Raw genomic sequence first — 72,089 nt, 5'->3', positions numbered from 1 at the left:
TCTGGCGGTCGTCACTCTGCCTGTTAACTCAGAATGTTAACTTCCCTGGGGGACAGACAATAGAATAGTTTAAGATTGTAAAGGAATTCGATGTGGGAGAATTATTTTGGAAGAAAGACCAAAAACAACTTGGGATCTGGTGGTCGTCACTCCACCCATTAAGTCAGAATGTTAATGTCCCAGGGGGATATATAACTCTGCCCGGGTCCCATGGATCTGATATTAACTTTTCTTGTACACTGGAGGACCAGTACTTCTCTTTAAACTTCTTTTGAAAGTCTCTCAACTGCAAATCAGTCCCCACTTCACTAGTTAACACAACATTAAGTGAAGATACTCTTTTTTCTACTTTGTCTTGAATAAGCTCGAATTCTTTCCACAAGTTATCTATATCCTTATCCTTTTTAGTATCACTAAGGTCTGAAGATAGAATAGGAGATACATTCCTGGATGTTACTCTTGCGGCAACTTTTCGATCTATCAGTTCTTCCACCTGCTCCTCCAAACCACTTACATTTATGATGTCTGAGTTCGCTAATTTCTCTTTGAATTTCCTTTCCACTTTGTCTACTCGTGTATTAACACCTGTAATTTGCAACTGGATTATTGGAATTAACTTATCTTGCTTATCAACACTCTCTTTCAAAGTACTTAATCCTTGCTTTAGAGCATTAAATTTAACATTAATTTTCATTAACTTTTCATTGATCTCTGATTCTACACTATTACTATTATCCTCAATATGCAATTCCAATCTTTTTGTCGAATCCTGAAAATTATCATGCTGTTTCTGATTGAAGTCAGTAAACATTTGCTTTACATGAATGGTCAGGGAATTAGTCAATTCATTCTTTACATCTAATTTCAAATTCTCTACTTTATTATTTAAGGTGTCAAATTCAGTCTTTAAAGCATCCATGCCTTCGCATAGATTACTAAATTCTCTGCTCTGTGAGTCTACTTTAGCATTTAACAACCCTATATTTGTTGTTTGGACATTTAATTGAGAATGTACTGAGTCTAGTTTTTCACTTAAAGTTGTTTTTGAAGCTGCACTCTGGGCACTTAATTGAGCACTTAATTCTTTCCTTAGAAACTCATTCTGTGCATTTGACTGCAGTCTTTGAGCTTTGATTAGATTTACTAACTCAGACCAGTTAGACACTTCTTCGGTAACTTTCATAGCCATGGCTGGTTCTGAAGTTTCCCCAACTCGCTGTATGTTATCCATACATGTACAAAGTTTAGATCTCGTGAGCATTTAAAAATTAACTTCAAGTATAATAACTACACTATTAAAGTTCATTCAACGGTTTGTACCACTTCGTACTAAAACAACAAAGTACTGTTTTACGATCACCCATCGTAGAATTTGCGACACGTCAGTGAGTGGATGTGGAGGCAGGTCAGCACCGGTGATCAGCAGCTGGTGCCGGTATCGTCGGATGTTGATTTCCGTGTCTGCATCCCCACGATGTGAGCAAGAGCTATCTACTCCCTGCACCGGATCTTCTTAGTCGAAAAGATCAAGGTGTAATCTTCTTAGAGAAACACACTGGAATCTTCTTCTCTATTTCTCAATTCAGATTTTTGCGTTTTTGAATACTCTAGCATGTTCCGATGTCTCGAAGCAAATTCTTTGGCGTGTTTGGTTTAGTTACTATGGCAACTCATTACTTCCTTTTTTCACTTCTTTGCTCTTAAAATTCCTCTTTTCCAGCACTTTTTCACAGGTCGCTACGTTCTAACGGTTTGGACGACTTAAAGTGTTGAAGTAGGTATGGAAACTTCCATTTCTTTAACGAGATGACTTACTTGGGATGTTTATCTGATCTTCCTTGTTGGTTAGCCTGCCACTTCAAACTCTCATTCTCTACATCTCCGAAGTATATTGCTAGTTACAGGAATTTCTTAAGACTCTTTCTACTTATTAAAATAAGTAGACATACCAAGTTTCATTTGCTTCAATTAGCGACGTATATTTTAACTTCTGACATTTTACAAATTCCACACTTCACATAAATAAGTACTGTTTCGTAAGCCTATCGTGTCTCCAAGCATGTTGTTGTTGTGGTCTTCAGTCCTGAGACTGGTTTGATGCAGCTCTCCATGCCAATCTATCCTGTGCAAGCTTCTTCATGCCCCAGTATCCTTCTGAATCTGCTTAGTGTATACATCTCTTGGTCTCCCTCTACGATTTTTACCCTCCATGCTGTCCTCCAGTACTAAACTGGTGATCCCTTGATGCCTCAGAACATGTCCTACCAACCGATCCCTTCTTCTAGTCAAGTTGTGCCACAAACTTCTCTTCTCCCCAATTCTATTCAATACCTCGTCATTAGTGATGTGATCTACCCATCTAATCTACAGCATTCTTCCATACAAATACTTTCAGAAACGACTTCCTGACACTTAAACCTATACTCGATGTAAACAAATTTCTCTTCTTCAGAAACGCTTTCCTTGTCATTGTCAGTCTACATTTTATATCATCTCTACTTCGACCATCATCAGTTATTTTGCTCCCCAAATAGCAAAACTCCTTTACTACTTTAAGTGTCTCATTTCCTAATCTAATTCCCTCAGCATCACCCGACTTAATTCGACTACATTCCATTATCCTTGTTTTGCTTTTGTTGATGTTCATCTTATACCCTCCTTTCAAGACACTGTCCATTCCGTTCAACTGCTCTTCCAAGTCCTTTGCTGTCTCTGACAGAATTACAATGTCATCGGCGAACCTTAAAGTTGTTATTTCTTCTGCATGGATTTTAATACCTACTCCGAACTTTTCTTTTGTATTCTTTACTGCTTGCTCAATATACAGATTGAATAACATCGGGGAGAGGCTACAACCCTGTCTCACTCCCTTTCCAACCACTGCTTCCCTTTCATGTCCCTCGACTCTTATAACTGCCATCTGCTTACAAATTGTAAGTAGCCTTTCGCTCCCTGCATTTTACCCCTGCCACCTTCAGAATTTGAAAAAGAATGTTCCAGTCAACATTGTCAAAAGCTTTCTCTAAGTCTACAAATGCTAGATACGTAGGTTTGCCTTTCCTTAATCTTCCTTCTAAGATAAGTCATAGGGTCAGTATTGCCTCATGTGTTCCAACATTTCTACGGAATCCAAACTGATTTTTCCCGAGGTCTGCTTCTACCAGTTTTTCCATTCGTCTGTAAAGAATTCGCGGTAGTATTTTGCAGCTGTGACTTATTTAACTGATAGTTCGGTAATTTTCACATCTGTCAACAACTGCTTTCTTTGGGATTGGAATTATTATATTCTTCTTGAAGTCTGAGGGAATTTTGCCTGTCTCATATATCTTGCTCACTAGATGGTAGAGTTTTATCAGGACTGGCTCTCCCAAGGCTGTCAGTAGTTCTAATGGAATGTTGTCTACTCCCGGGACCTTGTTTCGACTTAGGTCTTTCAATGCTCTGTCAAACTCTTCACGCAGTATCATATCTCCCATTTCATCTTCACCTACCTCCTCTTCCATTTCCATGATAATGTCCTCAAGAACATCGCCCCTGTATAGACCCTCTATATACTCCTTCCACCTTTCTGCATCTACATCTACATTTCTACTCCGCAAGCTACCCAACGGTGTGTGGCGGAGGGCACTTTACGTGCCACTGTCATTACCTCCCTTTCCTGTTCCAGTCGCGTATGGTTCGCGGGAAGAACGACTGTCTGAACGCTCCGTGCGCGCTCTAATCTCTCTAATTTTACATTCGTGATCTCCTCGGGAGGTATAAGTAGGGGGAAGCAATATATTCGGTACCTCATCCAGAAACGCACCCTCTCGAAACCTGGCGAGCAAGCTACACCGCGATGCAGAGCGCCTCTCTTGCAGAGTCTGCCACTTGAGTTTGTTAAACATCTCCGTAACGCTATCACGGTTACCAAAGAACCCTGTGACGAAACGCGCCGCTCTTCTTTGGATCTTCTCTATCTCCTCTGTCAATCCAATCTGATACGGATCCCACACTGACAAGCAATACTCAAGTATAAGTCGAACGAGTGTTTTGTAAGCCACCTCCTTTGTTGATAGACTACACTTTCTAAGGACTCTCCCAATGAATCTCAACCTGGTACCCGCCTTACCAACAATTAATTTTATATGATCATTCCACTTCAAATCGTTGCGCACGCATACTCCCAGATATTTTACAGAAGTAACTGCTACCAGTGTTTGTTCTGCTATCATATAATCATACAATAAAGGATCCTTCTTTCTATGTATTCGCAATACATTACATTTGTCTATGTTAAGGGTCAGTTGCCACTCCCTGCACCAAGTGTGAAAAGCAATGGTCCCATAACACTCCCCTGTGGCACGCCAGAGGTTACTTTAACGTCTGTAGACGTCTCTCCACTGATAACAACATGCTGTGTTCTGTTTGCTAAAAACTCTTCAATCCAGCCACACTCCCTTCTTTACATAGAACTGGGTTTCCATCTGAGCTCTTGATATTCATGCAAGTGGTTCTCTTTTCTCCAAAGGTCTCTTTAATTTTCCCGTAGGCAGTATCCATCTTACCCATACTGATATGCGCCTCTACATCCTTAGATTAGTCCTCTAGCCATGCACTTCCTGCCGATCTCATTTTTGAGACGTTTGTGTTCCTTTTTGCCTGCTTCACTTACTACATTTTTGTATTTTCCTCTTTCATCTATTAAATTCATTATCTCTTCTGTTACCCAAGGATTTCTACTAGCCCTCGTCTTTTTACCTACTTGATCCTCTGCTGCCTTCACTACTTCATCCCTCAAAGCTACCCATTCTTCTTCTACTGTATTTCTTTCCCCCATTCCTGTCAATTGTTCCCTTATGCTCTCCCTGAAACTCTGTACAACTTCTGGTTCTTTCAGCTTATCCAGGTCCCATCTCCTTAAATTCCCACCTTTTTGCTGTTTCTTCAGTTTTAATCTACAGTTCATAACCAATAGATTGTGGTCAGAGTCCGCATCTGCTCCTGGAAATGTCTTACAATTTAAAACCTGGTTCCTAAATCTCTGTCTTACCATTATATAATCTATCTGAAACCTTCTAGTATCTCCAGGGTTCTTCCATGTATACAACCTTGTTTTATGATTCTTGAACCAAGTGTTAGCTATGATTAAGTTATGCTCTGTGCAGAATTCTACCAGGCAGCTTCCTATTGCATTTCGTAGCCCCAATCCATATTCACCTACTACGTTCCCTTCTCTTCCTTTTCCTACTGTCGAATTCCAGTCACCCATGACTATTAGATTTTCGTCTCCCTTCACTACCTGAATAATTTCGTTTATCTCATCATACATTTCATCAGTTTCTTCATCATCTGCAGAGCTAGTTGGTATATAAACTTGTACTACTGTAGTAGACGTGGGCATCGTGTCTATCTTGGCCACAATAAGGCGTTCACTATGCTGTTTGTAGTAGTTTACCCCCACTTCTATTTTTTTATTCATTATTAAACCTACTCCTGCATTACCCCTATTTGATTTTGTATTTATAACCCTGTATTTACCTGACCAAAAGTCTTGTTCCTCTTGCCACCGAACTTCACTAATTCTCACTATATCTAACTTCAACCTATCCATTTCCCTTTTTAAATTTTCTAACCTACCTGCCCGATTAAGGGATCTGACATTCCACGCTCCGATCTGTAGAACGCCAGTTTTCTTTCTCCTGATAACGACGTCCTCTTGAGTAGTCCCCGCCCTGAGATCCGAATGGGGGACTATTTTACCTCCAGAATATTTTACCCAAGAGGACGCCATCTTCATTTAATCATACAGTAAAGCTGCATGCCCTCGGGAAAAATTATGGCTGTAGTTTCCCCTTGCTTTCAATCATTCGCAGTACCAGCACAGAATGGCCTTTTTGGTTAGTATTACAAGACCAGGTCAGTCAATCATCCAGACTGTTGCCCCTGCAACTACTGAAAAGGCTGCTGCCCCTCTTCAATAACCGCACGTTTCTCTGGCCTCTCAACAGATACCCTTCCGTTGTGGTTGCACCTACGGTACGGCTATCTGTATCGTTACAAAATAAGTTACATATGAGAGAAAGTTGGCTTAAAACCGATGTCCATTCACAAAATTAAACGGAATACACGTCTTCCTTCACCGAGGCTAAGACAAAATCTTCTTTTTTTGTTTTTTTTTTCAACTATTCACGTTACTACAACAATGGTCAAAGCATAATTAGAACAGAGTAGAATAAACACTCCATGGTTTTTCTGTCCACTCACTAAACTTCCATGGATCGACCGACAAGTACCTGCCAGTGCAGTTCGACTGCTGCGTCTACATTCTGTTCGCAACTCATTTCCAAACTGCGCACACAAACATGTGATGTGCAGTATGTAGGATTCTACTTTCTCGCACTTATTTCTAAAATATCGTGTGTTTGAGAAGGTAGAAGACCGAGTGGTCCTAGAATTTAAGCATAAATTATCGAATCACTACAACTGAGCCTTCTGACTGTGAGCATTCCTTTTTAAAGGATAGAAACAGATGACACTCTGGTAGCTATGCCATTACGCTATCTGTTGGTGGACAATGTTGAAACCATTATCAGTACATCTGCTTAACCTCAGGTAGCATATGCCATCATTGAATCAAAATCAACATTGTCTTTTCAGGTGTACAAATGTTTTTATTGGCACTGTGTTTTGCTGACCTATGTTAATTCCTTCATTGCTTTGATACACGACCTTTCTTGAACGTGCTTCCTGTGGGATCCTGCCCACTCATCTCTTATAGGTTGCCCAGGAAGCTGTTTTCTCGGATAGCTAGACAACATACAAGCAAATCATATTAATCGAGTTTATTACAGTAAGTGAATTGACGATACTCAAATTGCTTATGTACAAGGTGTTTCGCAAGCAATTGGGACGTGCAAATAATCAGTGTCCTTCGCTACATACAATGTCCATGCCAGTATTTGATATCACAAGTCACGGCTCTTCTAGTACGACTCTTCTAGTCCTCTCTTCTAGTGTGGCTGGAGCTAAGTGGCGCATCACTTTTATTCTCTTCATGTAGAGACCGCTCCGGTCGTGGTGGTGTCCTAGTCAGCATGCTACTGGCTGACGTCGTCTCACAGCCCTCTCTGCTGTATTATTCTTTATCTTCGCGCCGGCACTTGTCATTGCGCCAGAACACTTCCTTTGTTAGAAAGACTTCTTTAAGCAGTGATACATATCAGCTGACTTCAGTCTAAAATAGGTGCAGCTCTGACACCAATTACTACAGGAATTTTCCCATGAGTGATCCTGCCATCCCTCACTACATTGTCTCCTATAAGCTTCGCCACCCTCCCTTCCCATACCTATTGAGGTGCAGGCAATGCCTAGTGAAACCCTATCTGTCGAAAGACTCCCCTAGCACCACTGCAATGTGAGCCATACCCAGTGTAATCAGTGCCCTCTGAAGCCACATGTTAATAAATCTAACAACTCTGTTAAGATGGGGCTATCATAATGCTGAAACCGCTGCTTGAGGTACATGTTTAACAATCAGTTTCATTAGCTGTCTTTTCCAGGTCATCACCTGTGTCATAGTCCCTGTCCCTGTCAAGACTATTCCTATGTAACTCCACAGTCTTATCTGTCACATGAGCCAACACTGCACTGGGCTTCACAATGTTGGTGACCTGGTACTCAGCCCACAACACTTCCTGCAACTGTTGACCTATTAACTCTGCCATGAGAAGTGAGTAAACTTCTTCTTCCTCTTTGAATTTACAACTGTCTTAGAATTCTTAAGTATCGATTTCTGCTACATGTATCCTATACCTACAGCTACAAGAGACCAACCGTCTTTCATAAAGACGAAACTTGTACTCTATATAATTCCATATACTGCTTCTTTTCGTTGTTTTATTGATGTTGTTAACAAAACCTTCAAACAATCCGGCACTTGTACATGTGGGATTCCACAGTCCAGAGATTCCACAGCCACATTATAACAAATAGTTGACTGAATTTTCTCATTTCGAGAACACAGAAAGAACAATCTGTTTTACTTGCTAAAAAATTCTAAAGCCAAGATTGCATAAATTTTTCTTTATTTAAAACAACAGTTTCAACAGACTTTGTAGGTTCATCTTAAAGTGAACAAGACTTTTTAAGACCTGAAGATGACAGCAAAATTTGTTGAAACCGGTTACTTTAAATAAAGACATATTTATGTGATCTGGGCTTCAGGATCTTTTTAGCAAGTAGTTGAATTTTGTCATGCCCTCCTGTGAGATGCAATGTCCATTGAGCTTGGAAGACTGGTGTCATCCTTGGAGATCTTTCGAATATATGTGAAAATAAGAAAATAAATGCTGTTCCTTTAATAATTCTGTGAGGGGTGAATATTGATCATTGGATGGTGGTAAGAGATTTCAAGAGATGTGTGTCAATCATGTTCTTGGTAGATACAGATCACTATATCTTCTTGTCTTAGGTCTTCTCCAGTCATGGCATATGTCTGTTAGAGCTCTGAGTGAGTGCAGTGCTTGCACAATAAAATGTATTTCATTTCTTAAAGTAAAGAAATTCGTTCCAAGTATGAGTTATCTCATTGTATCATATATAATACTTTGAACCAATAAGATATGTAGTGCAGCCAATTCAAGTAATTATTGCACAGTCATAACTACATAAGCTACTGCTCACTATTAATATCTGATATACAGGGTGATCATTATTATTCTGTAGCAGTACAGCCTCTGGTAAGATTTAGCTTCTTCAACTATTATCCTCCATGCTTTCTGGTTATTTGTAGCTTTTTCCTTCCCTGGGCTCCTATACTCATGAGATCATCGATTACATCATCAGTCCACTTTCTTCTAGTTCTCCCTCTTCGCCTAACAGTGTGTATCATATATTTCATCATTTTTTCTGTATCTATCCTTTGCCATTCCCTCCACATGCTCTAGCCATTGTATTTGTTGTGATTTGACAAATTTGAGTAAATCTCTTCATTGTATTAATACTTGTAGCTCGGTATTACAGCATACCAACAAGTCTTCTTCCTTAGTTATTGGGCCTTTAATTTTGCCTAGTAGTTTCTGTTCAAATGCTGTTAAAGCAGTTTTGTCATTTTCTCTCAATGTCCATACCTCTGATTCGTATATGACAACTGGGCAAACTAGGGATTTATATGCTAAGAGTGTCATTCTTCTTGCAACAAGGTCATTTCTGAAGAGTTGTAGATTTTCAAAGTAAGCTTTGTACCTTGTTTGCATTCTTTTCCTTATAACTTTTCCAGTGTTGTTATCATATGTTATTAAGGATCCCAGGTAAAAGAGGACACTGCTTTGAAACTTTTCACATGTATATTTAGGTGTTTAGGGGTTCTTTGGGCCTCAGAATGTGACATCATATATTTTTCCTTTATTTTAATTTACTATGAGGCCAATTCTTAATGCTTCTGTTTCCAGCATCGGGGATATTTCTTCATGTGTACTGGCAGTTCTTCAAACAGTCACCATGTCTTCAACGTATGCACATAGGTAGGTGTCGTAAATATGGTGCCTCTTTCATCGATTTTATTTGCTACACTATGCAGGGCTGTATTGAAAAAGACAATGGAGAGGCTGTCACCTTGCTTCACACCTTTGTTAAAAGTGAAGCTTTCACTTGACCTAATGAATAGCTTTACTTTTCCTATTGTCTCTATAATTGTTATTCTGCGTATATTTATCGTCTCAACGCTCTGTATAATTAATGCTGATTCATACTGTTGAAGGTTTATTTGAAATTGATGAATAGGAAGTGCAGATCAATGTTACATTCATACAAATTATCCATCATTTGTCTGGTACAAATATTTGATTAGTTGTTCCCCTATCTGCTTAAAAACTACACTGGTATTTCCCAATTTGGCTTCTGCACACTTTTGTATCTTTTCATATAGTATTCTTATGAAGACCTTATAAGTCATACCTAGTACAGTTGTACTTACGGCGGGTGTTTGAAAAGTCCATGCAAAAATGAAAACTACTTACACGTTTGGGGTAAACCTTTTTTATTTTTCGACAGTCTCCTTTTAGACTAATACACTTTGTCCAACGCTGTTGTAATTTGTTGATCCCTTCCGAATAATAGGAATTGTACAAGTCTGCAAAATAGCTATTAGTTGCTGCAATCATCTCCTCGTTTGAATAAAATCTTTGTCCCACCAGCCATTTCTTCAAATTGGGGAACAAATAATAGTCCGAGGGAGCCAAGTCTGGAGAATATGGGGATGTGAAACGAGTTGGAATCTTTGTGACCACAACTGCTGAGGTGTGTGCTGGTGCATTGTTGCGATGGAAAAGAACTTTTTTGCAGTGCAATCGCCGGCGTTTTTCTTGCTGTTCGGTTTTCAAACGGTCCTATAACGATGAATAATATGCACCCATTTCCAGATAGTCAACGAGAATTATCCCTTACGAATCCCAAAAGACAGTCGCCATAATCTTTCCAGCCGAAGGAATGGTCTTTGCCTTTTTTGGTGCAGATTCTCCCTTGGTAACCCATTGTTTAGATTGTTGTTTGGTCACAGGAGTCATCCACAGTGACAAAACGATGCTTAAAGTCCTGCAGATTCTTCCTGAATAGCTGCAAACTATCTTTGCAACACTTCACACGATTCCGTTTTCGGTCAAGCGTGAGCAATTGCGGAACCCATCTTACAAATAGCTTTCTCATGTCCAAATGTCTATGTGAAATATTATGTACCCATTCATTTGAGATGCCCACAGCACTAGCAATCTCACAATCCTTAACTCTTTTGTCATCCATCACTATATCATGGGTTTCATCAATGATTTCTGGAGTCGTAACCTCCATAGGGCCTCGAGAACGTTCAGCATCACTTATGCCCATATGGCCACTCCACAAATTTTGAAACCACTTATAAACTGTTCTAATCGAAGGTGCAGAGTCACCGTAATGTTTATCAAGCTTCTCTTTAGTCTCCTGACCTTTACCTTTCATAAAGTAATGTTTAATCCTCACACGAAATTCTTTTTCATCCATTTTGGGACAATCACTCGACTTCCTTGATTTACACGAATGCCAAACAGAAATAAATAGACCAATACAGCTGAAACTTGGTGTGCGTTCTTTCCAAAGATGCTACTAACTAAACATGACCTCAGTATGCGCCAGTGGTACTATCTCTCGGACTTTGCATGGACTTTTCAAACGCCCCTCATATGTAGTTGTCACAAGCTGTTCTGTCTCCATTATTATAAATAGGAATTATTAATCCAGTTTTCCAGTTATCTGGCGTGGTCTCAGTTTCCCGTATGTCTAATATTGGTCTGTTCAGTTGCTCTGTTACAGTATCTCCACCACTTTTTTAAATTCATAGATTACCCAATATTAACTGGAGGCATGATTGTTTTTCTTCTTGGGGGCAGGCAGAGAAACCTCTGGCAGCATCAGCTTTTTTGCATCATTGTCAACTTACAGCTCCCTTCTTTATTTCTGTGAGGCTGTCTGTTCGTCTTCTAGGCTGGTATTTAGTGTCTTTGAGGTATTCTGCCCATCTGTTCACCGTCAGTTCTTCCTCCCTATCATTTTCCCATCTGTACTTGAGCATGCCTTTATTTCTGTCTGAAATTTATTCATTTTGTCTCAAGCATGATAGAGTTTCCTTATTTCACTCTCTTCTTTTAGGTCTTGTAGTTCTTGAAATTTCTTTTTAATGCATTCTCTTATCTTTTATGTGCACAGTATTTTATATCTGCTTCTTAAGTCTCTGTATTCTTTTTTGTTTCCCTTAGATACAATCTTGTTCTTGCCCTTTATTTTCCTCTGCTGCTATCTTGCAATTTTCATCAAACCATTCCTACAATCTTCTGTTTCTTCTCATACCTATTATTTCTTCTGCAGTATCCTCAGTGGCTTTTTCAGTTCTACTTCACCCTTTGCCTATTCCTGCTCGTATCTCTTCATTACTCAATTTCCTACTTTGTGTTAGTTGAGATATTTTTTAATTTCTTCAGAAATTAAATTTGGCTATATTCCATTTCTGGTCTGTTGTTATTTACTAATGATAGTTTTGTAGTGATTTGAGAATTTCTGTGTAAATTATAGAACCACTCAGCCTTTTCCTGTCTCGAACACATGATATTCTAGATACGAGTGTGGGATGGTAAAATCGTACCTACTGCATGTCACATGTTTATGTGTGCAGGTTTAAAATCAGTCGCAGGAAGAAAGGAGATGTGGCGGTCGAACGGCTCTGACAAGTACCTGTCGGGCAATCCATAGATGTGTTAGTGATTGTGTATGGAAGAACCATGGAATCTATATGCAGCTTTGTGCATATTGTATCACTGACTAGTGTCATGTGAAACAAGAACAGTTGAAATAGTACTAATATGGACACAGCCTTACTAGATGCGAGACGTTTTTACAATCTCCTTTTCTGAAAGTGATGGTGTCGAAGGAGACTTTCTTTCGAATGTAAATCAATTTGCTTGTAACATATGATTGTATGAGAAACTTACTGAAGTTACATATTATGTTGAAAGTGAGAATTTTTATTGTGGTTGAAAGTCAAATACATCATTGATTGAGGAAACGTAACGTTTGTATCGATACTTATTTCGCTAGTAGAAAGAGGCTTGAAAGTTCCTGTTCCTAGCGTTATTGGATGGAGAAGAAGTCAAGAGAGTTTCCAGCAGCCGGCTATCTAGTAAAGAAGAGTGGGTGCAAACCCCAAGGAAGTCATCTCGTAAATAAGTGGAATGTGGTTTGGGGAAATAAATCAGTATAACCCAGACCCACATTCATCCTTTAAGTCGTCAAAATGTTATTTCATGGTGACCTTTGTGAATGGACCGAAAAAACAGGAATTTTCAGTCAAATCGAGAAAAGAAGCTTTTGTGTGTTGCCATAGCAACCAAACATAATACGACAAGGGATTTACTCTGAGACATTGAAATATGTCCAAGTATCTAATGAAGAAGAATTTGAATGAAAAATGGTGAAGACATGAAAAATTCACAACAATAAACCAGAAAAGACGATTTCGACGTATTTCTCTAAGAAGAAATACTCATAGAACTCTTCAACCAAGAAGATCCTGTGCAGGGAGTTTACAGCTCTTGCACATGTCACAGGCATGCAGATGCAGAAACCAATGTACAACCGACGCTGTCGGCACCAGCTGCTGTTCGCCGGTGCTGAGCTGCCTGCACATCTGCTGACCTACACAACAAGAATTCTACGTCGGGTGAGTGTGAAACAAAACTTCATTACTTTAGTATGAAGTGGTACAAGATACTGTTGAGTGAACTTTATTTGTGTAGTTATCATATTTAAAGCTAGTTTTAAATGCTTACAAGAGCTAAAGCATACAATGGTATGGAAAATATACAACAGGTTGAAAATTAGTGCCTGACTGGGCGGAGTTGGTAAATTTAGTCAAAGCTCAAAGTGCGACTCTAAGTAAAGAACTAGGCTTAGTAAATTCTCAATTAAATGCCCAGAGTGAAGTTTTCAATGTTCAGAGGGAATCTCTGAATTTTAAAACGACAAATTTAGGTTTGTGCCAAGGTCGAATCTCAGAGTGAAGAATTTAGTAATCTGCACGAAGGCATGGGCGCTTTGAAGACTGAGTTCGACGCTATAAATACTAAAGTAGAGAATTTTAAAGTAGATCTAAAGGATGAGTTGACAAACTCTTTGACTACTCACATAAATCATAGGTTTACTGACCTTAGTCAGAAACAGAATGATACCTTCCAGGATTTGTCAAAAAGGTTAGAACTTAACATTGAGAACAAATGTAATAGTGTAGAATCGGAAGTTATTGAAAAGTTAGGATCGTTTGAAATAGTGTACAGTATTTAGTATAATGATGAAACGTATGTGTTGTATATTTTGCAAGAGAGTGTAGATACGCAGAATGAGTTAATGCCAATCATTCAATCGCACATTACAGGTGTCAATACATGGGTACATAATGTAGAAAGAAATTTCAGAGAGAAAATAGCTAACTCTGAAATTATAAATGTAATTAGCTTGGAGGAACAATTTGGGAAATTATAGATCGAAAAATACCCAGAGAATAACATCTGGGAATGAATTGCTTATTGCTTCTTCTGGACTTAATGATACCAGAAAGGGTATGGACGACCTGTGGAAAGAGATTAAGCTTATCTAAGATAAAGTAGGAAAAAGGGTATCTTCACCTAACGTCGTATTAACTAGTGAAGCGGTTACTGATTTACAATGGGAAGCTAATTCAGGGTTATCTAGACAATTCCCTAAATTTAAGCCAGATGGAGATATACATCCGACCCACTTCTTAAAATGGTTTAACCAAGCATTACCAAGAAACTGGGAAGATTCTAAGAAGATATAATTTTCTGTGGGGTACCTTCTACGGGAAGCCTCAGATGGGATACAGTAAATATCGAGAATTTTTCCTCTTGGGAGGAATTCAAAAGCAATTTAAAGAGAAATACTGGTCTGCCAGTGCTAAAGAAAAGTTGGTATCATGTCTATGGGACCCAAAATATTACAATAATACTTGGGGTAGTATGAGGAAATATTGCGATTGGCATTTAACATGAGCAAAGTATTTACATAAACCAATGGAAGAAGAGGGATTGGTACGTATTGTAATTAGACGATTGCCCATCTACTGGCCGGAGTGGCCGTGCGGTTCTAGGCGCTACAGTCTGGAGCCGAGCGACCGCTACAGTCGCAGGTTCGAATCCTGCCTCGGGCATGGATGTGTGTGATGTCCTTACGTTAAGTAGGTTTAATTAGTTCTAAGTTCTAGGCCACTGATGACCTCAGAAGTTAAGTCGCATAGTGCTCAGAGCCATTTGAACCATTTTTGATTGCCCATCTATGTGGGGGGTATATGTGAACAAACATTTTCCAGCGTGCATAGTGGCGCACAAGATACGATGAGCAGAGTGCATTAGGCCCAATGGAATATACATGTTCCGTGTTTGTTGATGCGGGCAACGTAATATAATTTGGTAGTCAAATGTATTAATATGCGTTGTGCGAATATAGCATAACTTTATTTTGTCCCTTAAATAGTTGTTACCTGTCGTTTAGCTGTGTTAATCTAAACTACAACAGGTTACGGGCCCAGGTACTGTATCAAAGCGAAATAATAAGCTTTAAGGTGGCGTGTATTTGCGCAGAAGGTGAGCGGAAGTTCAAATAAACTTGGATTGTGTACGTTATACGACGAAGAAAATAGCTGTAAAATGAGTACAGCACAGATACCGCAAATAGAGCGGCTCGTAGTGCACGAAAATTACGCGAACTGGAAATTTACCTTTGAGGCGTATTTGCACTTTGATGACTTATGGGACGTCGTAAACGGTAAATTGGCACCGACGGAATCAAGTTTTGCTACTAAGGTTCGGAAGGCGAAGTCAAAACTAACCCTCTTGATTGATCTAGTGAATTATGTTCACATAGAAAAGGCTATGTCAGCAGAGGAGCTATGGGACAAACGGAAAAACGCATTTGAAGATGGCGGTTTAATCAGAAAAGTAGGAGTACTTCGTGAGCTGATAACCACGAGATTGAATAAGTGTAAAAGCGTGGATGAATACGTGAATAAAATAATTTCAATCTCCAATCATCTGAAGAATGTTGATTTTGAAATTGCAGGTGAATGGATTGGAACTTGCTGGACTACCAGAGAAATATTCGCCAATGACTATGGGTTTGGAAAGTTCCGGAATATCCATGACAGCGGATAGTGTTAAAGTAAAGATTCTACAGGACGTGAAGAATGAACCAGATTCTAATGCTTCAGAAAAAGAAACAGCGTCAGCTTTATACTCTAAGTACAAGAAGAAGAAGCCAATAAGATGTTTCAGATGCCAGAAAATTGGACATATTGCTTCGAAGTGTAACGAAAAGTTAAGTATAAAGGAAAAGAAGCATGTTAATTCTAGTAGATCTGAGAGAAAGACTACTGATAAAAGTAAGGCATTTTCTGGTTTTTACTCTTTTAATGAAGCGAGTCACGACCATGCAGAATGGTTCCTAGAATTCGAGAAAATCTATGCACATTACCAGATCCATCAGGTTTGTATGATGTTCAGTCAAGGACTGACATTGGAATTTCTACAGATGACGAATCTCAGTTAAGGTGTGAACTCGCAGGAAAAGTGGATCTTAATTTGCTTGTGAATGGTGAAAAGGAAATTGTTACTGTTCATGATGTACATTATGTAAAGAATATTGCAACTAATTTGTTGTCAGTAAGCGAAATAGTAAAGAAGGGTGATAAAGTTATCTTCGATATAGAGGGAGCCAAAGTGATAGGCTCTTGTGGTGATATTGTAGCTACTGCAAGTAATGTAAGAGGTATTTACAAAGCGAATACAATTCAAAATACTGCTGAAACAGGAAACCACTCTGTTGATGTTGCAAAAGGTTTAGTGTGGTATAGGACACTTGGACATTTGAATAGGAAAGGTATGACTTTACTGAAGATTATGGCAACTGGGATGGAAAATTATGGAACGAATAATGTTCAATGTGAGGTGTGTTTGCAGGGAAGCAGGCTAGATTGCCATTTAAATCGAGTCAGTGCAGATCTACCGAAGTCTTGCAACTCATACATTAAGATCTCTGTGGACCTAGGGAGAATGAATCCTTAGGAGGTAGCTTCTATTTCCTGACATTCATAGATGATTTTTCTAGATACATGCAGGTTTATTTTATAAGTAGCAAGGATTAATTTAATGATGAATTTGTTGTTTATTGCAAAATGGTCGAAAGACAGACTGGGACGAAAGTTAAAATTAATAGATCAGAAAATGGATCAGAATATGTAAACAGACGGTTTAAGGAACAGTTTAATGAATGGGTATTAGGCATCAGACTACCATTCGCTACAGTCCTTCTCAGAATGGAGTTGCAGAACGAACCAACAGAACCATTCTAGAAAAGGCAAGAAGTATGTTACGCGATGCTGAGCTACCTAAGTGTTTTTGGGCAGAGGCTGTGTCAACAGCAGTGCATTTAATTAACAGATCACCTATAAAAGCTGTGAGACACAAGACACCTTATGAAGTATGGACTGGGAAGAAACCGGATCTAAAGCACTTAAAAGTCTTTGGATGTGAAGCCATGGTTCAGATTCCAAAACCATTAAGAGGAAAGTGGGATGCAAAATCTCGAAAATATATTTTTGTTGGCTACTGTGAGAATTAAAAAGGCTACAAATTTTATAATCCTGTGAATAAGAAGATAATAAGTAGTAGAGAGATGGTATTTTTCGAGGATTATAGACATAAAATAAAGAAAAGTAGTCAAAATTATACAGTAATGCAACCAAGCATAATGTGTGATGGTGCTGAAACAGAGATGGAAACTGAAACAGAGGAAGACGAGAATAAAGAGGAAGCTGATGTGCTACCTGAGAATCGGATTGAGGAAGAAGATTCAACAGAGGAAGTCAATTTAAGGCAGTCTTCACATATAGCAAAACGAAAAGGATATCCAGATTATTAAATTTATGCTGCCCAATAAATCAACAATGAACCAGTCACAGTTGATGAAGCTTTAGCAACTTCAAATGCTCAAGATTGGAAAAAAACGTTATGAAAAGGAGCTGCAATCTGTTGTGGATAATGATACGTACGAATGGGTTGATATGCCTGAAAATCAAAAGCCACTAAGAACAAGATGGGTGTTTAGTATGAAAAATCCTGAGAGTGCAATACCAAAAAATACCAAAATTCAAAGTCAGATTGGTAGTTAAAGGATATTCCCAGAAAGAAGGAATAGATTGCAATGAAACTTTCTCACCAGTGGTGAAGTATTCATCATTAAGATACTTTTTAGCTTTGGCAGTAAAGGAAGACTTATTAATTCATCAAATGGATGTGAAAACAGCCTACCTGAATGGAAGACTGGAAGAGGAAATATATGTGATTCTACCTGATAAAGTTAAGCGACCTTATCAAGGGAAAAGGAGAATTTGGAGTTTGATGAAAGGCATATATGGATTAAAGCAAAGTGGCCATTGCTGGAATAAATGTTTGCATAAAAGTTTGCTAAAACTAGGCATGTTACAGTCTAAGTCAGATCCCAGTATAAATCATAAAAGAGCAATGAAGAAATTGCAATCATGGCCATATGGGTAGATGATCTTTTTATTCTAACCAATAGTGAAAGCCAGATGGACTTTTTAAAAGAACAGTTATGGTCAGAATTTAATATGCATGATTTAGGGGAAATTAATCAAAACTTAGGCATGAAGAGTCTAAGAAGTGCCAACAGATAAGAATTATGGATTGATCAATCTCTGTACACAAGGAAGATCTTAGAAAAGTTCAATATGGAAAATTGTAAAGCTATTTCCACTCCTATCAAAACCAATGCAAAACTGCTAATAACTGATTATGACAAGAAATGTAAGGAAAGTGTACCCTATTTGGAAGCTGTTGGAAGTCTACTGTAGTTAGCACAGACTTCCAGACCAGACATTGCATTTGCCATAAATGCAGTGAGCAAGTTTTGCAGTGATCTGAGAAAAAAATCACTGGATGGAAGTCAAGAGATATTCAGATATTTAAATGGAACTGCTGATTGTAAGTTAAAATATTTTAAAACTGGAAATGTAAATTTGGAAGGATACAGTGATGCAGACTGGGGAAATGAGCTGGAAAGCAGACACTCCATCACTGGAAGTTGTTTTAGACTAATGGGAGGATCGATATAATGGTGGTGTAAGAGACAAAGAACTGTTGCTTTGAGTACTGTTGAGTACTGTAGAAGCTGAATATATGGCCTTGTCCTCCAATATCCAAGAAGCTCTTTGGATCTGCACACTGATGAGTGAAATAGAATCTCCTCCAACATTAAAGCCAACTGTGGAATTTTGTGACAATATGGGAGCTATTAAACTTGCAAAAAATAACGTCACTAGTGTAAGATCCAAACATATTGACATAAGGCATCACTTTATAAGACATCATGTGGAACAGGGGATTATAATCCTCAGTTATCTGTGCACAGAAGAAATGTTATCTGATCTCCTAGCCAAGCCTTTCAGTAAGAACAAATTTCAGAAGCTAGTAAAACCTTATGGTTTACCTGGGATGTATAGTGTTGAGTATCTGAAAAATATTTGTTCAAGGGGGAGTGTTGGGGATATGTGAACAAACAGTTTCCAGCATGCATAGTGGCGCACAAGATATGATGTGCAGAGTGCATTAGACTCTATGGAATATACATGGTATGTGTTTGTTGACGGGGCAACATAATATAATTTGGTAGTCAAATGTATTAATATGTGTTGTGTGAATAAAGCATAAGTTTATTTTGTCCCTTAAATAGTTGTTACCTGTCATTTAGCTGGGTTAATCTGCATAAACTACAACACTATGCAAGAAAAGACATCTTATGTAGCGGTTGGAAAATAATAGAAGAGTTGTTGTCGTTTGTTGATGCACTTGATGCAATAAATAAGGACTGCACTGAAACTACAACAAAGTGGAAGTTCGACCTATAAAAAGAATAGCGGGGATAATTTTAAAAGCAATGGGGCAAACTTAGCTAAAGCACACCAGTGCCATAAGAAAAGTTGTAATGGTAATTATCAAAAAAAGCATCCACATTCAAATTTACATCCAGTAACTTCTCAAGAATTTGTACCGAATAACCAAAAAACGCAAAATAGGAATGTAGTACCTCGTTATGGTAACCAACCCATAATTAGTAGTAATGAGGTTAACGTTGTTTGACCTAGATCCAGTACCAGGGCCCAGGTCGTGGAAATACATTAGGAGGCTGTATGTTAACTTTATGCACAAAATACCTACAAAGGAATGGTTGTTGCTTGAATAACCAAACTTAGCTACTAATAACCAACATCCTATAATAGCATAGCAGGACAGTGGAAAATTCCTAGGTTAACATACTTATATATTCGGGAAGTGAGGTATCACTCATCTGAAACATATTTTTTAACTCGATACAGAATAAACATCACTTACCGTTATTGCCAGCGGCTGTAGAATATATAATTGGGATAATGGGAACAAAAAGTAAACTTCTAAAACACGAAACTCAGGTGAACTGCAGCATTGGAAATATGTTATTTCGTCAAACGCTGTTGATAGTAGAGAATAATAATAGAAACATACTGTTTGGTTTAGAGTGGTTGTTAGAGTTTAAAGTCATCTTAAACGTTGGTGAACATCATCTTCATTTTGGTAAAGGGGACAGTAGATGCTGGACATCTTTTGTGACAAATATAGTCACTTTGAGGAACAAACAATGGAGCGCCAGTGTCTGTGATTAACAGCTACAGCACAATCATGACCGAAAATCGATAATGTTGATGAAGGAACACATCAAACTGATATACAAGACAAAGTTAATGAATCCCTAATATTAACCAATCAACAAAGACGAGATTTGTATAAAATTTTAATGGAGTATGAAGTGGTATTTTCCGATTGTCCAGGTAATATCAGCGACTATATTTTTAAGTTCAAAATCAAAGATGACACTCCATTATTTTGTATACCATATCTGTTACCAGTGAGTTTGAAGGAAGCAGTTTGTAATGAGATTAAAAAATGATTGATAATAATATTATAGAACGAAGTTCCAGTGTAATGAACAATCCTCTGGTAGTGGTGAAGAAAGCTACAGGTGGGGTACGATTACTCTTAGAAGCTCATACATTGAATCGACATATAGAGGTGGAGAGGGACTGCCCGATTAATATTGATGAATTGTTATCCAAATTTGAAAAGGCAAGATTCTTTAGAACGATGGATATGACCACGGGATATTGGCAGATAAAATTACATCCAGAATCCAAAATGTATATAACCTTTTTGTTTGATGGAAAATCATATCATTTCAATGTATTGCCATTTGGATTTCATATCTCTGTGCCCGTATTTATACATTCGATAGATGAAGCACTAGGGAGAGAATTATTGAAGGATTTGATATTATATGTAGATGATATCATAATAATATCAGTTACCTGGGAGGAACATTGTCTAACTTCGTGCAAGACTGTGAAAAAATTTAAAGAGAAAGGTGCTACGTTGAAGCTGTCAAATTCGTTTTTTGCACGCCAAGAACTTAAGTTATGAGAGCATATTGTAGGGGTAGGGGAAATTAGACCAGATCCTGAATGCATAAAAGCTATCAAAGAATGTCCACACCCCAGAAATGTAAGACGATTAAAAGGATTTATGGGTATGGCCAGATACTATCGATGGTACGAACAAGGGCAGGAGTTAAATGGCCCGAGAATTTCATGTTTATTAAAAAAAGGGAGTACCGTGGACTTGGGCTCAAGGTGCAAATGATGCATTTGAAAACGTTAAAAGAGCACTTGTTGAGGCACCCATATTACATGATCCAGTTATGGACGAACCGTTCAAAATTTCGACAGATGCGTCTGATTACGGTATTGCTGCCAAACTTTTCCAAGGAGAATGCGATCCGAGTAATGTAGAACACAGAACCATAGTTTTTGCTAGCCATATCCTAAATAAGCATGAACTAAATTACACAGCTACTGAAAAATAACTATTGGCGATTGTGTGGAATATTCAAAAGTTTCAAACACTAGTATGGGGATCAGAAATCCATATTTATACAGATCAACAAGCTTTATCTTTTCTGATGAGTAGTCGATTACTACACAATAGGTTGATGCAACTGGATGCTTTTCCTACAGGAATACGATATCAAGATACGATATGTAAAAGGTTCCGAAAATATAGTACCGGATGCATTATCAAGGCTACCCATAGGAATGGAAGACTAGAAACATATGGAAGTGCCCAGTGCTATTTTTGCCATTAATTTTATGTCAGGAGAACATCTGAAATGAGGGTAAAAGAGATAGTTTAAAGAATAACAGAGAATATACATCATGATCCTTATTTCACAGAAATATTTTCTGTGTGTATCCAGAACCCATTACCTCCTAATCAATTGGGAAACCGGAAAATCGTAGCTCATAACTTGTTTTAGAGACACAGTGTAACATCACAACGTTGGCATTTATGCATTCTGAAGGTAATGGAAGACGAATTTGTATGGTATGCTCACACAGACTATGGACACTTCGGAATAAAAAAAAATGCATATCTCATATGAATAAATTTTATTATCTTTGATTAGAACCTGTGAATATTAACTGAATCTTCCGTCGGTTCTTGGTAGAACAACATTATAATAAATGAAAAGCACCAGTTTGCTTTTGTTCTACAATATTTTATTGCTAACCGGTTTTCGGCTTACAAAGCCATCTTCAGACATTTACTGAGTATTATCGCCGAAGAAGTTAAATGTTAGCAGACAACATTTAACTTCTTTGGTGATAATACTCAGTAAATGTCTGAAAATGGCCTTGTAAGCCTTAAACCGGTTAGCAATAAAAGTAATATTGTAGAACAAAAGCAAACTGGTGCTTTTCATTTATTAGAACCTGTGAAACTTGCCAGAAAGTAAAAGAGAGTAATACTCATGTGAAATACGGAATGTATCCCAATATCCCTAAGTCATTACACGACCTTACAGCAGCAGATTTCTTTGGACCAATTCCACAAGGAAAGGGAGGAGTATAATATATTTTGGTTATCGTAGAGACAGTTATACACTGTTAACAACAATACTTTCTAGAAGTAGGTAAACCAAAATGGTTTCTTACAGAGAATGGAACACAATTTGTGAACAACAAATTTAGAGAATTCCTAGTGTGGGAGAGTATTCGACAAGTGTTAATATCCAATTATAAACCATCATCAAATCCATGTGAATGGGTAATGAAGTAAATTGGGAAATTATGTCGTACATACTGCCATGAAAAACATACTTCGTGGGCAACGAAAATTAAGGACTTTGAACTTATCCTAAATGAATTACCCCATTCATCGACTGGGTTGACACCCTTAGATGTTATAGGCAACCTTTTGTAGGAGAACCTTTAATTGAGTATTTTAATTGGCCTGCACAACCTAGTGACAATTACAAATAAATCAGGAAATAATTTCTAAAAATTTGATTGAAAAGGCGCATCAAAGATTAAATAATCATAATGAAAAGGCTGTGGAACCTCTGTACCAAATCGATGACCTGGTTCTTATAAAACATCATCTTCGCAGCTCGACTCTGAAGACGTACAAAATATCGCGTGTTCGATCTGTGGGGGGGGGGGATATGTAGTGATACGAAAATTTCTGTGTAAACTCTAGAACCACTCAGCCTTCTACCACCTCGAACACACGATATTCTAGATACGGCTGTGGGATAACTACTCCATGTCACAAGTTTGTGTGTTTGCAGGTTTAAAATGAGTTGCGGGAAGAAAGAAGATGCGACTGTCAAACGGCACCTACAAGTACCTGTCAGGCAATCCATAGATGCGTTAGTGTGTATAGAAGAACCATGGAATCTATATGCAGCTTTGTGCTTATTGCGTCACTGACTATTGTTATGTGTAACAAGAACAGTCGAAAAAGTACTCATATGGACTCAGCCTTGTTAGAGGCAAGACGCTTTTACAATCTCCTTTTCTGAAAGTCATGATGTCGAAGCAGACTTTCTTTCGAATGTAAATCAATTTGTTTGTAACATTATGACTGTACGAGAAACTTACTGAAGTTACATATTACGTTGAAAGTGAGAATTTTTATTGTGCTTGAAAGTCAAATACATCGTTGATTGAGGAAACGTAACGTTTGTATCGATTCTTATTTCACTAGTAGAAAGAGGCTTGAAAGTTCCTGTTATTCGAAACAGAAGAAGTCGAGAGTTTTCAGCAGCCAGCTATCCAGTAAAGAAGAGTGGGTGCAAATCCCAAGTAAGTCATCTCGTAAAGAAGTGGAACGTGGTTTGGGGAAATAAATCATTATAATCCAGACCCACACTTACACTTTAAGTTGTCAAAATGTTAAGAGTTTCTCTCTCAATATTGATTTTGATGCAAAAATGATCTTAGTCACAATTTGGTTCTCTTCTGCTGCCTACTTTAATAATGATGTTGATGTTGCAGGCAATCACTAAAATATGGTGAATCTGGTTGACTATTCCATTGACTGCAGGGTACCCAGATGAATCCTTTAGTGTGGGAAGGAGGTGCTCTTAATTGTGATAATATATCTTGCTGTGAATTGGCATATTAGAGCCCCATACTCATTGTTTTCTTAGTGCAGTGAATGAGAAACAGTCTCTGAAAACCAGAGATTTCATGTTGACACTCATTCTTCCTCATTTCTTACATTAACATCTACTACTGCCATTAACATCAAAACATATTTAAGTCTGCATAGCATACCTTTCCCAGGATTTCATAGAACAGTGTTTGCATTATGTCATGCTTTTCCTCCATTGTTGTTTATACATTTACTATCAATATGTTCCTAAATTTTGTTCTAAGTCTGCACATTCATGGCTTACTCAGTTATTATAAGCCCTGTTCCAAATCGGGCAGTATTCAGTACTTTATTCCAATGAGATATGTAGTGCAAACAATTCCAGTAATTCTTGCACAGACATAATTGTTATAGCTCCTGCTTACTATTAACATTTTATTTATAGTGTGTGAAATTAATTCAAAAGTGTGCAATCATTTTTACAAACAACCACATTGTTACATCATCAGTTCTGTGCGTACCATGGTGGGCCTGTAGGTGTTCTGTTTGTGTTAATTGTTGTTTGAGCTGTGAATTGTGTCCAGTGTTTCATCTGATGTTTGCATTTTGCGACATGCCCTGTGAAAATCATATCCATTGGTGCTCCATCTGGATAAGTAATCTTTACATTAATCTATAAATACATGTGGCTCTGCTGAAGCTTTAGCTGTAGTCACAGTTGACTCACATATTACGTGGTGATTTACCTGTTGCTTGAATCTTAATTGCTATATTTTTTACTCTGTTCCAGTACTACAAAGTTTGTGCCAGAACAACGGTGTAGTTGTAATCTATTCCTTGTCACAGCAGATGTGTTTGGCTGCATTATCTGAGTACTCCACTGATATTCGTGGTAGGAGATCTTCAATTGTACATAGTGTCTGTCTTATCTATATCTTCCACTGGAGGTGAGTTTTGGGGAAGGGGATGAGTGGATGGCATTATGTAGATAAAAGTACTGTACTCACCCATTATCAGTTAGCTGCTAACCAGTAAACCCCGATTCTTTAAGCAATCGAACTCCCATGTATAAAACAGCTCCAAACTTCTGATTGGTTTACAAATGATGCAATGTGTTAAATATTTGCCTTTAAACATACAAGTAAGAAAAAGTTGAAAAAAGGTTTGAAATTAAGCATAAAGCTTGTTGGAAGTCTGTAGGTGCTTTCATTATGAAATACTGGATGAATATAAACTAGATAATTTGTTCATTTTAACTAAAAGCTAGTCTTACATCATGAATATTTGTGGCGTCATATCTCCTCAACTTGTTGAGTGATGTGTATAGGTAGCGTAAGCAAATTATTCTGAAAATGGAGTTAGTAGAAAAGAAGTAATAAATTAAAACGTCATGCCTGATGCTGCCGTTTTACTGTATTAACAGCGCCGATGTAGTATTTGATAAACCTTGTTCTTTTTGTGGTTTTTTAGGGGTGTTAGCGAGAAAAAGTCTCGCATGTGTAAAGGGTGTTGGAAGTTGCTAAGTGCTGTCAGTCTCAAATACTGATTGAACAAAATCCGGACATTTGCACGCCGTCAGTGTGTGTGGTCGCCTCGAGACAAACACACAGATTGTAACTGCAATACTTGCTGTATTGTATTAACTTTTTAACATAAGATTTTACCTCTTAATGAGTAGACTGATAGCATTTTAAATTGGGCCAATAATTACCATACGTGAAGTATTGAAAATTAAGTTTTGTAGCACTTGGAAACCATTAGATGAGGTAACTGTGCCCCGGCGTACGCGGCCTGTAGGCCAGTGGGTGTCTACCTGGTGATGATTACCCCTTGAAGGGTGAACTTAAATTTTATGAGGGGTAACAATAAATGTGGTCGATTGTGTTTCGGTCATGCAGTTATTATTTTTAGAAGATCATTACTATTACCACTATTCCGTCAGCTCGCCCCCGGTAACTGAGTGGTCAGTGCACTGAAATGTCAACTCTAAGGGTCCGGGATCGATTCCCGGATGGGTCAGAGATTTTCTCCGTTGAGGGACTGGGTGTAGTGTTGTCCTAATAATCATCATTTCGTCCCCATCGACTTGGACGTCGCAAGTCGCCGAAGTGGCGTCAAATCGAAAGACTTGCACCCAGCGAATGATCTACCCGAAGGGAGGCCCTAGTCACACGACATTTATTATTTTACTATTTCGACGGCTAACTACACTCCTGGAAATGGAAAAAAGAACACATTGACACCGGTGTGTCAGACCCACCATACTTGCTCCGGACACTGCGAGAGGGCTGTACAAGCAATGATCACACGCATGGCACAGCGGACACACCAGGAACCGCGGTGTTGGCCGTCGAATGGCGCTAGCTGCGCAGCATTTGTGCACCGCCGCCGTCAGTGTCAGCCAGTTTGCCGTGGCATACGGAGCAGCATTTGTGCACCGCCGCCGTCAGTGTCAGCCAGTTTGCCGTGGCATACGGAGCTCCATCGCAGTCTTTAACACTGGTAGCATGCCGCGACAGCGTGGACGTGAACCGTATGTGCAGTTGACGGACTTTGAGCGAGGGCATATAGTGGGCATGCGGGGGGCCGGGTGGACGTACCGCCGAATTGCTCAACACGTGGGGCGTGAGGTCTCCACAGTACATCGATGTTGTCGCCAGTGGTCGGCGGAAGGTGCACGTGCCCGTCGACCTGGGACCGGACCGCAGCGACGCACAGATGCAAGCCAAGACCGTAGGATCCTACGCAGTGCCGTAGGGGACCGCACCGCCACTTCCCAGCAAATTTCGGACACTGTTGCTCCTGGGGTATCGGCGAGGACCATTCGCAACCGTCTCCATGAAGCTGGGCTACGGTCCCGCACACCGTTAGGCCGTCTTCCGCTCACGCCCCAACATCGTGCAGCCCGCCTCCAGTGGTGTCGCGACAGGCGTGAATGGAGGGACGAATGGAGACGTGTCGTCTTCAGCGATGAGAGTCGCTTCTGCCTTGGTGCCAATGATGGTCGTATGCGTGTTTGATGCCGTGCAGGTGAGCGCCACAATCAGGACTGCATACGACCGAGGCACACAGGGCCAACACCCGGCATCATGGTGTGGGGAGCGATCTCCTACACTGGCCGTACACCACTGGTGATCGTCGAGGGGACACTGAATAGTGCACGGTACATCCAAACCGTCATCGAACCCATCGTTCTACCATTCCTAGACCGGCAAGGGAACTGGCTATTCCAACAGGACAATGCACGTCCGCATGTATCCCGTGCCACCCAACGTGCTCTAGAAGGTGTAAGTCAACTTCCCTGGCCAGCAAGATCTCCGGATCTGTCCCCCATTGAGCATGTTTGGGAGTGGATGAAGCGTCGTCTCACGCGGTCTGCACGTCCAGCACGAACGCTGGTCCAACTGAGGCGCCAGGTGGAAATGGCATGGCAAGCCGTTCCACAGGACTACATCCAGCATCTCTACGATCGTCTCCATGGGAGAATAGCAGCCTGCATTGCTGCGAAAGGCGGATATACAGTGTACTAGTGCCGACATTGTGCATGCTCTGTTGCCTGTGTCTATGTGCCTGTGGTTCTGTCAGTGTGATCATGTGATGTATCTGACCCCAGGAATGTGTGAATAAAGTTTCCCCTTCCTAGGACAATGAATTCACGGTGTTCTTATTTCAATTTCCAGGAGTGTATATTTTTTTAAGTACTAGAATTAATTACATCACGAGACAGTGAGTCATATAAATAAAATGGAGAATGTACTTTATTCTCGGAATTTTGGAGAACATTCTCAGTTTCACATGAATAAAGCAGGCTGGAAAATACTTCTCTTGAGAATGGTCTCATCTTGATTGAAAGGCTGGGGGAAGTTGCTGTACGCGAAGAGCATTTTCCAATTTCATATGAATACTGTGCAGAACATTCTCCGTTTTTTGACATGAGCACTGTGGCATAGTTTGAGCTAATAAGTTCTGTTGAGGTTAAGTTTTAATGAATGTTTTTAGTAAAAATTGCACATTTTACATTTCTCGGAAGGCAATACATATGAAATACTGAAGAACCGTACCAGTTTATGCAGCAAATAACCTTAGAAGTAGGGCAACTGGCATGAATTCCAAGGTGCAAGTGCAGAAAAACATCTCACTCCTCAGTGAAATGGCAGATGGATTTCAGATCCGAAACATGCATGATCAATTATACACCCCCATAACATACTCGAAAGACGAACCTGGACAGTACATGACAATTCAGGTATGTTAGGATTAAATGTAGATTGTCATGTGCTGTCTGGGTGATAAATAAGCATAATGAGCGGTGGAAAATCAGCAAAAGATCTCAATATTCCTCGAAGAACAATTGAAAACAAAGTAAAGAGTCTCCATTTTAAGAAACTAGGGCGTCAGACTGCATTGAGCAGTGAAGAAGAGGAGGAGATCTTCGAACAAGTCCTCATGTTTGCGCATTGGGGAATACCTCTTGATGCCCTTGACGTACGGCTCAGCAATGGGGAAGCAGATGTCACAGTTCAAAAATAACTAACCTGGCGATGGCTTGTAGCGTTATTTTGTGATACGCCATAAACAAAGCCATTCTTCACGTAAATGACAAAATATTTCCCATACTAGAGATAGCATTGGAATAAATTAGCTTAAAGTATACTTTAGTCATTTGAAAGACTCTTTAGAAGGAATTCCTCCAGCCCACATATTAAACTGTGATGAGACAAATTTGAATGATGATCCAGTGTAAAAATGTTATTTCTATGGGATGCAAGTAACCGGAAATCAAGAGCCTCTCTAGTGTTTGGCGTGTTGGTGTCAGGAGAATTGCTTCCTCCTTTCATGGTTTTTCGTTCAGAGCAGTTATGGGACACATGAATTGTAGGAGGGCTGAAAGAAACAAAATATGGCAATACAGCAAGTGGATGGTTTGATGCTCTGCATTTTGAAAAGTGGTTTTTCCATGTCGTGCAATGGGCAAAAAACCTATACAGCCCCAAATGTTTAATGGGAGATAATCTTAGTAGCCATGTGAATGTAAGAGCTCCAACGCAAGCAGAATTAATGACCTTTACTTTGTGTCCTTGCACCCAGCATCCACTCATCTAACTAGTGGGATGATGGCAGCACGAGGACAGTTTTGACATCAAATTGATATGCATGTTAATTAAATTGATCAATTAATTACCCAACCCTTACCCCACCTCCACGTGATGTCATAGGTTTTCCCCAACTGGGTCTTGGGTCCCCACCCCCTCCCCTGACCCTTCTGCACTATTGGTGGGAATTTCGGATTTTGGGGGAAATTAAAAATGGTGGGGGTTTAAAAAATGATGGGACTTTCGTTGCCCCAAGGCTGTGTGATGTCCCACACCCACTCCCCTCCCCCATAAATTGGTGGGAAATACAAATTTGGGTGGGAATTTTTTTCTCCATTCACATGACCGGGATTGGTGCAAGAGGTTCAATCTAAGCTGAGCTATCATTGTGGAAGCATCAAGATGTGTTCAATCAATGAGATGAATGTGAAGGTTAGAGTGGCTTTCAATTGCCGTATCACATGGATGCATTCAAGGGAGGACTGTACCCACAGTGTACTACACAGGGGATGGAAGACTATGATAATGGAAAAGTGTAGGAGAAAGAAGCAGAAGAATTTGGTTCAGCAGACTATGGCAATGGAGAGGGATGGAGCCAAGATGCATGATGCAACCAAGATATGGTCATGCACATGCACAAACTGCCGAGATATACCACATGAAACATTCACTCTTCCAAAATGGAACACGTCAGCAGTTGATGCTAATTTGCTTCAGTGAAAGCATATTTCTATATGTAATATATACCACCGAAGAGCTTCAACTGCTCATCCCCAGCCACGTCCCACTCCACCAACCCATTCTCTCATCCCATGATCAGTCGCCTGCCATCCTCAGTGCAGTGCAGAATGTGTTCTATCAAAGAGCTGGTGGTGTCTGACCAGGCGGATCTTAACAGCCATGTTTCCCATAAGCGTACAGCCAAGGACTACACTCACAGCCTCCTATGCAGAATAGAAAGGAAGTATATTGTATGAGTGCCAAAGAAGAAGAGGTATACTGTCCAGAAGGCAATGACTAAGCAGCAGAATTGTATCAAGATGTATTCCACAAGTCATGCAGACTGATGCTATTGCTACAGTTGATTTTCATTTTTGACATTCACAGTCAGTTTTCCACCTCACAAGAGACGTCTGTCTCTAATCAAGAGGACCAAGCAACTGGTCTAGTTCACAATTATGCCACCTGAGTCAATTGAAATTGGTAGTAGCCAATAGGTACGTAGCATATGATCACATTGGCGATAAAAGGTGGGCCCAGCAGCTCTGCAGCCTCAGTTGCAGTCAGTCAGCATGAAGTGCCAGCCAATATCATGACAGGAAGAAGCTGTGCAGTAAGTACTCCTCACTTAAAGTCTGTGTTTACTGTCATGTGAGGAATATGAAGCCCTTGTGCTATTATTACAACTTGTAATGGTTTTTCTTCTTTGCTCATCAGTGAACGCAAAGTCCTCTAGCCTCTCGGGGCCTGCTGCAGCAATGTGTCCCAGCCTGTCGGGACTTGCAGCAGCAGTGGCAGCACCCTGGGATCCTGTTGCACACCATGTCAGCTGATTGGAGCAGGACAATGACTTGTTATTGTCAGTCGAAGACACACAGCCAGCCCCTGACTCGCAGAATTGCATCAGGGATCCTAATCAGCATGATGCTGGTTGGTACTGGACCCCATCATACATGCCATTGGAGAATATTCTGGTGATACTGCATGGACAAAGTGGATATATAGTGGATGAGAAAATACCATTTACATCATTTGGAGCACTACTACTATTCACTGCAGCGTATAAGTTAACCACTAATGTTTTGCCAGTTGAATCTATCAGTAGATTGGGTTTCGTTAGGCATGGCCTGCAGCTCAACAGGTATGGAAAGGGGCGTCTGCAAAGCTTATAGGTGATAGTGTAGTAGGTGGTGGTGAGCTCACTCATGGAAAAATTCCTGTAGTAGTTGGTATTAGAGCTGCACCTTTTTTTTAGACTGAAGTCAACTGATAGGTATACCTGCTTAAAGGAAGTCCCTCTAACTAAGGGCTCATCTTTAGAGAAAGTCATGTTTCCAAGTAGAGAAGGAATTAGTGTATTTCATGAAAATATAAGAAGTATTAGAGATAAAGTTAGTGAACTACTCATAAATGTTGACAAAGAAATCATTGGTATATCAGAGCACCACTTAAATAATTTGACAATTCAGAGGCTTCCTTTACCAGGATACAGATGAACTGGCTGTTTTTCAAGGAGTTCCTTGTGGGGTGGGGGTAGTGGCCATGTATGAAAAAAAAACACTATTTCATTTGAGTCCGTAGACGTATCACAGCACTGCACTGAACAGATACTTGAATGTTATGCAGGGGCAGTTGAATTTACTGAAACTAAACTTATAACTGTTAACTGTTTTTGTTTATAGGTCCCCTAACTCTGACTTCAGAGCATTTCTGCTCAAGCTAGAGAGGTTTCTTGATTCACTTTATAGGAACTACCAGTAATTAGTTATATGTGATGACTTCAATGTAAATTTTGTATATGATGGTGCAAAAAACGATTTTGTTAGATCTCCTAAATTCATATGATCTGATGCAGACTGCGTTTTTTCCAACAATAGCGCAGGAGAACAGTAGTACAGCCATAGACAATATTTTTCTTCATTCTTCATTACTAGATGGGCATTCTGTAATAAAAGAGCGAATGGCCTTTCAGACCATAATGCACAAATTTTAACATTAAAAGGCTTTTGTACTCAAACAAATGTCACATATAATTACACACTATTCAGGAAAGTTAATCCAACAGGAATAGAGTTTTTTAAACCTTGTCAAGGAACAAGAGTGGCAGGATTTTTATAGTGCTGATAACATAGATGACGAATATAATGCTTTCCTTAACACATGTCTCATGCTCTTTGAAAGTTGCTTTCCATTAGAACATTCAAAACGTGGTGCTAGCAGTAAAAGGTAGCCCATATCACTAGCTAGTGGGATAAGGATACCATGTAGAACAAAGTGGGAACTATATCAAAATGTTAGAAGTGGTCAGAATCAAGCTACAGTAACTCATTACAAAGAGTACTGTAAGGTGCTTAAAAATGTTATTAGGACGGCAAAGAGTATGTGGTATGCAAATAGAACAGCTATTCACAAGATAAAATTGAAACCATATGGTCAGTTGTGAAGAAAGTGTCTGGTCAGCAGCACAAGTTCGACAATATAAAGTCAGTTCATAATAAAAATATTTCTTTTACTGACAAATCAGATATATGTACAGTATTTAACAATCATTTTCTGAGCATTGTTGGGAATTAAATAAAAATTTAGTTTCTGCAGGGAATGCTATAACTCTCTTGGCAAATACCATTCTGAGATTGATGTCTGAAATGCTCCTCTGTGATATAGACAAGGGGGAGATTGAGTCAATAATTAACTACTGGAGACTAAGGACACTCATGGATATGATGGAGTGCTTAGCAGAATATTAAAGTATTGTGCTGCACATATTAGCCCTGTATTTATCCATTTTTGTAATTTTTCCTTTAGGAATGGTCAGTTTCCTGAACGATTGAGGTACTCAGTAGTAAAGCCACTTCATAAAAAGGCAGAAAGGGATAATGTAGACAGTTTTAGAATCTCTTCCTATGCCATCAGTGTTTGCTTAAGTTATTGAAAAGGCTGTGTATGTAAGGATAATTGGTCATTTTATATCACGCGATTTGCTATCAAATGTTGCGATGGTGCAGGATATGCTTTTCCTTGTGCTTTGCAGGCTGGATGTAAAAGCAGCATTGATAAAAAAAACACCGTCTAATACCTACAATTACTGAGGCTGCGCAGCTCTAGTAATGAAATAAAGTCCTGTAGAAAAACTGCATTACAAAATTTATCGGGCAGTAAGAAAATGGATCGGCTTCTGGAAAATAATGTCCAAAATTTCCACACGAAATGGTTTATTTTCTTCATCTACCCAAAGAAATGGTACTATTCAGTCCACGTTTAAACTACTGGCTATTTTCTTCACATTCACAATTCGTACACTCATTTCACATGCACAGCAGCCAGAAATCTGTACGAATCCAACCCAAATTAAACAACGTTATCACAGTCATTAATTTCGCTACTAACATCAGTTATTACATTCGATCCTTCTTGTGGGTTTCTCAAAAAATAAACTGCTCACCAAAAAATGCTCAGTGGTAGAATACTGCAACATTGCCATGCACATACTGTGAAGGCCAAATTTCACAATATCTGTCCAGATAAACAGTTCTAGAACTTCTAAACTTCACAAAACCGTTCATAACAACATCAGCATTAGTCACAACTCGTATTAAACGCGAGGAATTCAATATTCCTCATTTTACACATTATTTTGACTCGCACTAGTAACATGACCATCCGCGTTCGAAGCTAACGAGAGACTCTCTTCTTGTGGACTCACTCCCAGAATATCTATCAGTTAACGAGCGGGAATCGTCTCAATTCTGATTGGCTAACCATACTCCCTGCCAATCAGAATGCTCATTCATCATCATACTCATGTCAAAACTGGCCTGCACCAATCCTTACATACAGACGCCTATACGTCAATCTAATGTACAAATATTAAAGTAATGTTTATTAAACGAAAACGAAAAGGCAATAAATCTGGAAATATTCTTTAGATACAGATAATACTCCAGCGGACTTTATGGCTGCTCTGTTACAATAGCAAGCACACCTAGATATACGTCATCAGTAAAGTGGGTAATTTCCCTTGGATCAGTTTCCCACAACAGGCTTGTGTAACTCTTGCAGGTTATAATGCAACATTAAAATTTGACGAATGTCCCATGTACAGACCCTCATTCACTCGCATATACTCCCACAATAATAATTTTGTCTTATTTTTATATTACGAAAACGAAAAATAATTGAAGTTTTAATATGAAAATCTCAATTAATTAATTCTGCACACTGAGAATTCTATTTTGGTTTTCGAATTATACCAGAAGATAAACAACTATATTTCCTAACTGTATTTAGTTTCCTAAGTGTTGAGTTTTTTACTTTTTCAGCAATTTTTTCTCTCTCTGAAACTATAATAGTTATAAAGCTGAAATTTGGATACAATCTTTTCCTGAATGTCAAAAGGTAGTGTACCGATTTTGAAAATGATTAAATAATATTTAATATCTTTTACGTAGGTTCTAATAGGTGGTGAATGTACACGTCCAGTAAGAGACATTGGATAGCTTTCCCACGGCAGGTAGTGATAGATGCGCGAGTGTCTCTGGGTTAGGCCAGCAGATGTCAGCCCCCAAAGTTAAATGCAGGTAGCTATCCCATAACAAACGTTTGCTCGGAACAACTTACGAAATTACACACCCACAAAGAATCTAAAATTTCTTCTGAGCATATTTTACGGTTCTTATTGAGGAGAAGTTTTTTACTATTTTTTTAGTTGAATCTTTAACTACCACAACACTGTTAATAAAAATTTGTTTTCCTTATATACAATTACATCGAATATCAAGGGCTAGGACTGAATAGCATACAATCAAATTAAATATTGTACTAGAGTAGCACAAAGTATACAGACAGCTAGTATCCCAGTAGAAACTAAAAGAACTAACCAGAAAGAGAGAGGAATGAAAAGCATGCTTTAATGTGATGATTCAGTAATATGGCAAGAATTTTATAGAAGCTTTTGTGACTTGTAAAGATGTTGTAAGAGTAATGTGTCAGAGGCAAGAGAAGATTGCCTGCCTAAAGGTTAAAAAGAAGTTTTGTATTTGACATCACTTGAAAGCCACAGAGAGGTGGACTTCGGTGTATTTAATATGTTCAGTAGTGTATCTTTCCTGGATATAGTGAATGAGATGTGTTGGAGAGCCAAAGAGAGTTGGCATGAGTTGTGCTTAATGTTTATCTATAAGGACCCTTTTTTGTATGTACTGTATATATATTGTAATTTGATCATGGAATGATGAAGACCCACAGTAACTGACTGGTGATACAGGTGCTTTAAGAGCCACAGAAGTTGCCTGGAGTTAGTTTCAGTTATGCGTATGTAGAGCCACAGTAATTGGCTAACAGTTTCATTACTGTTCTAAAAGAATTTTTTAAAATTGTCTAGAATATTGTGTATGAGAAGGGCAGAGTGACACAGGTAGTATGAGTTATGTTCAATTTTTCTACATGAACTTTTGGTATTCTTTGCCAATAGTAGTGTATTCCTTATGTATATAATGTGAGGAATTACTAGAGCCACAAAAGCTGGCAAGGATATTTTTCAGAGATTTTGCAGAGGACTTTTCTATGGAATAGATATTCTTTGTACACTCCTGGAAATGGAAAAAAAGAACACATTGACACCGGTGTGTCAGACCCACCATACTTGCTCCGGACACTGCGAGAGGGCTGTACAAGCAATGATCACACGCACGGCACAGCGGACACACCAGGAACCGCGGTATTGGCCGTCGAATGGCGCTAGCTGCGCAGCATTTGTGCACCGCCGCCGTCAGTGTCAGCCAGTTTGCCGTGGCATACGGAGCTCCATCGCAGTCTTTAACACTGGTAGCATGCCGCGACAGCGTGGGCGTGAACCGTATGTTCTGTTGACGGACTTTGAGCGAGGGCGTATAGTGGGCATGCGGGAGGCCGGGTGGACGTACCGCCGAATTGCTCAACACGTGGGGCGTGAGGTCTCCACAGTACATCGATGTTGTCGCCAGTGGTCGGCGGAAGGTGCACGTGCCCGTCGACCTGGGACCGGACCGCAGCGACGCACGGATGCACGCCAAGACCGTAGGATCCTACGCAGTGCCGTAGGGGACCGCACCGCCACTTCCCAGCAAATTAGGGACACTGTTGCTCCTGGGGTATCGGCGAGGACCATTCGCAACCGTCTCCATGAAGCTGGGCTACGGTCCCGCACACCGTTAGGCCGTCTTCCGCTCACGCCCCAACATCGTGCAGCCCGCCTCCAGTGGTGTATATTAAAACTGAAGAAATTGCGATTGAAAGAACCAGAGGCTGTTGAGTGTTTCAGAGGTAGCAGTAGGCGACGATTGACAAGAACAGGGCACAGGAATACAGTAGAAGACGAATGTGTACCGGTGGCTTTGAGAGATTGAAATAGTGAAGGCAGAGGAGGATCAAATAGATAGAAAGGCAAGGCAAAGTAGAAATCGTTGGAGCGATTGAATTTAATAGATGCAATGAGAAAATATAAAAATTCAGTAAAGGAAGCAGGCGAAGGCGAATACAAATCCTAAGAATGAGGTCGACAGGAAATGCAAAATGGCTAAGGAGGAATGGCTAGAGGACGAATGCATAGAGTTTGAATCGTAGAAAGGCAGATACCGCCTTCGGGAAGATTAAAGAAGCCTTAAAGAGAAGCAGCTGTATGAACGTTTGTGCTCAAATGGAAAACCAGTACTAAGCAAAGAAGAGAAAGCTGAAAGGTGGAAGGAGTATGTAGAGGTCTATGCAAGGGAGATTAACTTGCACGTATTATTATAGAAACAGAAAAAGACGTATATGAAGAGGAGATGGGAAACTTTATACAGCAAGAAGAATTTGACAGAGCACTGAAAAATCTAAGTCGAAACAAGGCCACGGGGGTAGACGACATTCACTCTTCCTTCTGGTATGAGACAGATGAAATACTCTTAGACTTGAAGAAGAATATAATAACTCCAATTCCAAAGAAAGCAGGAGCTGACAGGTGTGAATAATACTGCTCTATTACCTTAATAAGGCATGCTTGCAGAAAACTGGCACGAATTCTTTGCAGAAGAATGGAAAAACTGATGGAATCCGACGTCGGGGAAGATCAGTTTGGATTCCGGAGAAATGTAGGAACGCGCCAGGCAATAGTGGCCCTACGATCTTTCTTGAAACATAGGTTAATGAAAGGCGTTTATAGCGATTGTAGACTTACAGAAAGCTTTTTGGCAATGTTGACTAGAATACTCTCTTTGAAGTTCTGAAGGTAGCAGGGGTAAAAAACAGGGAGCGAAAGACTATTACAACCAATACAGAAACCAGACGGTAATTATAAGTGTCGAGGCGCATGAAAGGGGAGCAGTGGTTGAGAAGGGAGTGTGACATCGTAGCCTATCCCCCGATGTTATTCAATTTGTGCATTGAGCAAGCAGCAAAGGAAACCAAAGAAAAATTTGGAATTCAATAATACCAGGGAGTTGAAAGAAAAACATTGAGGTTTGCCTATAATGCTATAATTCTGTCAGAGACAGCAAAGGGCTTGGAAGAGCAGTTGAACGGAATAGACAGTTAGTTTCTTGAAAGAAGGATATAAGACGAATATCGAAAAAGCAAAACAAGGATAATAGGATGGAGTCTAATTAAATCAGGTGATGATGAAGGAATTAGATTAGGAAACGAGACACTTAAAGTAGAGATGATATAAAATGTAGACTGGCAATGGCAAGAAAAGAGTTCCCGAAGAAGGGAAATCTGTCAACAACGAATATAGGTTTAACTGTCAGGAAGAATTTTCTGAAATTGTTTGTTATCGAGTGTAGCCATGTATGGATCTGAAATATGGGCGATAAACAGTTTACACAAAAAGAGAATTAAAGCTTTTGGAATATGGTGCTACAGAAGAATGCAGTTGGTTAGATCACGTAAATAAAGAGGAGGTGCTGAATAGAATTGGAGAGACAAGAAATTTTTGGCACAACCTGACTAGAAGAGGGGATCGATTGGTAGAACATATTCTCAGACGTCAAGGAATCACTAATTTAGTACTGGGGGGGGGGGGGGGGGGGGAGGCGGGAGATGTGGGAGGTTCAAAATGGTTCAAATGGCTCTGAGCACTATGGGACTTAACATCTGTGGTCATCAGTCCCCTAGAAACCTAACTAACCTAAGGACATCACACACATCCATGCCCGAGGCAGGATTCGAACCTGCGACCGTAGCAGTCGTGCGGCTCCGGACTGAGCGCCGAGAACCACTAGACCACCGCGGCTGGCGGAGATGTGGGAGTAAAAATATATGAATATAGTAAGCAGATTCAGAAGGATGTAGGTTTCAGTAGTTTACTCGGAGATGACGAAGCTTGCACAGGATATACACTATGTGACCAAAAGTATTCGGATACCCCCCCCCCCCCAAAACATACCTTTTTCATATTAGGTACATTGTGCTGCCACCTACTGCCAGGTACGCCATATCAGCGACCTCAGTAGTCATTAGACATCGTGAAAGAGCAGAATGGGGTGCTCCGCGGAACTCACAGACTTCGAACGCGGTCAGGTGATTGGGTGTCAATTGTGTCATACGTCTGTACGCGAGATTTTCACACTCCTAAATATCCCTAGGTTCACTGTTTCCGACGTGATAGTGAAATGGAAACGTGAAGGCACACGTACAGCACAAAAGCGTACAGGCCGACCTCGTCTGTTGACTGACGGAGACCGCTGACAGTTGAAGAGGGTCGTAATGTGTAATAGGCAGACATCTATCCAGACCATCACACAGGAATTCCAAACTGCATCAGGATCCACAGCAAGTACTATGACAGTTAGGCGGGAGGTGAGAAAACTTGGATTTCATGGTCGAGCGGCTACTCATAAGCCACACATCACGCGGGTAAATACCAAACGACGTCTCGTTTGGTGTAAGGAGCGTAAACATTGGACCACTGAACAGTGTAAAGACGTCGTGTGGAGTGACGAATCACGGTACACAATATGGCGATCCGATGGTAGGGTGTGGGTTTGGCGCATGGCCAATGAACGTCATCTTCCAGCGTGTGTAGTGCCAACAGTAAAGTTCGGAGGCGGTGGTGTTATGGTGTGGTCGTGTTTTTCATGGAGGGAGCTTGCACCCCTTGTTGTTTTGCGTGGCACTATCACAGCACAGGCCTACATTGATGTTTTAAGCATCTTCTTGCTTCCCATTGTTGAAGAGCAATTCGGGGATGGTGGTTGCATCTTTCAACATGATCGAGCACCTGTTCATAATACACGGCGTGTGGTGGTCCTTCAAATGGCTCTGAGCACTATGGGACTTAACTTCTGTGATCATCAGTCCCCTAGAACTTAGAACTACTTAAACCTAACTAACCTATGGACATCACACACATCCATGCCCGAGGCAGGATTCGAACCTGCGACCGTAGCAGTCGCACGGTTCCGGACTGCGCGCCTAGAACCGCGAGTGGTGGTCCTCTCCTCAGTGCAGCACTCTGTGAAGAATGGGCTGCCATTCTCCAAGAAACCTTCCAGCACCTAACTGAACGTATCCCTGCGAGAGTGGAAGCTGTCACCAGTGCTAAGGCACACTGAATTCCAGCATTACTGATGGAGGGCGCCCCGAACTTGTAAGTAATTTTCAGCCAGGTGTCCAGATACTTTTGATCACATTGAGTAGTAGCATGGAGAGCTGCATCAAACCAGTCTTCAGACTGAAGACCACAACAACAACGCATTGTCTGATACGTTGCAAGTTAGAGCTTACGACATTGACTACTCTCTAACAAAAATTAATGAATACAAAGAAATGTTGAAACCCAAACGCAACAGATTTGAAAGAACGTGGAAAAGAGTTGTCCATGGCCAACATATGGATGGACCAGTAACTAAACGTCGTAGATGCTGTAATCAATTTAGAAACAAACTGTAGAAGAATCTAAAGCCAAATTTTGACACTGTGGTGGGACAGTTACAAGACAGATTTAGTAACTTGCACGGTCTGTTGTCTTTGGAACTTTTCAGTGTACATAATTTTGATCATTTCAAACAGTGTTTCCCTGAACTTGCATTATAATCACTAAAGTACTTCAACGGATCACTTTCTGATTTTCCTTGATTAAGATCACTGCTAGATGAACATAGCGTGTCCGGTAAAAATTGTGTTTGTTCTTAATAAATTTCGAGATGCAAGCTGTGATGAGAACAACGTACAGAATTTTGTTGAACATGGGGACGTTGAGATGAAGAATTGCGCCAAGTTTCGTTATGCACGTCCGTGCATTCCGTGGATACCGCATACCTGCATATTGTAACGTGTATTGCTGTGGCGGAAGTGAACTCGCCCATCGGGAAAGGCGCGGATGTCGTCGAAACGTAAAAATGTGCGTGTGGGATTTTCAAGAATTATCATGAAACGTAGGTACCTATTTCATATTAGTGCTACGACGTACTTTAATAACCTTTGTATCAGAGGATCATCATTTCGCTATCGGTTTTATGACACGTCAGCCCTGTGACACCGCTTGTTCGATCATGAAAACCGTCGGCCTTTCCTCGGCGGTTGGCTTCAGAGAATCTGCTGCTCCCGGCCAAAGCAGCTCGTCCAGTAGCCACTTTCCTCTATCAGGAACAACGTAAGAATTTGGTTCCGTTAAGTTTCCCGGTAGAACGATTTTTGCACAAGACCTATGACTATCGCCATCTCTGTCTTCTTGATCGACTTTGAACGTAACGGTCCTGTTCTTACTTCCTATCCCGAGATGCGACCACTGCGCCAAAACGTCCCAAAACGTAACCGTGGTCCCTGTGTAGCTCAATGTGCCCCAAGTTATTCCTTCACTATCTTCCTTGCTCATTTCGTGAACTGTATTAAAACAGTATGAACAAAAATTTAATCTCGCCTCGTCAACACTCGTCTGTCTGTATTGTAACGAATAAAAATGTTTCTTCGTTCAGTCGTCGTCAAACTGCGGCCTGCGTGCCGCATGCAGCTCGAATGAAGTATTCATGTGGCCAAATCCTGGTATTTAAACTGATGTTAAGAGCTTCTGAAGAGTGTAGTTTTCCATCTCACTAAGAAACAAAAATACGTACAATAACAGTAATGCGAGTATTGTAAGATGTGCTTAATTGTAGTGGACGTGGCTGAATTCGGCCGTGAGGCAAGTGAAGTTGACCGCTTACACCAGGAGCAAAGGTTAAGTAATATAGCCACTGCGTGGTTAGAGGACGTGAGAGGGGGAATGTTTAATTGTGTTTCTTCCAGTACTGACAACTGACGTCCGTGCGCGATTCCTACCGATCAGCTGCACTGACATAAGTTTTGACACGGAAGTAACATGTATTCATAAATGCGCATGGCAGAGATGGTCATTTTCAAATACGGTACTTATTTGTATCAAGAAACATTACATTAATTAAGTCTGTTTTAATACAACACAGTTGTAGAAGAATATTGGTATTTAAATTATTTATCAAACTTTTGTGACGGTGTCTCAGTTTTTTTTTTTTTTTTTTTTTTTTTTTTTTTTTTTTTTTTTACGTCAGTCTTTGATTTGTTGTGGCCTGTCACGAATTTCTCCCCCGTATCAAACTTTTCACTGTTAGGTAGCAAATGCAACCTATGTCCTCTATTATCTATTGCATGTATTCTAGTCTCTGTCTTCCTCCACAGTTTATTCAAGTATGCATTTAGATACTAGGACAAATATTATTACCAATCTATGTGATTTACACACGCAGTAAAAGAAACAACACTTCACCAGGCAACTGTTGTGTCACAACTGTTACATCTCTAAGGTTGGCAGCGGTCTGAAACAGACCACAGTCGACAATAACTGTTCTGAATGGTGCCGACCAACGAGTTAAAATTGCATAGAGTGGCTATAGGTCCGCCATGTTTGATGCAAATTGAAATTCTGGCCGCCATGTTTTCTTTAGTCAAGGCATTCGCTGGCCCCCACAACCGCACGAGTGGTCGACTGTGAAGAGCGGACAAACTGAATAGCTGGCCGGCGGCCATTAGAGTGGTAAACTGACGCGCGGATTCCGAATGTTTATACATCGCTTTTGGTTATAAAATGCCTTCCCTAGAGTTAGGTCATAAACATAATGCCTCATTTAAATACGTTACTACAATATAGTTTTTAATTTATGAAGAAACAGCAACTAGTCACTGTTTATGAATTTATGTTACGTAGTACATGGAATATGCCGTAGCTAAAAGTTATGCACTGGACCCCTAGCATTTTTCGTAGTTCATTTACGATAGATGTACGCAAAATGCATCAAAATATTCGAAGATTTGCCCACTATGTTAATAGATATTTTCTGACTCTACGTTGCTTTAGATTTTATGACGAAAAGTGCGTTATATATGGCGTAGTGCTTTGGCAACTCACGACCAAATTATCAAGTTTCAACCTAACCTAGACCATGAAAACACTACCGATCAGCCAGCTACAACAAACAAGACTTCAGGCAGGTATCCAGTATCGCATTAGTCACAATATTTACTTTCGAAGATGTACACTTCAGTTTATACGTGTGGTTTTTTCATATAATAAATAAAACTCAACAACTGTTCCATCAAGAGAAGTTGTGAAATCAGATTACAATTACACACATTAAGTTGCATTTTATAATGATAAAAAGCCTGCTAACTCAAATTTCGTGTTGCTTGCAACTCAACTTTTATAGTTAAAATAAAATGTGGTTCACAAAGAAAAATTTATCTTCTGCTTTATATGGTCTGGAAAACGAAAGATGGATGGAACAACATCATCTTTCAGCTTTCTACGATTTACGTAATTTTCAAGGAAACAACTTTCTTCAAAATGATCGGAACATATAAAATGGTATTCTGTCGGTCGGAAATCTTGCCTCCTGACAGCGTGTAACCATTTTTGTAACAGCTGTGGTTTTGAGAAAGGAAACCTCCAAATATATGCACAGACATTATGCTAATACCGTGTTACAAAAACATTTACTAAGCAAGTGCACTGACATACAAAACAACTTAAAATATCCACATACCTGTGAAATGTAATATTCGTTCCTTTCTCGAATTTATTTGTACAATTAATCGCTGCACAACTCTTCACCATTGTACTTCTTTTGATTGGAACGTACAGACAGTAGAATTACGAGTAACAAATACTGTATGTACGCCCCAACAAATATACAACGTTGAATCAGGGTCTTCATAAACAACAGTACTACACAACACATCAGACTACAACCACTATAATGGCGTCCAGCCGAAGGTTCAAATTATCCCGCGACTGCAGCGCCATAAGTGAGTCTAGTTATTTTTTACAAGGTCTTTGGGCATTCGTCTGCTGTGTCCCGCCCCCTTGTAACTGCGTTTGACTTACTTGAAATAGCCCATACTAGCTTTATTTTTTCTAAAACAAGCAATAGACAGCAGTGATTTCAGTGTACACTGACAGCAAAAAGGGATGTTTTTGTCGAAATATGGCTAAACTTTTCGATGTAGATAACACTACAAGACAACTCAAATAAGTCTGTCCATCCACTATAACGTTACTTGTTGCCCATAAATTAATGTAATTAGAGCAGGTACCACCAGAATATTACGGTGAAACTTCTAAACATGCTGTGGTTAACTATTAGAAACAGTAACGGGCGCAGAAATGCGATATTTTTGTCGCTCTTTCAAAGTAAACAGTCAAAGCCTCAAAAACCAGTACACTGTGAACGAGAATTTATTTGAAATATGTGTTACAAGTAGTTAACACAAGCATAGTAATTCAATAACAAAGTCGAAGCGTTCTTGGGTGGGGTAATTTCACAAATTTTCGTAAGTAGCTGTATGCCTTGGCAGAATAAAAGTGTAGGGTCAGGGCAAATTTCCTTATTTGCTGAGAATAATGGCATACTTTAGCACTGCACTGAAGTTCCAATAGCTCCTTCAACAAACCACCTACATGTTCACTGTTTAACATATCAGAAACTGAACTACATAGCCTTCTTCTCAAACCAGCAACTAAAGTCTGTAACTGCACTATTCTTCTTTTGTGTCGTACACTAAGTTGCTTCATTTGCTTTATCCGCTTCTTTAGTCGCACATTCTCTGCTTGTACTCTGTTATATTGTGTTTTCAACTTCTTAGGGCTTGGTAGACAGTAATTGTGGTCAGCAGAAACAGATGTGGGTCCGACAGGCACTGGAAGAATGTAGTTACATCATAAGTTTATAACAGAGTTACACCATAAGATTATAATAGAAAGTATGTAATTCAAAGTAATAAGAACACAGAGTAAAATTAAATTATTGACTTACTTTGTGCTAATGATGTCACTGTAATAGCACTATCTTGCAAATTGTCGAAAGATCGCTTTCTGGGTTGTGGTCGTAATACTTTATCTTGGTTTTGTAAATGTGGTGGAAAGTTAAAGATAGTAGGTACTGGTTTTGACAAAAGGCGCCTCTGGACATTTGTGTGGTACATATATTTCTCTTCAAAATGAGCTGAACAGAGGTAACTGGCTGTAGTAGGAAACCAGTTTTCTCGCTTCATATTTATAACCCATCTTTTTGTAATTTCCTTATCTTTTAAAGGAAATCTGTAATCAACGATAAGTAAATTACTTCCTGCATTTGTCTTAAGCATAATTACAGTTCCAACGCAAATGACTCTTTAATAAACATTAAAAAACGTGTGTCGTATTTCGGTACTAATATACTTACTTATAATATGAAATATTTGTTGTTTTATCGCTGTGATTTGTGCAGTTGAACGCTGAACACACTGCAGGCATGTTGACTTTATATTTTGTAAGAAAAAAGTCAACTAGAAAAGTTAAATATTGCAGTAATATCACAACAGCTGACACACTTCCAACACAAACAACAGTAACACTTTCCCAATGTTTTGACTAAGGAGAACATGGCGGCCGAGTTAGCGTTGGTTGCCACTAGGAGCGCTGTAACTAGTATCTCAGCCACTCTATGAAATTTTAACTCGTTGGTGCCGACTTTTAACGATCAGCCAGTTCATCAAGCCGTTACCATAGCTAGTAGTGATGGGCTAAACTGCGATTTTCCGATATCAGTGATTTCTGCGAATGCTACTTTTCAGTATATGTTATTCTTAACTGTGATTTGTCGCAGTTAAGAGTCGCAGTTAAGGAACATAGGTCGTGTATCCCTCCTCCACTGCTATTTCTGCGATTTCTGCTACTTCCGCGATTTCTGCTACTTCTGCGATTTCTGTAACTTCTGCTACTTCTGCGATTTCTGTGATTCCTGCGATTTCTGCGACTTACCACCGTATGAAAAAGTTACATCTGTCAACACAGAAAATTGCATCTCAACAAACCTGTCATTGGCAAGTATGTTTTACGTTTTTTCTTCCGTTCCCAGATAGCACAGTAAGCCGGTTTCAAACTTGTTTCCAGATGTAAAGTTGAAGTTTATAAGCTTGATCAAAGCTGGAATATTCCGGCCTATTAGTTGGATTCAAGCTTGAAACAAACATCAAAGTTGGCCAAGTTCAAGCTATATTTCAAGCTTGACTTATCAAGTTTGGCTCCAGCTGTATCTACACAAGTGGAATACAGCCTGGTATTTGCAGCTTGTTTTAAGCTACATAATTATTAATCTGAATTTATTGAACCTAATTAATTAAATACATATCAGAATGGAAATGGTGTGAAAAAAAATTATCAAGACATGTATGTTTAAAAAATTTTATTTTCAAAGTGTTTAAAATTGTTTTAATTTAAAATTTAATTATTCTGAAGCCCCTCTGGCCCCAGCACACAGACCAGAGCAGGATCAAATATCGCTGACTTCTGCTGGTATAATGCTCCTGTAACAGGTAAAAGAAAATGTTAGCCATACCTAAACATAAAAAATGTAAAACGTTGAAACTGATCAACCTAAATATAATTTATGCCCCAGATTAGCAAAATAACTTCAAACTCACTGATGTAGTAAGAACCATTAACTAGTATAAACGTCACTGAGTAAGCAGCTGCTTTTGGTGACTTCATTCCAAACAGTTTTTAAAGTAATTTGAAATAACTTTTTGTTTGAAATTTTGAAAGTAAAGATGACATTTGGGTAATTTTGTGATGACTTCATGAAGAAGCCACACATCACTATTTCTCTAACAGTTTCAGGACCATTTAATCTGAATTATAAAGAAGCAAATACTTGAAATCATATACGCCTCATACTGTAAGCTTATAAGGAAACTACCGTTTAGAAAAATGTAGACATTTTATTCTATCCACAATTATATTTTGGTGAGTAAAACTGAATCAAAATGAAATAAAAGATGAAATCGAAATGAATCTAAGAAATTGCCAGTTCAGTGGAACTGAAATGTAAAAGAACAAAAAATGTTCTCCTTGTCATATTTTAATATTGCCTTTTATTAGATTTCAGCCACATTACAAATAGACTAACAATAAAAGTAAGAAATACCAGTAGGCCTTGCAGTATTATTTCACCTAGGGAACAACAAAATTAAGAGCAATTGAAGACCAGTCAAAGCTACGTAAATAAAAAAGACTGACACCTATGTAGTGACTGGTTCTTAATGCACTTTTCCCGTTCACCATGTCATTACTATTTGTATTAGCAAAGAAACTTTCCACACGTCATGATTATTCATTCATGGTGTGACACACGCAAGTATTTACAAGTAAACAAATGTAATAGGGCGATATATATAAAAAGGTGAGATTTTAAAAAGGTAAAATAACATTAAGTTTTAATTTATTGGTGCCACATACTAGAGAGCTAGTTTAAAACGACCTCTTTTTGCTGAACAACTTGTAATATGTTTTCTTAGCTGGTAATCCATTTCACTTCCATCCAGGTTCAATTTTTCTACGTAAAAGAATATGATATTTCTTTACGTTATGTAATAATATTTAACATTTGTAATATTAACATACCACTAGAGAAAAAATGCACCAGCGTACCTGTAATACGCTATGTATCTTCTTCAGACCCGGTGTAGCAGTAAGGCAGGGAACGCCACACACTTTCCGAAATATTTTCCAGTATAAAACAAACTTCACAACAGTCAACAATCATTAACGCACGCAACAAAAATAAAATGCCCGTAAACCTAGCAGAGTGAGTGCAACTGCAAGGCTTATAAACGCTTGTGGCGCTTCCCGTGGACGTCTATGGAAGCTATGCTGCGCGCGCATCTGCTGTACAGCCTTCCAGGGAAATTACAGTTTATTTCAAGCTTGGGAAAATTATTTTAATTCAAGCTAAATTTTTACAGCTTGATGTAAACTGTGTAACAGGTTGAGTTTTCAATCTTGAATTTTCAACTGAACCTAAACTCAATATCCACCTTGAAATAAGCTGTGTAACAGGTTGATTTTTCAGTCTTGAATTTTCAACTGAACCTAAACTCAATATCCACCTTGAAATAAGCTTGAGTGCTAGCTGGGATTGGCTTTAATTTTGTATTAAAGAAACAACTGTGAAAATATTAATAGTGTAATTAATATGTAAGTAGCTGTACAGTACCGTAATAGTTCGTATTTAGAAAATGAATTCTAACATATTGTTATGTTCACAGGTACCTGAACTACATTTCAGTCACTCAGTAAAGTGATAACTCAAAATATCATTGTCAACATATCTGAAGAAATTGCCACTGCGTCTTTAGACTGTTTTCGTCAGCCGAGAGGTTAGTTTCTAAGCGTTTCGATGGACTTAATTACTTCAGTGAGATCGTTCTTGCAAATGTGATATTCATTATAGCAAATATTAGCAATCTACTCTGTCAATTATATTGCTAGTAATTAATGACAGCAAAAATTGTTTAATAATCCTTGTATTTTTGCAGACACAGTTCTGACTCTTGATTACTGGTTGCTGTACGTATCTATCCACATCAAGGCTGTTGAGAGAGACTCGTGAAGATTCAAGACAGCTCTTAGAGGATTTGCAGTTTAAAAGTGAAATAATTGTGAAATAAGTGTGTGAATGATTAAACTGTGTTTTATTGAAGTTGTTGTGCGATTTTAAAGGAATAATAAATGTCAAATACAGTGAGTGAATAATCAAAATCTCATTTTCCACATGTTTAATATTGAAATAAGCCCTTCATATGCAGGCACAGCACATCGATCTCGTGAGGCACAAGGCTCTCATAACGAAGTACGTACGTCGGTCAACAGATGACACTAGGAAAAGTATGTTAACTGCGCTTTTTAGTTGCTACTTGCGACTCTTAGTTGCGATTTGTCACAGAAATCGCAGTTTGACTCGGTAGCGAATAGCGAAGTATGAACTTTGCTCAACAGATGGCAGTGCTAACTGCGCTTTTTAGTTGCTACTTGCGACTCTTAGTTGCGACTTACGTCTTTGAATGTGAAATACTACTTGCGACTGCTAACTGTGACTGAAATCGCAGTTAGATTCTGTAAAGTTGCTACTGTGATATCTGTGACTTTTCAGTCACTGTGATTTCTAACAGATACGCGATTTCCTGCCCACCACTAATAGCTAGTCTACTGGGGGCTAATAACATACTAATTTATATAACATCGATACATATGCGGCCTGAGGAGCCGCGCCACCTCAGCGTTGGCTCTTGGGCAAAACGTTTGACGAGCGCTGCTGTAGATGGAATGCAGCAGTGTACAGAACTGAGGAAGTGGGGCGTAGCGTCTTATACCGATCCTGCCTTGGAGGCGGTTAGGCCGGTATTACACTATCAAATTTCTTTGTGAAATATCTTTGTCAAAGATATTTGATGGTGTAATAGGAACTTTGTCAAATGTCGTCCAATATTTGATCAAATCTAGGGCCTCGCTGTAGATTTGATCAAAGAAATCGTTTGTCTTCTGTTCGCTGCAATGTGACATGTTACCACATGGAGCGCTAGCATCGCTGCAGCGTTCTGTCGTCTGTAGTGGTTTTATAAACATTGCCGGTAAATACAATTGGTGTGTGCCGACAACTACAAAATTAATAGAGATGTACGAAGCTGATGGGGCGCTTTACGCCGTGAGGCACCCTGAATACCAAAATAGATTAAGAAGATTGGAGACCTGACCTGACCTGACATAACCTAACCTAACTTAACCTAACATAACCCTCTCCTGTAGCAAGGAATCGGAGTGTTACAGTGAGCCTGTCTTCTGAAGATGTAGCAGTTCTTAAGTGAATATTGTGCTTTGTGATATGAGGACACACTTCACTGAGCTCATACAGAAATGTATGCTCATCCTTTCTTAAGTAATTGATGTACGACTTGACGTCTTCCACTGTAAGCTCATGTAACAAGTTTTGTTGAATGCTCATGTCGTCGTAAAACCCACGACTTCACCCAGATTAAATTAGTTTTTCGTTCCATAGATCCGTGCTGAGGAGATCCTCGTGGATGTGGAACATGTCAATTTTTTTAAGCTGAAATAACAATACTAATAGTATGAATAAAAACAATACATCATTTGTTTCTATTAAAAATTTCGGCAATGGAGTAGAAGGAGTTGGCCACTAGTAAGTCTTTCAGGCTCCTTTTAAATTGATCTTTATTTGCAACTAAATTTTTTATGTTTGCTGGCATATTATTGAAGATAAGAGTAGTGGACCCCTTTTTGAACCAAAGTAAGTGCTTTTAAGTCCTTGTGCAGATCATTTTTGTTCGTGGTATTGTATGTATGAACTGAGTTGTTTGTTGGAAAAAGAGATATATTACACTCCTGGAAATGGAAAAAAGAACACATTGACACCGGTGTGTCAGACCCACCATACTTGCTCCGGACACTGCGAGAGGGCTGTACAAGCAATGATCACACGCACGGCACAGCGGACACACCAGGAACCGCGGTGTTGGCCGTCGAATGGCGCTAGCTGCGCAGCATTTGTGCACCGCCGCCGCCAGTGTCAGCCAGTTTGCCGTGGCATACGGAGCTCGATCGCAGTCTTTAACACTGGTAGCATGCCGCGACAGCGTGGACGTGAACCGTATGTGCAGTTGACGGACTTTGAGCGAGGGCGTATAGTGGGCATGCGGGAGGCCGGGTGGACGTACCGCCGAATTGCTCAACACGTGGGGCGTGAGGTCTCCACAGTACATCGATGTTGTCGCCAGTGGTCGGCGGAAGGTGCACGTGCCCGTCGACCTGGGACCGGACCGCAGCGACGCACGGATGCACGCCAAGACTGTAGGATCCTACGCAGTGCCGTAGGGGACCGCACCGCCACTTCCCAGCAAATTAGGGACACTGTTGCTCCTGGGGTATCGGCGAGGACCATTCGCAACCGTCTCCATGAAGCTGGGCTACGGTCCCGCACACCGTTAGGCCGTCTTCCGCTCACGCCCCAACATCGTGCAGCCCGCCTCCAGTGGTGTCGCGACAGGCGTGAATGGAGGGACGAATGGAGACGTGTCGTCTTCAGCGATGAGAGTCGCTTCTGCCTTGGTGCCAATGATGGTCGTATGCGTGTTTGGCGCCGTGCAGGTGAGCGCCACAATCAGGACTACATACGACCGAGGCACACAGGGCCAACACCCGGCATCATGGTGTGGGGAGCGATCTCCTACACTGGCCGTACACCACTGGTGATCGTCGAGGGGACACTGAATAGTGCACGGTACATCCAAACCGTCATCGAACCCATCGCTCTACCATTCCTAGACCGGCAAGGGAACTTGCTGTTCCAACAGGACAATGCACGTCCGCATGTATCCCGTGCCACCCAACGTGCTCTAGAAGGTGTAAGTCAACTACACTGGCCAGCAAGATCTCCGGATCTGTCCCCCATTGAGCATGTTTGGGACTGGATGAAGCGTCGTCTCACGCGGTCTGCACGTCCAGCGCGAACGCTGGTCCAACTGAGGCGCCAGGTGGAAATGGCATGGCAAGCCGTTCCACAGGACTACATCCAGCATCTCTACGATCGTCTCCATGGGAGAATAGCAGCCTGCATTGCTGCGAAAGGTGGATATACACTGTACTAGTGCCAACATTGTGCATGCTCTGTTGCCTGTGCCTATGTGCCTGTGGTTCTGTCAGTGTGATCATGTGATGTATCTGACCCCAGGAATGTGTCAATAAAGTTTCCCCTTCCTGGGACAATGAATTCACGGTGTTCTTATTTCAATTTCCAGGAGTGTATTTAGGACAAATTTCATTAAGGAGTAAATATACTGAGAGGCAGTAGTTAGTATGCCCAGTTCTTTGAAGAGGTTTCTGCAGGACATCCGTGAATTTACTCCACAAATAATACGTATTACACGCTTTGACTCAAAGAGTTACCCCAAAATATGATACCATATGACATTATGGAATGAAAGTAGGCAAAGTATGCAAGCTTTTTCATTTTTATGCTGCCTATGTCTGCTAACACTCGAATTGCAAATGCAGATTTGTTAAAGCGTTTCTGCAATTCTGTGGTGTGCTGCTCCCCACTGAATTTATTATCAAGTTGTAATCGCAGGAATTCAAGACTGTCAACCTCGTATGTATGGTTCCTTTATTTCCCCCCCACTTCTTTTCCGCACGTGCACACAATGCAATTGCGGTACGTGCAACTGCTGAGGTTAATAACAAGTTGTTGTCAGCCATCTTGAACTTTGACGAAAAATTTGATGACAGTGTAATACCCCTTCTAGCGCTACGTCAAAGATCTTTGTCAAATATATTTGACGGACCGGCCTTAGGTGGGAGATGCGTCTCAGAGCTGGATAGTGACAGATGGTGCTGCGAGACTGGACGCGCACGTAGTTTATGTATCAGCCGATAGAGGACAGTATTGAATACTGGACTGTGATTTAGTTTCGATTGTGCCCACTAGAGTGCACTAAAGTAATAGAACGTTTTTCGCAAAATGTTCTAGTATTTTCATAAAGTATTATTATGTCTTATTGTATATGTAAAATGTTATAAATATGTTTTAGCAGTATGAATGATGCGTGTGGTTTAAGGTTAATATGAAGATAATTGTTTAACGAGTTATGTAGTGGGATTTAGTGTGGGAACATTTCGAAGAAGTATGGATGTGGACAAAGGGGATTTTTGTAGAATAGATTTGTAAAGTAAGTTTATGGTAAGTGGAAAATTAATTCAGGTATAAATAACAATAGCAAATAACTTTATGCATAAACAAAACTTCAGCATATTAGATAATTACGTCCGTAAAAAGTGCAGTCATTAGGTTTACTATTTTGCGATTGGTTATTGATGAAAAGCGCAGACTGACGCGGGAGAATATTGTTTTGCTATTGGCTGTTGAGTAAACTGTCCAATGGTAAAGCAATATTCTTCGCGCGCCTTTCTCTGCTGGTAGAGAAGACAGAGTATTCTAAAGAGGAGTCGGAGCCTAGCCATGGAACAGTTCGGACGTGTGTAGTAGTAGTTCCGATGGAAATGATAAGTTGCCGGATCTAGCAGTGTTTCATACATCAAAAGTGTTGTACAGTGACGGCATAATTATTCCGATGGGTGTGTAGAAATTTTGGAATTTTTAAGTGAATTTTGTGACGAGAAAAACCATAAATTCCGCGTGGCGTATTGAGCAGGTCGGTGGCTAAAAACTGTGACAGCGTTAGATACCGACAGAGTTAATATTTGGCGAGCATTCTCAATCAAAAACAATCCGTATTTTTGTAGCTATTACGTTTTTGGGAAATGCAACACCATAAACTTGCTAACGTGAGTGAAAGGGATTGTGAGTGACTGTGTTAAGACTAACACGGGCTTGGCAGTGATACTTGTTCACCTAAGTTTCAGAATATATTAATTAAGGACAAAATTTCCAACCTTTCATTTCGTGTGAAAACTTTCTCCCGAAACATAGATTAGTGACTTTAATTGCAGCCTGGTTCACGTCGAAGTACAGTAAGTTTCGCTCGGCTACCCTACTGATGATCCGCTGAGACAATGTTCACAGGTAGGTGCAGGTCCGTCGTAAAGGACACGGAAGGAACCGCGCTGCCACAGAAAAACTAGAAAAGAACAGAAACGGAGAGAGATGTGGTGTTACAGAAGGATGCTGATAATTCAGTGCACTGATAAGATCAGAAACGAGCAGGCTATCTGCAGAATAGAAGAAGAATTGGCTATGTGGGAAGCTCTGACTTCAGTGTGCGCCACTTCGTAAGGCGGCGAAGTACTGAATCGTTCTGTGCACCCCATCCTGAACTGGCCCCCGGAAGTAATGGTATTTAATCTGATCCCACACACCTTACTCTGAATGGAGCTGGCTGAGGATAAAAGCTCTCCAACAGAGTGCGACGTGGCCGGACTTCAGTTGCTCTGCAGTTTACTTGTTGCTGTCCGCAGAACACTTCGTCAGGCCTCCAAGCATTGAAGGTGTTACGCTGCCTCTCTGCCGCCAAACGTGAACAAATCTCATCAGTTCCATGCTTCCCTAAAAGTGTTTTCCGGGCTCTGGTGAAGTCCCTAGAAATACTACACTAAACTAGTTTGATGACCTCTCAAAGTGTATGTGTACGCGTGTGTGCATTTAATTCGATGTTTTACTTCCTTTTTTTTTACACTACTGGCCATTAAAATTGCTCCACCACGAATATGACGTGCTACAGACGCGAAATTTAACTGCCAGGAAGAAGATGCTGTGATATGCAAACACAAGGGTGGCGCCGGTGGCGACTCCTACAACGTGCTGACATGAGAAAAGTTTCCAACCGATTTCTCATACACAAACACCAGTTGACCGGCGTTGCCTGGTGAAACGTTGTTGTGATGCCTCGTGTAAGAAGGAGAAATACGTACTATCACGTTTCCGACTTTGATAAAGGTCGGATTGTAGCCTATCGCGATTGCGGTTTATCGTATCGCGACATTGCTGCTCGCATTGGTCGAGATCCAATAACTGTTAGCAGAATATGGAATCGGTAGGTTCAGGAGGGTAATACGGAACGCCAATGGCCTTGTATCACTAGCAGTCGAGATGACAGGCATCTTATCCGCATGGCTGTAACGGATCGTGCAGTCATGTCCCGATCCCCGAGTCAACAGATGGGGACGTTTGTAAGACAACAACCATTTGCACGAACAGTTCGACGACGTTTGCAGCAGCATGGACTATCAGCTCAGACACCATGGCTGTGGTTACCCTTAAAGCTGCATTACAGACAGGAGGAGATGTGTTACGACCCGTGGCTCTACCATTAATTCGATCCTTGCGAAACTCTACATTTCAGCAGGATAATGCACGGCTGCATGTTGCAGTACGGGCCTTTCTGGATACAGAAAATGTTCGACTGCTGCCCTGGCCAGCACATTCTCCAGATCTCTCACCAATTGAAAACGTCTGGTCAATGGTGACCGAGCAACTGGATCGTCACAATGTCTTGATGAACTGTGGTATCGTGTTGAAGTTGCATGGGCAGCTGTACCTGTACACACCATCTAAGCTCTGTTGGACTCAATGCCTAGGCGTATCAAGGCCGTTATTACGGCCAGAGGTGGTTGTTCTGGGTACTGATTTCTCAGGATCTATGCATCCAAATTGCGCGAAAATGTAATCACATGTCAGTTCTAGTATAATATATTTGTCCAATGAATACCCGTTTATCATCTGCATTTCTTCTTGGTGTAGCAATTTAATGGCCAGTGGTGTATTTCCAATTTACAGACTAGATAAAAATGGTAGGATGTCGCACAAGATTTTGAAGTGAGGCGAAATTTTTCGCGCTGTTTGGGTGGGAGGGGGATGCTTTCAACGGCAAACTTATGGTTCTGCAGTAGGCGACAGTGTTATACCCTGGATCACTTTTCAGACGTCCGCCTCAAGCCGGCCTGTAATCAGATGTTTAATATTGTTTTTTCATTCCACTTTGAAATAATGGCATTCACTTTTTGTACGCCACTGGCAAGCCTACGTCTAACACTATGACATCGCTAGGTATGGCTATTCTGGTGTTGTGAAATAATTAACTGCAGAGTGGAATGGCGCTCTGTTGTCTTCAGTGATGGGAGTAGGTTCTGTCTGTATGTGGATGATGAATATCGACCTGGAGAGCTGCCTATTCCAGAGTGTATTAGTCTACGGCACACAGATCCCATCTCAGGCTCCAAAGTGGGGGGGGGGGCATCAGTCACAATTCGCCATCACATCTGAGGACCGTTCTTGCAAAACTCGCATTATACGAAAAATAAAATTTTATAGCAGCCATATGTACTCTGTTAAAAAGCAATGTGTCCTCAGAGTCTTTCACGACGGCATACATGAATAAAGCATTCTCGGTTTTCCAGCCGCGTCAATTCGAATAAAATCCTCGAGCTTTCGATGGCCATCTCCGCCATCGTTGTCAGGAGTTCACTGACTGCTGTTCACTGACTGTTGTTGTTGTTTAAGGGATCTCGGCCGCTTCCTTTATAACGGAGTCCCAATATGTAGACGCATGAGCCAACACTTTTGTATTTTCGAACTGTATTTTATGTCCGTTTTCTAGGCAATGCTCCGCAATGGCCGACTTGTGAACCTCCCTTTGTTTTATATGGCGTTCATGCTCAGTACAACGCTCCGCAACCGTGTGAATTGTCTGTCCAGTGTACATGCTGCCATATTCACAAGGTACACCGGACACTCGGAGAGCATTGTCGTCTTTAACAGGGTGCAACATATCTTGTATCTTGGGGACGGGCCGGAACACTGATCTTAGCCCATGTTTCTGCAGCAGACGTCCTAACTTACTGCTAGTTGCTCCACAGTATGGCAGGAATACAGTCCGTTTGGCTTCTTCTACTGTTTCACCAGGTGTCTTTCGTCGGTGGTCCTTGAAAGCGTTTGCGATGTCTCTTTTGCTGTATCCATTTTCCCCGAAAACATGTTTTAAGTTCTGCATTTTAGACTGTAGGTGGTCATTGTCAGGGATAATCTTGGCTCTATGAACCAAACGGACTGTATTCCTGCCAACGTTTTATTCAATTAAAAAGCAAGTTCAGAGGAAATTTTTTTTACAATTATTTGTTTTAAGATAGTCGTTGAATATACACAAAATTTTTGATAGTTTATCAACTAATGGGAGTAGAAAACAGTTTTCTTTTTTAAAACTCGCTTTATGCTCAAAGTAAATCAATGATAAATGAATATTAAATACCTGGTGCTTTTCATTTATTATAATTCGGTTGTGCTTTTCTTTTATTATAATATTCATTTATTACAATGTTGTTATTATAATGTTGTTCTACCAAGAACTGACAGAAGATTCAATTAACCTTTTAAAATAATATTTCTTTTTTTCTCTTCTACACAACTTCAGGAGACCCTTCATCCTCATAAATTCTCCGCCAGCTGTCATGATCTTGATACTCCTCACCACCTGCAGAGGAAACCTATGCGATTTGCGCATTAAACATTGTTTCGGAGTATGTAGTTTCTGATTTGAAGAGGCGCGTTTTGCCGCACGCGCTCGCGCGGTAGTTTTCTCAAGCTTGGAGCCAACTGCAGATTTGGCACCGTCTGTCCTCATAAGCGCTGTGTGAAAGGCTCTTATGGCATAGGTAGAGTCACAGCTAGTCTGACTCGGAGCTTTACGTTCCTTCCGCTAGAGAGCAGTAAAGTGCAGATCTGTCTAGAGAGCCTGTATAGAGATACAGGCTCTCTAGATCTGTCATCTAGCGATCATGTTAGAATACATCGGGGTGCAGATTTCGTGTAATCCAGTTTTACAATCTTTCTTCAAGTTAATGCTAATGCATTCCTAAAGGCTAATTAATGCTTAATTAAATCGAGTACAGAAATAATACAGTTAAATATCGTTATAAATAGCTATATGTAATTTGAACGTCACATTCGAGGGTTGGATTCCCTCACTTCCTCATCGAGGACTCGCACTGCTTGGGCTACTCTCAGGGTGTATCTTCGATGTGGAAGAGCTCCACCTTTTACTTGCCGTGTTGTCTGCACGCCGTCACTACTGCTACTGGTCCTCCGCCGCCGCCCCCCCCCCCCCCCCCCCCAACCACTCTCGCGCGTCGCCACCATGTCCCAACCCACCACCCACTTTCATTTTCACCTCTCCCTCCGTTGCTCCAACCACCATCACATGGAGCTCATCCTCCACCACCCTTCCCGTCCTTACATCTCTCTCTGTCCACCCCACCCCTGCGCCATTTTCGGCTGTAACTACCCCCAACTCGCCCTCCCCTATCACTGTCGCTCCATCGACATCTACCAACTTTCCGCCGCTCCCTGCACCACCTTGAATGGGCTCCAAGCCAGCACGGATTTCGACTCGACATTCCACAGTCTCTGTGAGACCCACACACCCTCCCTCTGCGTCATCCGCTGCTCAGGGTGGTACTGCCCCCCGCCATCTCCCCCTAAAACCCATCCCCCCGCCCCTCTCCACCATGTCGTGACCATGAAACCTTCCAAGTGCCCAAATGTTGACCCTTCCCCTGAAATCTCCTAAAAGAAAACCCCAGATCCCTGTGACCCACCTACCCCCATGGACGCGACCCCGACCCCCACCCCTGCCACCCACACCTTTGTCCTCGCCAATCCTGACCCTCAATTCCTTGATGCCCGCTCCCTCACCCTAGCCATCCGGAAATACTACCCCAATGCCCCTATCTCCCTTCTGATTCCTCACAAGGACTCGGTCCTCATTAAATCCCCCAATGCTGCCTTCCACACCGATCTCCTCTCCCGCATCCCACGCATCCAATTTGGCCAAAATGCAACCCTCACCCCCTACCACACCCCGTCCTCTCCCCATCAGCCTCAACCCCCCCAACGTCTGCCAACCTTCACCGCTGTGATCATGAAACTTAGCCCCGTAGTCATGGAGGCTGAAGTGTTGGCGGAACTCAACTCCCAGCCTGACATCAAAATCTGCTCGGCCCGTTACATCTTCAATGATACCAGGCCGACTTATCTCATGCGGATATTCACCGAATCCTCCTCCTGCATTGACCGCCTCCTCACTGAGGTAGCCCTCATCTACAATCATAAGGTGGACCCCTCCCGTTCCCCAGTCCAATCCTACCGCTGCCAACACTGCCTCACATACAACGACCATGTTACCTCTGCCTGCAAGAACCCCCCTACTTGTCCCCACTGCAAAGCTTCCCACTTCCTCAAGAACTGCCCCAACCTCACCTCTCCACCCTCCTGCAACGTCTGTAATGAACCACATCCTATCTACTCCTCGAAGTGTAAAGCGAAACCTCCTCCAGTCACCCCTGAGCTCACCGTCCCTGTCCGTCCTATTGATGACCCCATCCACCCCAACAACTTGCTCCGCCCTCCACCTACTGCAGAGGACATCATCCGTTTCATCACCATTGTACTCCAAAACATCCACCCCTTGTAACGCTCCCACACCCTTTCCCAAATCGTCTTCGCTGCCCATTCCATCTTCCATCTTACCACCTATGCCACATACTCCCACAACCAGGCCCACTTCACCTTCACCCCCCTCACCACCCTCGTCTAACTCTCCCCTCCCATGGTACAACAACCCTACTGTATCTTGTACCATAATATTCGCTCCCTGCCCATCCACAAACTCCTGTTCCTCCACACCCTCCGTCAGCACCACATGAATGCCTTCGTCCTAAATGAAACCTTCCTTCAACCCCGTATCTCCATCTCCACAGCTCCTTACACCCTTCACCGCACCGATAACCCGTACCCTCTGGCGCGTAGCGGAGTTGCTATAGGCCACCTCAAGCACCTCCCTGTCCGGCTCCAACCTCTCCTTAACAATCCTGCTGAGCATCTCACTCTCAGCCTCTTCTTCCCCACCATTACCGTCACCTGTTCCGCTATTTATGTCCGCCCTCGCACCCCCATCCCATACGATTTCCTGGCCCACAATGACCGCACCTTCTCCACCTACGTGATTGCCGCCGACCTCAATATCCACAGCCATGATCCTGCCGACCTCCGGTGGTGGCATCAGTTTATCACCACCCTCCAGGGATACCTGGTTCCCCTCTCTCAGCACAGCCGACCCAAACTCAACACCACTCATGATATGGTCCTTGCCTCTCCCAACCTCCTTGGGTGCATCATCACAGATGTCCTTGACCTCATTGGCAGTGACCATGCTCCTGTTCTCCTCACCATCTCTAATGGTCGCTCTCCCCACAATGCTCCTCGCCCCAACATCCCTCCTAAACTTGTCCATGATTACTCCCATGCCAACTGGGATGCCTACCGGGGCTCCATTGACACCCAGGTTGAAGGCCACGACTTTGCCCTCCAATCTCCTGATGACATCTCTCGCACTGCTGCCTTCCTGCACCAGACCTTGTCTGACGCTGTCACCACCTATATCCCCACCAAAGCTATCCACCCTCACTGTCCTGCACTGCCTCCACAGGCTGTCCTTCTCCTTCGAGAGTCCCATCGCCTCTACTGCTCTTTTCTCCGCACTCGTGACCGGGATACACTTACCCGCCACCGGCAATTACAACAACACATCCGCAACCTGCTTACTGCAAAGAAACGCCGTGCCTGGCGCAAGACATGTACACAACTCAACACCACACTCCCCATAAACTCTTCCAAGTATTGGTCTACTTTCCACTGCCTTACTGGGAACCGCCCCACCCCCCAGTACCCTCTCCTCCTTGAGGACCATCCCTTTCCTGACAACCTCAGTAAGACCAACCACTTTGCCTCTCACCTCTCAGATGTTTTTTCCATCCCAGATGATCCCGACTTTGATTATTCCCTCTTCCCTGATGTCATGGACCGTATTAATACCTCTGTTCCTCCATTTGCTCTTAGCTTCCAGTACTTGGGCCACACACCACCATCTGTACTTTACACTCCCATCACTATACAGGACATCAGCCTCAAACTCCGCACTAAACGCAGCACTGTTCCCGGCCACGACTGCATTACCTACTGCCACCTCAAACACTGCCCTCCCTCCTTCCTTTCAGTCCTTGCCACCCTCTACAATGTCATCCTTGCCACTGGCTTCTATCCCGACCTGTGGAAAACCTCCTGTATCCTGATGTTCTCCAAACACAACAAGCCTCCATCTGATACCTCTTCATATCGTCCTATCTGTCTCACATCGGTGTTCAGCAAGCTCTTGGAATCCATCCTTTCCCGACGCATCCACCACCTCCCCCAAAACCACCCCCTCCCTGACACCCAATGTGGCTTTCGACCTTCCTTCTCTGCCGATGGCCAACTCCTCTGCCTGACTCATCTCCTCTCCCTCCAGCTTAACTCCCCTTGCTCCGCCATTTTTGTCTCCCTCAACCTTGAAAAAACCTACGACCATGTCCGGCATCCCGGTCTCCTGTTTAAACTCCAAACCTACGCCCTTCCTGTCAACTACATCCGTCTGATGGTCTCCTTCCTCTCCCGCCGCCCCTCCTATGTTACCATCCATAATGCCAATTCCCATACCTTTTACCCCTCTGCAGGTGTGCCCCAGAGCTCTGTCCTCTCCCCTCTCCTCTACCTCCTGTACACGGCAGATATGCCCCAAACCCCCCTCCAGTACACCTCTTGCAATATGCCGATTACACCGCATTCCTCACCCTTGCTCCTACCCTCCAATGGTCCCAACGCCTTCTCCAGAATCACCTTGACCTTTCTGCCGCATGGTGTAACCAGTGGCTCCTGAAAATCAATCCTTCCAAGACCCAGGCAATCATTGTAGGTCATACCACTCACTCCTTCCGGCTCCTGGATTTCTCCCTTACCGTCTGCGCCTGTCCTGTCCACCTCACCCCCACCCTCACCTACCTTGGCCTCACCATTGACCATCACCTCACCTGGATCCCTCATCTCCACTCCATCCAATCCAAAGCCCACAACCGCCTCCGACTCCTTGAACTCCTCTCCAGCCAGACATGGGGGTTGCACCTCTCTACCATCCTCCACACCTACAAATCCTTAATCCGTCCTATCCTCTGTTATGCCAGTCCTGCCTCGATATCTGCCCCCCCCCCCCCAAATTCTATAAGTCCCTCCAGATCCTTGAGCATCATGCACTCCGCCTCGCATTCCGTATACACCTCCTGTCCCCCACACGGATCCTCTATGACCTCATTCCTTTCTCCCATCTGCTCCTGTTCCTCAAACATATCTGCATACTCTACACCTCCCGCCGTCTTGATCCCCCTCACCCCCTGGTCTCTCCTCTCCTCTCCCGTCCCCCGCCCCCTGCCACGCCCTCACTGTTGTGTACCCCCTACCCTCCATCTCTACACCCTTCATCTCCTTTCCCAAGGTGGCTTCCATCAAGTCCCCCTCCTGGATGATGCCCTCTCTCCCTCCATCTATCCCTCCTATCAACTGTGATCCTCACCCCTCCATCCTTTCCTCTGTCCTTTCCCTGGGCTCCCTCTTCCCCCCTTCCATCCTGTTTTCTCCCAACCAAACCTCTCCCTACCTCCCTTCTCCCCCCCCCCCGAGTCCTTTTGTTTTCCCCTCCTCTGCCTTCCCCACTCCCTGTCGCGTCTGCCCAGCACCCCCACCCCTCTTATATGTCCTCATACTCAATTGGCTCCTTTCCCACCTCTCCCCCTTCGCTTTTCCTCTCCTTCCCCCCTTTTTTTATTTTCCCATCATCTGTCCAGTTTCCCCCCACCTGCTCTCGGTTGTGGTATGTCACATTTGCTAACTTTTTAGTGCAGTGTTCCAGTGAATGTTCTGTGTTGTTTTTCTTTCTCGTGTTGCGAACAGAAACCATGCTGTCGCTGAGTGTGAATTTTATGTCTGTTGCGAACAGAAACCAGACTGTCGCCGTGTTTTTTAATTGTCTGTCTATTGTTTTACCTGTCTGCTTCGTATGTATTTTATTAGCATCATCATCCCTTTGTTCTATGTTTTAAGTTCCACGATTTTTTCGCAATGTTACTATTTAATTCTCTGATTTTATCGCCTGTTTTTATTATTTATTCTCTTCATCTTTTTAACAAAGTCTGTAGGATGAAGAGTGGCATACTAAGCTGCTGCCAGCCCGCCCCCCTTCGGGGGGAATCGAAATTCAATAAAGAAAAAAAAATTGAACGTAATTATGCTCTTAGATTTTGAAACTATGAGGCATTATTTCAATATTGGTATAGCTCACAACAGCAGGGCTTTTGCTACAGAACTAACGTATTCACCTCATGTTGTTTTAGAAACAAAGGTGTAGTATTTCTATTTATACTCGCGTTCGTGTAATACAGTTCTGTACAAAACATTGCAGTTATTGTGACGTAAGTTAATTGACCCTGTATAGCTGTCTGCACAGTGTTACATGTAAGGGAAAATTCAACTGAACGTGAAAATAGCAAATATGAACAAAGTAAATGAGTTATTAAAAACGCCATTTAGCGACAGGACTCTCAGATAAAAAATACTAAGTAGGCCACTCCCGAATCTGAATCTGTAGCAGCAAACAAAAAATCAATACCAGAAGAAGAAATGGATTTGTGGTTGTGAAGAAAGCAATGCTGTTTTTTGTTTTCCTTGTGTGTTATTTTAGGGAGATGTTCATTGATGTAAGACCGGAATAACTGATGTTGGACTTGTACGGTCGCAAATGAAAGTACATGAAATGTCAAAGTGACACATGAATAATATGCCTAGTCTTTCATTTCTAGCCAAAACCGACATTCGGCAGAAATTAGGTTCGCAATATAGACAAACAGTTGGCTGCCACAACAAACGTGTAGAAAAAAATTATATATACTGAATTTAATTGTAAACTGTATTCGGTTCTGTGGTGCTTTGGGACTGGCTCTCAGGGGCCACGACGAATCTGATGCCTCTCAAAACAAGGGGGTTTGTCGCAAGCTAATTCAGTTCAGCGCGGAACTGGAGAAAGATCCTCAAGTTCATCTCATTCAAGTATCAGTGTTCAAAGGCATTTCTAAGACCGATCAGAACGAACTACTACAATGCACGTTGGAACTGTGCCGTGACGAAGTTCGCAAAGAAATAAAACGTGCCGATTATGTTGCAATAATCGCAGATGAAAGCATAGATGTGTCTTGTGATCCTCAATTGGTTCCTGTTTTGCGTTATGTTGTTGAGGGAAAACGTGTTGAAAGATTTTGTAACTTTGTTAGTCCAGAAAGTCAGAATGCTCATACTGTAGCTGAGATTATTCTGAAAGAAATTGAAACATTAATTAGCGATGATTGAGCAAAACTAATAGCTCAGAGTTAAGATACCGGTGGAGATCGGGTCTGAACTACCACGTGACGACACTACCAACCTCAAACTGCGCTCTAGCCGTTACCAAATGGTTTATGTGCTCCTCTTTACTTTGAGTTGTGATTGTTGGTTGTCTTCTTTTCGCCGGCCGGGATGGCCGGGCGGTTCTAGGCGTTACAGTCTGGAACAGCGCGACCGCTACGGTCGCAGGTTCGAATCCTGTATGTGATGTCCTTAAGGTAGTTAGGTTTAAGTAGTTCTAAGTTCTAGGGGACTGATGATCTCAGAAGTTAAGTCTCATAGTGCTCAAAGCCATTTGAACCATTTGTTTCCTTTTCGTATTTTGAAATGAGTGCAGGAAGCAATCTTGCTCTGTCACAGGGCTCGAATATGACTCTCACAACGCCAGATGGAATCAGCGATCTATATGTACATTACTACATCGGTTCTTCCTTCCTAGGAGCACAGAAAATGGAAGTAGGCTGCCAGACCTGTGGGCGGGAGGCGTGACTTGGCCGCCCACTCCGCTCTTCTTCCCTCGACAGCCACAACTCCTCATTTGTTTTGCATTCGCGGCCGACTGCCAGAAAAGTGTCCGCTACAACATGAGTGACAGCACTAAAAATAAAAGAACATGTATAAATTATTCGAACTTGTAATCTAGATTTTGCGAAGCAAATTTAATCTAATTACCAACAATTAAAACTAAAAGCATTGTACTCACTAAAAGCAGCTACTCCATGACTTTGGGAAGACAGCTTCAAAATAATTAGTAGGAGCGATATTGTAAATCGATTCTTCGCTCTTTCTTGTTGGCACATAAATCTGTCACCTCAGACTGAAATGTTCCATTTTACACACGAATGACTTTTCACAGGATAGCATCCTTAAGGCACTCAGTAATTCTTCTTTCATGATGTTTCGTAGGAACGTTTTAATTCTCTTGAGCATTGAAAAGTACCGCTCAGCATATGATGTCGAGATAGGCGTCGTGATTAGTAGTTTCAAAAATGTAACAGTCTCGTCGAATGTGTCGGGGGTGATGTATTTGTCAGACTGATTTACATCAAATGAGTTGGCTGCAATATGTCCAGTGAGCTGAAAATGTAACTTTATTTCGGAAAGGACGGCATCGCACACATCCAAAGCATCTCTTTTTTTGTGCCCATCAAGAATCTGTGGCTTCTTGGCAGGCATTGTAAACTGGAAATTTGTGGTAAGGGACCAAACTGACCCGCCAGGTTAGCCAAGAGCGCTAACACGCTGCTTCCTGGACTCGGGTAGGCGCGCTGCTCCTGGATCGAATCCGTCCGGCGGATTAACGACGAGGGCTGGTGTGCCAGCCAGCCTGGATGTGGTTTTTAGGCGGTTTTTCTCATTCCCCTAGGTGAATACTGGGCTGGTCCCCACGTCCCGCCTCAGTTGCACGGCTCGCAGACATCTGAACACTTTCGCACTATTCCTTGGATTGCACTAGTCGCAGACAGTTTAGGTACACTAATTCCTTCCCAGGGAGTACGGGGTGGCGGCAGGAGGGGCATCCGGCCACCCCTTAAACTAACATTGCCACATCCGATTAACCATGCCGACCCTACGTATTCGCGGGAAAGAAGGCACAAGCAAAAGAAAAAAAATCTTATGGGACCAAACTGCTGAGGTCATCGGTCCCTAAGCTTACTACTTAATCTAACTTAAACTAAATTACCCTACGGACAACAAACACACACCCATGCCCGAGGGATAACTCGAACCTCCGACGGGAGGACCCGCGCGAACAGTGAAGGACGCCTAAGACCGCGCGGCTACCCGCACGGCTTGGCAGGCATCGTTTCTCCATTTTCGAAACTAATCTCGTTAAGGATGGAATCAATGTCATCTCTGATGTTTTGCATTACCGCTTCAAAGCTCTGGTTGTCTTGCGTTGCTGTGGTCGGTTCGGTTATCTTCTTCTGAAGCTGATTAAAAAGTACGTCTGCATGAAGTATTATCTTATAGAAAAATGATAGCCAAAAAATGAATTCGTTGTCTTGCAGTCTTTATTTGGGTGAACCTAATTTTTTTCCAAAAACATCTTTTACTACTCGCGAATAATAATTCTTTGTCATCACACACTCAGGGCAAGTTATTTTGAATAATGCTATGCAACATTTTTGATATCTGTGGCGAGTTAGAAAAGAAAGAAGAATTACCTGAAAGGTGTACAAAAGAGAACCCCTTGCGACTTGCCATTCATAACGTTGGCACCATCTTCAGCAACTATACATCGAAACACTACCTGCTTACGACTGTCTCGTAAAAGTGACCGAGGAGTGAAGAATTATGCTGTCGATATGTGTGCTCGTGTGTGCATTTGTGTGTGCGAGAGAGATTTTTGGAGTTAGTGTTACAATTTATATCTCATGCAGACATACTAAAAAGATAGCTACGTCTCTCTCTCTCTCTCGCTCGCTCGCTCTCTTATACAGTCACTTGCTATCATGTTCTCCAGGAATATATTGATCTCTTACAGTGCATAAGAAGAGCGCTGTTGTAATAAGTGTTTATTTCTGTTTCTCTGTACGTTCTGTTTGACAGAATATCTTATGAAACATATGAATTATCGACAAAATTCCGTAATATGATCGATGCTACCGAACTAAGATTTTTTTTTTTTTTTTTTTTTTTTTTTTTTTTTTTTTTTTTTTTTTTTTGGCACCACGAATGGAATGCCCAGCAGCCACCACTGAATACCAATAAATCTCCTTCTAAATAATGTAGAAGAAAATGTTGTAGTGGAGATGCGATTTCATTTGTACCTCTTCCAGCTTCAGTTTCACACCAAGTATCTTGAGAAGTGTTATCAGTACCTTGTTTTCGTTCATGTATCACCACAGCCAGGTTATAGAACCATACCTGTCATGCTTAAAAGAGTTCTCGAATAGAGAATTTTGGCAGCGATTGATTTGTTGTATGTTAAAGACAACTTTTACAGTGTCTGAGAGTATGTTCTCAGGAATACCTCTAATTGCTTAGGCATGCGAAGTAGTGTAAAGCGAGTTTTGAAAATGCCCCTATACATGCATGGGCTGTATTCTCCTTTCTGCAAGTGTGGAATAAAGCAAGTTTTGCTAAAGCCTGCTGCGTATGGTTGTAGAGGAAACTGAACAGAAAATTATTTTCAAAAAAATGCATAAGGCAAGTTTTGTGAAAACGGCCCTCATTTGATGTTTCTAGAGGGTAAAGTAATCAGTGCCTGCTACACTGCACAGGCTGGTATCTCCTTACTGCAACCATTTATTCGATGAAAAAAGCGGTGTTCTTTTCCTGCAGGACAGTTCATGTCTACATACGACTTCTGTGAGAAACTTGCGCTTCATGATTTACAACCTCTGCCCTGTCCAACAACATCATCAGATAGCTGGCCATTGAAGATGTATATGACTTGATGAAGCAGAAACATATGGATTCTCAAGGACCTGCAAGAACTGTTGCCGGATGCAACAAAAGGCTCAAGATGTTTAGGACAATCTGTTGCAGGCTGCCGTTCGGCATCTTTATGATAGTATTGGGACAAGGGGGAAATGAGCACAAAGTACTGTTATCCAAGATGGCGGCCATGATGTCAGCTGATGGCATCATCCAAATGGCACCTGTGACATCAGCTAATGATGCGAGTACCGTTATCCAAGATGGCGGATTTTGGCGGGAAAAGGGTCAATTGCACTACCTCCACTAACCTATCTTCTCCCTTAGAAAATGGCGGGAAGTATAAATTCCATCAGGATAATGCAGCCTCTGCTAACGTAAGAAAAATGGCGGGAAAGGAAGGGTAGTTGGGGTACCTCAACTAACCCAAGTCACCTGGCCGCCACCTCTTCGTAGGGATTGAAAGGAAAAGGACCCAGCCTGCACTGAGTTGCTGGAGAGAGGAAGGAGTGTACTTTATTTATTTTGGAACAATTTATTTAGGGATGGATTTTGAAAGATAGTATATTTATTACACTGATACTGAACACATGCTCTGACAAGCTTGGGGTCACGCCACACAGCCTACAGACCTGTAAAGTACCCCTCAATAATCCTTGTATAATGCTCTGCAGATGCACTTGCTAATTGTAAACAGCCAAAATAATGCATTGCACACCCTACAGACCTGCAAACCACATGTAAATAATGAAATACATTAATGTCCACAGACCCAAACAACTCCTAAATTGTCGAAATAACAATCCATCTAGAAGACTGCAAACAGGTTTGATAATCATCAACTGTCGAAATCATGCACCAGTCTTTATTTATACAATTTGAGGGACTACCGCCATCCAGTGTGCTCGCCATGGGGTCTTGAGTTCAACTGACCTAGTACACAGAACTGCCACCAGAGGGTGCTGTCATCTGTTTTGTGACGTAACCCAAGATGGCGGTCTGGGGTGGGGAAAAATGGCGGGAAAAGGACCCAGCCTGCACTGAGTTGCTGGAGAGAGGAAGGAGTACTGGACATAAGTCTTTATTTTGCACGCAGTGTCTCCACCACGAGCTCCAGAGTCCAACTGACCTAGTACACAGTACTGCCACCAGAGGGTACTGTCATCTGTCCTGTGAAGTAACCAAAGATGACTGTCTGGAGGAGAAAATGACTCAGCCTGCACTGGGCTGCTGGAGAGAGTAAGGAAGGGGTGTACTTCATTTACTTTGGAACAATTTATTTAGGGACCAATTAAAGATAGTATACTTATCACACCGATACAAATCAGTCACCCTAATGTGCTTGGGCTCACACCAGACGGCCTACAGACCTGTATACTACTCCTAAATAATGCACTACAGACACGCAAACAACTCCTAAATTACCGAAATAATTTCAGTATAGACACACAAACTCCTCCTAAATAATGGAGTACACGAAATCAACTCATAAACTGTCCAGATAATGCATAGCACAACCTGCTAGCAAAATAGTGCAAAAAGCATGCAATCAACATACACAAGTACCGTCCACTGCCCCCTGTCCATTGGACTGCACAGGTGGCTACCAGCAGCACTCCGCAAAGTGACACGGCCGTCAGCTGTCAAGCCATGCACAAGTGCCCTCAAGCATGAGGCGGCAGCATTCCTTTTATACTTGACACCTGAGAAATTCCTCTCGAAATATGTGATCACCTAGGCACCACTGCTGACATGAGAAGACGGGAACAAAGACCTATTTGCAGAGCACACACCCTCCAAGGACATGCATGCATTGACACCACCACCGGATGCAAGCCAGCACAAGCCATCACTCTCACGCCGCTGCTGCCTACAGCGACCGGGTGAAAGTTGGGCCTATTTTTGGGTATACAGTTAGAGCTCTTCAAGTGTTATACTGATGTCACATAACTCCAAGGCACGCTCATGCCAGTCCCATATGCGAGACGCCTCTGGGCAGCATGTGTGCTTACCATTGATGGTACAATACCTGCGGATACTGATGTCACGATTAGCACAGGGTGCATTGTTCCTAACAGAACATGCAAGCTGCGTCCAGCCATGCACACTTACCCAGTGTGGCTGATGCATCGCACCAAATGTTTGTTCTGCTATCAATATATGACTCATAAACATTAAACGTTCAAACCACTAAAAGCCTGTGCACACTCATGAAAACGCCATTAATCATAAAAGCATTCTCGTTGCTCGCAAAGAGATTACTGTTTAAGCACATACGGGGGCAAATCAGAACAATTACGCAAACACTATTCAAGGCACTGTCTCACAGAAGAGAATAATGGCCAGAATTTTCGGTATCCTACAGGTCCAGGTCTCGAGATGGCCTAATGACACAGTGGTGATGAGTGACAGCATCCCTGCCAGACATGGATGGTCTGCTTCAACATGTCTTTGAACACTTGATTTGCCGGCCGGTGTGGCCGTGCGGTTAAAGGCGCTTCAGTCTGGAACCGCGTGATCGCTCCGGACACAGGTTCGAATCCTGCCTCGGGCATGGATGTGTGTGATGTCCTTAGGTTAGTTAGGTTTAATTAGTTCTAAGTTCTAGGCGACTGATGACCACAGCAGTTAAGTTGCATAGTGCTCAGAGCCATTTTTTTGAACACTTGATTTCTCAGAACTTTCCTTACATACCTTGCCTCTATCTTGTTCAAATAAGTTTGTAGACGCCCCTATGTCCCGGCACAAATGATGTCTTGTGAATGAATAGAGCATTATGATTGTATTTTGTACAGATCACCATATTGCACCAACAATTAATCCCTGCAACTTTCCATACGTATCATGAAATAGAAAAAGACTCTTACTCAATTACTCTGCTCTCCCACTGAGGACAGGAGCTTGAATATTAGAGCGTGAAACAGATCTCCAACCCAGCAATATGTGTACTGTGTCGATGTATTAAGCTTACAATTCGTATCCTGCGCCATATAAAATCAGCCCTTTTACATCGTTCATACATATTCCACGAAGACAGACAGCACCATATACACTCCTCACAGCACTAGATATTTCCCTGCAAGGTTGGTCGTCTTCCACTCACGACAGGTGACCAGAGCACCCTCAGTGGACCGAAGTCACTCTCAGAACTGTTCTACAAATTTGGGCTCGTTTCCCCTTGGCACAAACACGTTACTGTTTCTAGTCTGAACCTACTTGCTTGCTTGCTTTTCTACATCCATCTCCAGACTCTGGGAGTACAAGAACACGTATATTTTAGTATGGTTTGATAATATTATACCATATTCGTGGTACTTCTCGATATCAAGCAACATAGCAATATCACTTGCATAGCAATATCGCTCGTGCAGCATAATTCCGAAGATATAGACTTGAAATTATTTCTCTACAAACCCGAAACTTTAGCGAGGTGGAGTGTACTGTAGACCACTGAGTAACAAGAAACTTACCCCGCCCACAAAGACCTCTACTTGAAAACACGTGACCAAAAAAAAAATTGAGAAAACAGATATTTTCCACTCCCGAATACTGATGTTGGTGATGTAGCAGATTCCAAATCATCCCTACAATTTACAAAGTCAAGTAAGGTGTTGAAACATCACCTTAGAAAAATTTATGAATGACTGTGCTGATAAACCTCTTACATTATTTGATTTTCAAACAGCTGAGCAAAACTGAACGTGCTCAGACATTTCTCTCTTTACCTATTCCTATCATCAATAAACTGACACACAATATTTTTAGCGCAACGCAATCTGTCTTTCAGTAATCCCTACAAAAGAATGGCCCTGACTAACATTAACCTATACCTTTCACGAATCACTTATCTCACAAAAATCTTCGTTACTCGAACTACTGCAATACAGCGAGCGCCACTACTGCCAGCTAAATAAAAGATTCTAACTACTGAAGGCACTAACTACTGATAGGCATACTTAGCAAATGAAAGATTTTGATAGAGAACAAACAATGTATTTACCTTAATAGTGTTCAAAAGTCATAATATATATATATATATCAGTTCATGACATCCAGTCTTACAAATTACTCTTTCTGGCGGACACACGTCCAGATCGTCTGCTCTTCAAATTCTGCCATCTCTCTCCACATCCACCACTGCTGGCGGCTCACCTCCAACTGCGCAACGCTATGCACTGTTCACATCCAACTGCCCAACACTATAATAGAGAATATTCCAACAATGCCAACCAGCCATAGATTGCACACAGCACAGTCAGTGTTTTTCACACAGAGCGTTACGAGGCGTTACCAACATAAAAACCTAAATAGCCTACTTACAGTGTTTCTCATGTGTAGAGGACCGGCAAACATGTCTTCCCTGTTTCCCTTCGCTTCCATGTCGACATTTTCTCGCATTCCTCTTGCTGCCACATACTTATCTCCACATGCAAACTGTTCCGTACAAACCAGAGGATACGCAAGTACTTCCTCAATTTCCCTGCATTTCGTTGTGTTAAATTTATACCTATTCCCCGTCATTTTTTCGCAGTTCTATCGATTTTTTATGTCAGATGTGAACAGTGGGCGCTATACATTTCCGGAAAGCTATATTGTGCTCGTATCATGCAGAACAAATGTTTTAAGGAAGTAGTTTTTTCGTTTTACGGTTCGGTAACATAGTTTATGGTAGAGAAACCGGGAAGAAGGATGTATGTCATGCACTTTAAATATATTTCTTACATTGGAATATTAACAGCGACTGATAGGTCGGAAATGCAAGCGACCTAACATTATAGCCCTTTTTAAGTGCAGAACGTTGTAGCCCTAGGAGTGCGTATGTTTATGTTCTCTCTTACCAGTGCCTTCCAAGTAGTGATCCTAGACTCTGGAATAATATTTTAAAATTGATGGTTTGGTTAATTTACGTAAAAATGCTTTTAAGTCCATCCGTCTGGAGCTCCACCACACACAAAAATCACCCGTTTCTTGTTCTTCTTATCCATCTGCTATTACACCACAACTTTTTCAGAACTGTTACTATACATCGATAAGGAGTGCTAACCTCCTCTACATGGGCGCATCTCGAGAAATCTTGTGCACTTGGATGGGCGAGGACTCGGCGAGCTCCATTCAATCACGAGACATGGAGTAGTGGTCTACTTCTGGTCGGTTGCAGATTACATCGGTAACGGTGCTGCAGGGTGGGCTGGTCAATGGCAGTGTGAGGGGGTATTTCACTCTCAAATTTTATCCTAAGACAGTGAGAATGCTCTGTGATTCCCATTTGCAGAGAGATAGATCGTAAATTAAGCAGGAGGTGTTAGAAATACGTAGAGCGTTGTCTGATATACTTTGATGGTGTATGTGTTCGAGAATTAACAATGAATGGACGTACTGTACAGTCATCTATCCACATTCGCAACGATACTCGCAAAGTGGAGAAGGGGTAGTTTAGCTATGATACTGAAATTGGGGTAACATAGTGTCACGTCATTGGTCAGTGTTGAAATTACTGTAAAATTGTTCACACTATCAACTGTGATGCTTATTATTAGAGTACATCGATGGTGTCTTTTCCATCCCATCCATCCACTGGCACGCTGTTGGTTACCAGATAATGACTGACTGACATTGCTTGTTTGAGTTGGAGAAAGAGTGTTGGCGGAGGGACAACACCTTCTGGGGTGGATGGCACCAAA

General features: G+C 41.5%; 1 protein-coding gene across 1 annotated transcript; it reads right to left on the bottom strand.

The window, feature by feature from the left end:
* Positions 1-43,670: 43,670 nt before the first annotated feature.
* LOC124775003 (THAP domain-containing protein 1-like) lies at positions 43,671-44,681 on the bottom strand. The gene is made up of 3 exons (XM_047249759.1): positions 44,611-44,681; positions 44,203-44,486; positions 43,671-44,086 (listed from the first exon to the last, which is right to left on the bottom strand). The coding sequence occupies exons 1-3, from the start codon at positions 44,679-44,681 to the stop codon at positions 43,671-43,673; spliced, it is 771 nt and encodes a 256-aa protein (XP_047105715.1).
* Positions 44,682-72,089: the final 27,408 nt, after the last annotated feature.

The sequence above is a fragment of the Schistocerca piceifrons genome, chromosome 1, assembly GCF_021461385.2.
Source record: "Schistocerca piceifrons isolate TAMUIC-IGC-003096 chromosome 1, iqSchPice1.1, whole genome shotgun sequence".
In the NCBI taxonomy this organism is placed as follows: Eukaryota; Metazoa; Arthropoda; class Insecta; order Orthoptera; family Acrididae; genus Schistocerca; species Schistocerca piceifrons.
Note: the sequence above shows the minus strand (reverse complement) of the source record. Positions and strands in the feature narration are given on the sequence as shown.

Coding starts and splice junctions, on each gene's coding strand:
- LOC124775003 (XM_047249759.1), bottom strand. CDS start 44,681: ATGCCTGCAGTGTGTTCAGCGTTCAACTGCACAAATCACAGCGATAAA. Junction 44,487..44,610: donor ACAAATATTTCATATTATAA/GTAAGTATATTA, acceptor CGTTGATTACAG/ATTTCCTTTAAAAGATAAGG. Junction 44,087..44,202: donor AGTGACATCATTAGCACAAA/GTAAGTCAATAA, acceptor ACATTCTTCCAG/TGCCTGTCGGACCCACATCT.